The sequence below is a fragment of the Urocitellus parryii genome, chromosome 5, assembly GCF_045843805.1.
Source record: "Urocitellus parryii isolate mUroPar1 chromosome 5, mUroPar1.hap1, whole genome shotgun sequence".
Lineage (NCBI taxonomy): Eukaryota > Metazoa > Chordata > Mammalia > Rodentia > Sciuridae > Urocitellus > Urocitellus parryii.
The window spans coordinates 57559846-57620969 of record NC_135535.1 but is presented as its reverse complement, the minus strand read 5'-3'; the positions used below and the strand labels follow the sequence as shown (position 1 = coordinate 57620969).

The 61124-nt window shown below is 44.6% G+C and overlaps 3 protein-coding genes and 1 non-coding gene across 6 annotated transcripts; 2 read left to right on the top strand and 2 right to left on the bottom strand.

Moving 5' to 3' along the window:
* The first annotated feature begins 430 nt into the window (after positions 1-430).
* On the top strand, positions 431-10973 carry Tsfm (Ts translation elongation factor, mitochondrial). 3 transcript variants are annotated; one of them, XM_026398434.2, is made up of 6 exons: positions 431-557; positions 822-995; positions 1711-1839; positions 2621-2695; positions 8417-8504; positions 10389-10973. In XM_026398434.2, exons 1-6 carry the CDS (start codon positions 501-503, stop codon positions 10793-10795), a joined length of 930 nt encoding a protein of 309 aa, XP_026254219.1. In that variant the 5' UTR covers positions 431-500; the 3' UTR covers positions 10796-10973. The 3 variants fall into 3 exon arrangements, with proteins under 3 accessions (XP_026254219.1, XP_026254220.1, XP_026254218.1); XM_026398433.2 differs by having other exon boundaries at positions 434-557; positions 2573-2695; XM_026398435.2 differs by lacking the exon at positions 822-995 and having other exon boundaries at positions 2573-2695.
* A 77-nt stretch (positions 10974-11050) lies between these two features.
* Avil (advillin) lies at positions 11051-31692 on the bottom strand. Its single transcript, XM_026398407.2, has 19 exons — positions 30489-31692; positions 28850-28924; positions 27525-27721; positions 26002-26110; positions 25799-25909; positions 25205-25407; positions 24684-24762; positions 24238-24336; positions 23355-23508; positions 23164-23264; positions 22261-22398; positions 22008-22166; positions 20569-20748; positions 19427-19572; positions 19143-19287; positions 17583-17771; positions 16901-16969; positions 14842-14967; positions 11051-12499 (listed from the first exon to the last, which is right to left on the bottom strand). The coding sequence occupies exons 1-19, from the start codon at positions 30552-30554 to the stop codon at positions 12386-12388; spliced, it is 2460 nt and encodes an 819-aa protein (XP_026254192.2). The 5' UTR covers positions 30555-31692; the 3' UTR covers positions 11051-12385.
* Trnat-ugu (transfer RNA threonine (anticodon UGU)) lies at positions 13740-13812 on the top strand. The gene has a single exon. It is a non-coding gene; the product is annotated as a tRNA-Thr (tRNA).
* A 1924-nt stretch (positions 31693-33616) lies between the features above and the next one.
* Ctdsp2 (CTD small phosphatase 2) lies at positions 33617-58613 on the bottom strand. The gene is made up of 8 exons (XM_026398408.2): positions 58025-58613; positions 43993-44141; positions 41163-41201; positions 40683-40784; positions 40093-40149; positions 37822-37914; positions 37497-37682; positions 33617-37318 (listed from the first exon to the last, which is right to left on the bottom strand). Exons 1-8 carry the CDS (start codon positions 58086-58088, stop codon positions 37193-37195), a joined length of 816 nt encoding a protein of 271 aa, XP_026254193.1. The 5' UTR covers positions 58089-58613; the 3' UTR covers positions 33617-37192.
* Positions 58614-61124: the final 2511 nt, after the last annotated feature.

Genomic DNA, 61124 nt, shown 5'->3' with positions numbered 1-61124 from the left:
TGGGATTTCCTTGGAGGGTAGAGCTGTGGTTCGTTTATTCATGTCTAATTCCCCGAAGGTTAGCACAGTTCCTGGCACACAAGTGTTCCACAGATATTTTGCTGATTTAACAAATACTTGCTAAGTTTATTGGAGGGATTCTACCCATCTACCTGCCTCAGGGAGTTTGTCATGAGTAGTAAGTGGAAAATGAATGTGAAAATACATTGGAAATAAAAAAAAACCAAGTGTCAACCATTCGTCTTACATTATTATTTTGTGACAACTTTATCCTTTGATTTTTCTTATTTTTCCTGTCGCGGATAACTCCCTGTGAAGTGTCTGAATCTATGCTGTCTCCATAAGTTTAAGCTGAATGGAGGCGACTGTGTTCCTCTTGCCAGCAGGTGGAGCCACTCTTGTTTGCCACGTTCTGGGGAAGAATTTTGACCCTTCCGCCACGTCGTAGTCGGTCGTTTGGCCCGTACGTCAGCGGGCGGGAGTGAGCCGTAGCTGGCGAGATGTCCCTGCTGCGGTCGCTGCGCTTTTTCCTGGACGCGCGGACAGGGAGTCTCCCGGTGAGGACACCTGGCCCGGTGCTCACATTGCCTTCCTTGTAGTTTTCCTGTGCGTCCGGAGCGCACCCCTTCCCTTATCCCGACCCGCATTCAACCCGGTTCCACCTCCTCCACCGGCATTGACTCTTCTGTGTCCAGCTCCAGTCGCTGCCCTGTCCTTGTCTCCCCAGCCCTAAGGCTGCCTCGGAGCTGACGTGCTTTCTTCCCTCTCCCCGTCTCCTAACTGCTTCCGGCTTCTCATCCCTGCCTTCTCACCCTTTCCAGGCCGGGTCCCTTCGGCTTCAGTCGCCCCAGCCACGGCACACCTTTCACGCTGCGTCCTGGTTGTCTGCCTCTTCTTCCAGCAAGGAGCTCCTTAGGAAGCTGCGGCAGAAAACAGGCTACTCCTTTGTAAATTGCAAGAAAGCTCTGGAAACTTGTGGTGGAGATCTCAAAAAGGTTGGAAGGGGATGCAGTGTAGGGTACTAGGGTCCAACTTTAGTCTGGAGAAGTGATACTGGAGAGCGTAGGTGAGACCTGATGACCAGTGGCCCATAACGGCAGAAACCTAGATGGCATTCTGGCTTAAACAACCACCTCAGCCTGTGTTAGTGGGGAGAAATTGACTCAGGGTTAACGAATCCTATATCATGCGAGACTGCTTGGTGTTTTCTGCCGCATGGACCTGTGTGCACTCAGGAATCAGACCCTCTAGGACTCAAATTATGGTGCCTTCACATCAATATTTTGTAAACATTTAAATTAATCTTTTATTGTTGAATCATTCTTTAAAAAAATATTCAGTTTTTAGTTTTTTAAATGGACACAATGTCTTTATTTTACATTTATATGGTGCTGAGGATTGAACTCAGTGCCTCAAGCATGCTAGATGAGCACTCTACCACTGAGCCATTGGCACAGCCCCCATAGTTGAATCATTCTTGTCTATATAATGAAAATAATACCATTTTCTCCATAGGGTGGTTGTGAAGATTAAAGTTGTACAGAGCACCAGTTTCTGCAATCTATACTCAGCATTTAGTGGTGTACTGCCACTAGAATTATAGAATTTAGGGGAAGCATAAAGAATCAGGGAACTTGAACATATTTTAGAACATCATTCAGTATAAATTCTGTGACGTCATCATCTGCTCTTCTTCTTTCCAATTTATAGGCAGAGATCTGGCTTCACAAGCAGGCCCAGAAGGAGGGCTGGAGCAAAGCTACAAAGCTCAGTGGGAGAAAGACTAAAGAAGGACTGATTGGGCTGCTGCAAGAAGGAAATACTACTGTATTAGTAGAGGTAAGTTGTTGGAATTTCACATATCAATAATAGATGGTCCTTCAGTGTAAGGCTTGTAGTTGACCTTTTGCATTCTAAAATAAGAAATTTGTTTGAGAATCATAAAGGGTAGTTGGAATTAAACTTTAGAGACCTTAGTTATTAGCTAGGGACTCATTTAAGTATATAAATGCACAGGTGTGGTCTAGAATATTAGTCCTAATATTCTAGAATATTAGTCCTAAATGTGAGTCTAGTGCAGTCTGTACCTTGTCATTATTTCCTGAAAATTTATATTTTAAAGTAGTAACTGTATTAATTAGTTGATAGTAGAGAGTATCTGTTTTTTTAGAGGAGGTTTTGGGGCCTTTGAAAAGAAGTAGGTGTAATTAGAGTAAGAGAAGGGGATAAGCAGGGTGATAGCAAATGTGATTTGGAATTGAAGGAGACTGGAGAAATGAGGTGTTTATGGTGTGCAGCCATAGGCAAGTGGTCAACTTGTAGTGAGCCCTTTACAACATTATGGAACCCCCTCTGAATGTGTATGTTTGTGCTAATTCATTGGCACAGAAAGAATCACTTCATTAGTTTCTGGCCTTAAGCAAGAGAGGAACTGAAGCTTTAAAACTCTGGAGTCATTTATTTTTGTTGAGTCTGAAGCTGATTCTATCAACATCTTGGTTTACTGCACAACCTTAGGGCACTTTTAGAAACAATCAGTAAACAACTTATACAACATCATTTATCCCTACAGGTAAACTGTGAGACAGATTTTGTTTCCAGAAATTTAAAATTTCAACAGTTGGTCCAGCAGGTAGCCCTGGGAACCATGTTGCATTGTCAGAGCCTAAAGGATCAACTCTCCACGTACAGTAAAGTGAGTTTGGAGGTTGTCTTTAGCATGCTGCATTTGTTCCTGTTTTGGTGTTGGGGATGGAATTTAAGGACTTGTGCATGCTAAGTATGTGCTCTACCACTGTACTAAACCTCCAGCCCCTGCTGTTTGTCTGTTTTTTACCCCCACTACCCCAAACTCTCTGATTTCACTCTCTTGCTTCACATTGCTGCTTATATGTTATCTCTTTGGGGGAGGTATATTTCCCTTTTGTTTTTCTTTCTCCTTATTCTGCCTTTTTAAAATTTTTTTATTATAGTGCCCATATGTTACATTTATCTACTTATATATTGTCTGTCTCCCCCCATAGAATGTAAGCTTCATGAATTTGTTTTTTCACTGCTATATCTTTGGCGAAAGAGAAGTGGGGGCAGCATTCAATTGGAGCTTAGTAAACCTTTGTTGAATGAATGAATGAATGAATGAATGTCCATTGGATGGGATCACTCAAATTAAGCAAAACCATCTGAGGCTTCCTATTCAGAAATCTGGAATGCCCTGAGGAAAGTGTTTCCAAGTGGGGAGATTGGAAGAACCACAATTTGGGATAGTAAACATATTCTGATTCATAGAAGGGTAAAGGAATGAATTAATCAGTCTGCCTTTGATCCAGTATTATTGTCAAGACAAAAATGACCCAACCACTCAATTACATTTTTTTGTGTGTTCATTATCATTTATTTCTTTTCTTATTTATCCTTCTCTTGAGATTGTGTGGTAAATGTTAATTGTTACAGCATTAATTAAAAAGTCCTATTTGGGCTGGGGATATAGCTCAGTTGGTAGAGTGCTTGCCTTGCAGGCACAAGGTCCTGGGTTCAATCGCCAGCACCACCAAAAAAAAAAAAAAATGTCATTTAGCCAGTCTTAGTGATGCATACCTGTAATCCAGTGGCTCAGGAGGCTGAAACAAGAGGATCATAAATTCAAACCTTGTCTCAGAAACTTAGTGAGGCCTTAAGCAACTTAGTGAGATCCTATCTCAAAATAAATAAAAAAGGGCTGGAGATGTGGCTTAGTGGTTAAACACCTCTGGGTTCAATCCCTGGTACCAAAAAAAAATGTATATTATATGAAAACTGTGTTGCATTTATTATTATTTGGGTGCTGGGTGGGTGCTGGGGATTGAACCCAGGATATTATACAGGGTAAGCGGTCCCCACCACCTTTTTTTTTTTCATACTAGGATTGAATCCAGGGGTGTTCTACAACTGAGCTATATCTCCAGCTTTTTTTTTTTTTTTTTTTTTAACTTTTTTACGTTTTGAGACAGGGTCTTGCTAAGTTGCTAAGGCTGGCCTTGGACTCGATCCTCCTGCCTCAGACTCCCAAGTAGGTAGGATTATAGGTGTGTGCTACTGTGCCTGGCTAACAACACTCTTTTTTTTTTTTTTTTTTTTACAATTGTATGCATAGATGGATCACTTGAAGTATAAATTCTTATCCTTTTTAGAGACACAAGTGCTTAGGGATCAAATCCAGGATCTCACAAATGCTAGGCATGTGCTCTATCACTGAGCTATGCTATGAGCTGTACGTCCATCCCCATGAATTCTTTTTACTTTTGGAGGCGGTACTGGAGATTGACCCAGGGATGCTTTAACACTGAACTTCATCTCTAGTCTTTTTACTTTTTATTTTGAGATAGAGTTTTGCTAAGTTGCTGAGGATCTCACTAAATTCCCAAGGCTGGCCTCCAACTTGGGATCCTCCTACTTTAGCCTCTCAAGTTGCTAGCGTTACAGGTGTGCACCACCAACCATGGGCATCCCCCTAAATTCTGTATCTATTTTTTTCTCTCTTTTGGTCTAATTTTTTTTTAAAAAATTGTATTTTGAAAAAATTCAAACTTGTATAAAAGTTGCCAGTGTTCTGCAATAAATTCCAGTGTACTCTTTGTTCAGATACACCATTTGTTAGAATTTTACTGCATTTGCTTTATCTCAATATACATATTATCGTTCCTTTTTGTAGGAATATCAAATAGTATTTTTTTCAGATCATCACATGACAAGGCACATAGTAACTGTTGGGTTCATTATTGGTGATGTTAACTTTGATCCCTTGGTTAAGGTAGTATTTGCCAGATTTCTCCACTGTAATTACCACATTCCTCTTTTTAATTGACAAATAATATGTATGAGAGATTCTTTGAGACTCAATTGTTCCTCAGAAGACTTTTGGATAATGCTAGTTTTAGCATTCATTGATTATTCTTGCCAGGATCAGTTTTTACTATAATGGTCATTTAATGGTTATTTTTCTTTTATAATTTCTTCTGTATGCACTAATTAGTTGCATTCTACCATTAGAATTTCCCCCTCTTTTCCCTTATTTAATGATTTACTTAGTACCAACATTGACTCATGGATTCTTATTTTAATTTTAATTATTTTTTGATTACTGGGGGTTGGGAAGCTCTTACACTGAGCTATAATAATCTATGAATTTGACCAGTGCAAATCAAACTTGTACAAGCTGGCTTTAATGTCTTTTTGATATGTCTTTATTATTTTCTGAGTATTACCTTCTTTTTGGCATAACAAAATATTCTGTGTTTATTTCCCTGCCCCATCCATGGAATTGGCCACTTCTCCAAGGAGTCCTTTTCTTTTCTAGGTGGACACAATATCTTTATTTTGCTTTATGTGGTGCTAAGGATTGAACCCAGTGCCTCACACATGCTAGGCAAGTGCTCTACCACTGAGCCACAACCCCAGCCCATGATTCTTGTTTAATGGTACCAGGGATTGTGTGCAGGAAAGTTCTATCCACCAAACTATGTCCCAAACTTTTTAAAAATTCTCCTTTGAGACAGGATTTCACTAAGTTGCCTAGGCTGGCCTGGAGCTTGTGATCCTTCTGCCTTAGCTTCCCAAGTAGCTGGGATTATAAGTGTGTGCTACAGCGTTGTCCTCTTCCCCCATTCTTTGAGGTTATGTTAGTCATTTGAAATACAGTTGGGGTTTTCTGTTTGTTTAGTCAGTTTTTGTTTTCATCCCAGATCTTTGTTAATTTGATTTGATTTTTGACTATGGAAAACATTAACAAAGTTCCAAAAGCTTAAAATTATTTAAAGAAAAGAAGTATACCCAGAAGTCCTACTCCCCATTCTATCTAGTTCTCATTATTCCTATAAATAACCAACTTCACTGGGTTATGGTTATGCTTTCAGTATTTTTTTTTTTTTGCAAAGTTAAACTTGTGTATATATATGTGTATATACACACACACACACACACACACACACACATACACACATATATATATATTTATTCCCCCCCCCCACAGATATTTCTTACAATGATGATATAATGTGTATATATCCTTTCCTTTTTTGGTACTGGAGATTGAACCCAGGGGTGCTTTACCACTGAGCTCAACCCTTTTTATTTTTAATTCTGAGACAGGCTCTCACTAGATTGCTGAGGGCCTTGGTAAGTTGCTTAGGCTGACCTTGAACTTGTGATCCTTTTGTTTTAGCCTCCCGAGTTGCTGGGATTACAGACATGCACCACCAGGCCCATCTATGTATACTTTTATTTGTTTATTGGTACTTGGGGATTGAACCCAGTGGTACTTTATCACTGAGCTATAGCCCTGGTGCTTTTTAAAAAATTATTTTGAAACAGGATTTTGCTAGATTGTTTAGGGCCTCTCTAAGTTGCTGAAGCTGGCCTTGAACTGGTTTTCCTGTTTTTTTGTTTGTTTTTGCAGTGCTAGGAATTGAATTCAGGGCAATATGCATGGTAGGCAAGTGCTCTACTACCGAGCTACATCCCTAGTCTTGGCCTTGAATTTGTGATCCTTCTGCCGCAGCCTCCTGAATCACTGGGATTACAAGTGTAATCCTGGAATTATATATACTTTTAATTTGCTTTTATCACTAATAATATATCCTAGAAATACTCTATAGCAGTTCCTGGAGATCTTTCTGTTTCTTTTTTTTTTTTTTTTTTCAACTGCATAGCAATTTGTTGTGTGGATATGCCATAGTTTATTTAATCAATTCTTCTGTGGGCATTGAGGCTGATTCCAAAATACTCCGTTTTTCCTTTTTGGTACTGGGGACTGAACCCAGAGTGCTTTACCACTGAACTAGATCCCTGCCCTTTTTGAGATAGGGTCTTGCTAAGTTGCTTAGGGCCTTGCGAAGTTGATGGAATTGACGTGGAATCTGCTATTCTCCTGCCTCAGCCACCAAAGTTGCTGGGATTACAGTCATGTACCATCAGACCTAGCTCTGATTTCAAAATTTTATGATTAGAGCTGGGTGTGGCACATGCCTATAATCCCAGTAACTCAGACTGAGCCAGGAGGATCATTAGTATGAGGTCAACTTGGTCAACTTAGTGAGACCTTGTCTCGAAATGAAAATAAAAAGGGCTTAGAATGTAGCTCAGTAGTAGAGCACTCCAGGTTTAATTTCCAGTATTATATATTGCAAAAAACAAACAAAGAAAACCCCACATGAGGAGAAATAATTGTTTAATGAATAATCTTGTACATATGTACTTATATCTAGGTATTTTGGGTTTTTTTTTTTTTTCTTTTTGGTGGTGCTGGGGATTGACCCAGAGATTTGTGCCTGCTAGGCAAGCACTCTACCAACTGAGCTATATTCCTAACCCTTATGTCTAGTTTTAAGTGTATCATAAAATTCTTAGAAACTGCCAGGCATAGCAGAACATGCCTGTAATCCCATGTATTCAGGAGGAAGAGGCAGGAGCATCACAACTGAGGCCAGCATCAGCAACTCAGACTTTGTCTGAAAACTAAAAAATTAAGAAAGGGCTGGAAATGAAGCTCAATGGTAAAGTGTTCTTGGATTCAATCCCCAGTGCCAAAAGGGGGAAAAATGTCAGAAACAGAACTGCAGGGTCAAAAGGTAAACATATATGTAATTTTGTTAATTATTATCTAATTTTCTTCCATTGGATTTGGAATATTTTGCATTCCCACCAACAATTTGTAATTCTCCTAGGTTTAATGTTTGTGTGAAAATATTGTGCCTGGTTTTTAGTAATTTATATTTTAAGAAGTTAGGTTAGGGGATGGGAGTGGAATGGAATTGGGGATAGTATAGTGATAAAATAATTCATAAAAACAAGACTGTTAACATTTTTTTTTTTTGTACTAGGGATTGAACCCAGGGGAACTTACCACTGAGCCACAGCCCCAGTCCTCATTTTTATTTTTTTATTTTGAAGCATGGGCTCTCCACATTGCTCAGGGCCTCACTAAGTTGCTAAGGCTGACTTTGAACTTGCAATCCTCCTGCCTCCGCCTCCCAAGCTGAAAAAAGAGATTACAGATATGTGCCATCACACCTGGCCTGTTATCAGTTTTTAACATTTTTGGCTTAATGAAAATATTATCTGTTTCTGCTTAGTTATCTTAACCATTTTCTTAGAAATAGACTATTTTTGCCTGTTAATAATTTTTTTGGTGGGGGGTATCAGCGATTGAATTCAGGGGCACTAGACCACTGAGCCACATCCCCAACCCTGTTTTGTATTTTATTTAGAGACAGGGTCTCACTGAGTTGCTTAGTGCGTTGCTTTTGCTGAGGCTGGCTTTGAAATTGCAATCCTCCTGCCTCAGCCTCTCAAGCTGCTGGGATTACAGGTGTGCACCACCTTGCCACTATTAATAATTTTAATAGTGCAAAACTGATTCATGTTTGTTTTCTTGTGCACTTAGGGCTTCCTGAATTCCTCTGAGCTTTCTGGACTTCCAGCTGGGCCTGACAGAGAACGCTCTCTCAAGGATCAATTGGCCTTAGCAATAGGTAAGTATTTGCAAGGATTCTGGAAACTGGAAATTAATGACTAGATCTTTTGGTATCTTTGCTGTTCCTCCAATATTTCCATGGAGAATTGCAAGCTCCTGTGCCTTTCATCAAGAGCCAGATGATATGAATGTAAGAAATAGGTTGTGTTAGGTGTTAGGGAGCAATAGGCAGTTTGAAGAGCTTCACTGCTGAAGCTAGCACTAGCACCAGACTCTAGCCACCTGTTATATATTAGGGTAAATGGAGTTCCAGTGATTACTGGATTCCTTAAAATAATTCAGAATTATAGGCAGAAATCTCAGTTTTTAACTGTTTGCAAACTAAAATTATTTTCATCATTGTGCCAGCCAAACAAAGTGTGGCTAAGTTCCAATTGACTACCTCTTTATATGACATAGGGAAAATAGTACTTTAAAAGTAAGTTTTTCTTCTTTATAAACAGTTCTAGGAATTTTTAGGGTCATTGTTTTTAGGAGTTTGATCTCAAGATATCTGGTTCTGAATTTGTAAAGGTATGTTCTTTTAGAGCTCACTGATGTTGGGAATCAAATCTAGATCATTATGGTGGGAGTAGCAGGGATTTGCTTGTTTTCTGTATCCTTAGTGGAGGAAGGAAAGAGAGCAGGGATTGGAATTACTGGGATTTTTCTGCTCCTCTGCAGTTTCCAGTCAAGACGTTAGTTCTGTTTTTATCAGATCATAGTATTTATGATATTCCAGTGAGTCCTAGATGAGAACAAGCAGACTGTTACATATTAAGAAATAGGTGATTAAGAAATTAATTATTATTAAGAAATTCTGGAAGAACTGGGTGCATCAGCCTTGTCAATTTGGGTAGAAGTTTTAAGATATTTTAAAGTTTGTTTTGGTTTCTGGATTCTCCCTTTTCATAACTTTTAGCTTTAGTTGTGGTTAATCCAGGCATATTTATCCTGACCACTTTGTTTATCCTCCTACTCCTTCCTACTTTTTGGTTTATTTGGACTTCTGAGAATGGCATCTGAGAGAAGGGAGAAAACTGCAATCTGTTTTTGGTTCTCATAACTCTGATAATGTCATCCTTTTGTTTTTAAGGAGAGGAAGTCAAAACTATCAGATGACATGGCTTTTGGATTTTCTGGGACTTTTAGTTGTAGACCTTTTCCTGATACAGTGAACGATGAGGAGTTGTTGATGTCAGTTATGGTTATAGGGTAGGGATGGTAATTCAGTGGTAAAAATCACTTATTTGCTTTGGAGTCAGATCTGAGGTGTTTTTTTTTTGTTGTTTGTTTGTTTGTTTGTTTTTGTGGTGCTGGGGATTCAATCCAGGACCTTGTGCATACATGGGAAGCACTCTACCAACTGAACTATATCCACAGCCCAGATCTCAGTTTTAATTCCAGCTCTGCCATGTACTGTTGGGTGGGTTACTTAAGCACTAGTCTAAACCTAAGTTTAATGTATTAATAATAGCTAGCCTTTAAGTGCTCACTATGTGCCAGTTACAATAATAAAATACTTTTGCATATATCACCTTATTTATTTCTCTCTATAACCCTGAAGGTTTATAGACCAGGAAACTAAGGCTTGATAAATTAGTAAATAGGGTTATGTCATTAAGTCTCTTGCCCAAGGTCATATAGCTAGCAAGACATAGAACTAAGACTGTGTCTGTGACACCATAGCTTCTGTTTTAAATACTAGAATACCTATCACATAATGCTTCTTCAAGTACTCCCCTACCATGCCCCTGTTCCTCTTTAAACAAAACTAAAAATTATATATCTTTGAGGAAGGATCACCTTCCAAATTTAGACTCTTTGTGCATACATTAGTATCACCACAGGTATCATATTCTGGTGATGTGTTGTTTTTTGTTTGTTTGTTTGTTTTTAATAGGGAAACTCGGAGAAAACATGACTCTTAAACGAGCTGCATGGGTGAAGGTGCCATCTGGGTTCTACGTTGGCTCTTATGTCCATGGAGCAATGCACAGTCCCTCGCTCCACAACCTGGTACTGGGGAAGTATGGGGCCCTGGTCATCTGTGAGACATCTGAACAGAAAGCAAACCTTGAAGACCTTGGCCGCCGCCTTGGGCAGCATGTGGTGGGCATGGCTCCTCTCTCTGTTGGCTCCCTGGATGATGAACCTGGGGGAGAGGCAGAGACCAAGATGCTGTCCCAACCATACTTGCTGGATCCCTCCATCACATTGGGACAGTATGTGCAGCCCCATGGGGTTTCTGTAGTAGATTTTGTGCGGTTTGAATGTGGAGAACTTGAAGAGGCAACAGAGGCTGAATAGGTTCTAGACACTTTTGACTTAGAAGAAAATGTTTGTTTTTATTTCTGGACATCATAACAAAAAGAAGAAATTGCTCAAGCCTCTTCAAACCCAGAATTTGTCAACTGAATTTTTAATGAAATTATATAGTTCATGGGGTAAAGTTAATAAATAAAATATTTTTTCCTTGTTTGCATGCTACTGGATTTTCCTTGTTTGCATAATACTTGGGGGATTGGACCCAGGGACACTTAACCACTGGGCCACATCCCCAGCCCTTTTTATTTTTTAATTTTGAGACAAGGTCTGAGTTGCTTAAAGCCTTGCTAAATTGCTGAGGCTGGCCTTAAATTTGTGATCCATCTTCTGAACCACTGGGATCACAGGCGTGTACCACCACTCCCTGCTGGGTTTAGCTGTTTATTATTTTATTTTGGGGGGTATTGGGATTGAATTCAAGGCACTTGACCAGTGAGCCACATCCCCAGCCCTATTTTTTTGTATTTTATTTAGAGACAGTGTCTACTGAGTTACTTAGTAACTTTGAACTCTCTATCCTCCTGCCTCAGTCTCCCAAGCCACTGGGATTACAGGCGTGTGCCACCACACCTGGCTTATTTTTTTATTTTAATTGTTAATATTTTTTTTGTATGTGGTAATGGGGATTAAACACAGGGCCTTACACATGCTAGGCAAGCACTCTGCCACTGAGCTACATCCCAGCTCTTTTAAAAAATTATTATATTTTGAGACATGGTCTTCCTAAATTGGCCTCAAAGTTGTGATCCTCAAACCTCCTTAGTTACTGGGATTACAGTGTGTGTTACACATCTGCATGCAAGTCAGATTTTGACATTCTTGTACTAATGACAGGTATTACAGTGGTCCAGTTGTTGAGAGAGTTCAATCAACACTGTCTCTTTGCTTTTCCAGTACTAAAACATTTTCCCAACATAATATAAAATTATCATAACAAGCACCCAAATACAGAAAAGAACTCCATTTGCTTATACAGATTAATTTTATTTGAAAAGTTAAAAATGCTGTGGCATGTAATGGATCTGAGCCTTTGGATTTTGACCCTGAGATATATGTGCAAATAACTTCAATGCTTTGTGGGTTGAGTAGACTTCAGAAGTACTGATCTTAAAATTTAAAGCAAACGTAGGGCTTTGCATGGTGTTATATATTTTAAGATTAGTTTTTTTTTTAATATTTTATTTTTTAGTTATTGGCAGACACAACATCTTTGTATGTGGTGCTGAGGATCGAACCTGGGCCGCACGCATGCCAGGCGAGCGTGCTACCGCTGAGCCACATCTCCAGCCCCTAAGATTAGTTTTTGATTCTCTTTCTCTTGGCTTCTCTAAATTCATCAGTTTTAGTATTTTCTGCTAAGGCTTTAGCCAGAAGACCACAAAAACCAAAAAGTCAATGTTTTAGATATATAATAAACAAGAGATAAATGAGAAAAAAATGGAGAACATGCTGTGATTTTCAGATTCTATAAATGTGTCTAAATCAGTAGCAGGCAAAAGTTGGTAGGTAAATTCTTTCCCAATATTGGCACTATCTGCTGTCTTCTGTGTTCTTCTAATAGGTCTTCTTGCTTTAGAAAAGCCCCTTTTCTTTCTTCAGTTGGAGCTGTTTCCAGCCAGGCAGAGCAGTAAATTGCCCTCTTGTAATGCCAAAGAGAGACACAAAGTCCTGTTCAGAGAGGTAATTCTAAGAGAGAAAACAAAGTTTCTGATTAGTAGGAAGATATGGTACCTATTGGTGCTAACAGAGGTGGGGAGAGTAGGGGCAAGAGGGAGACCTATGTAGATTCCTTGGAGGGGGAAGTAGAATGAATTGTTAGGAAGGCTATACTAAAATTATTCAAGGCCAAATTGTTCTTCAGGTAGTGGATCCCCAAGTGTGCCTGTGGAAGAAACTGACTGGATTCCCTGCTCTCATGATCCCAGTTTCTTTCCTGAAAGACAGTAAATGGATTATATAAAATGGATAAATTATAGGGGCTGGGGATGTGGCTCAAGCGGTAATGCGCTCGCCTGGCATGCACGGGGCGCTGGGTTCGATCCTCAGCACCACATAAAAATAAAATAAAGATATTGTGTCCACCGAAAACTACAAAATAAATATTTTTAAAAAATGGATAAATTATAGAGATTAGATTTTGGAGGAATGGACAACTAAACTGGTGCTTTTCCTTATACTAATGTCCTTAACTACCCTTTTTTGGGAGGGAGGGCTTACTAGGGATTGAACCCAAGAGTGTTTTACCATTGAGCTATAGCCTCAGGTATATTTTTGAGATAGGGTCTTATTAAGTGGCTTAGGCTGGCCTTCATCCTGGTGATCTTCCTGCCTAAGCCTTCCAAGTCCCTGGGATTACAGTAGTGCACCACTAGGCCCAGACTTAATCAACTTTGTTTTTTGGTGCTGGGGATTGAACCCAGGGCCTGATGCATGCTAAGCATGTGCTCTACCGATAAGCTACATCCTCAGACTCCCAGAATATTTCAAGTGGATCTCACTGAGACCCTATAGTTCTCATAACATTTATTTATTGATGTAATGATTATTTTGTATCCAAGTAAAGCTTATTAATATGCGGCCTCTACTTTCAAAAATGTTGTAGTCCAGATACTTAAGACTTAGTTAGGACATTGTAATAAATCCAAAGCCCTTTCCCAAATCAACTCTTCCAAGGGGAATTTAATTAATTCAACATGAACATGTTAATTCATTCATCAAAAACTTATCCTATCTCATAGGCATCTTTTTAGGAGTTGAAAAGATGGGAATATGACTGGGCATGGTGATGTACACTTGTAATCCTAGTGGCTCAGGAGGCTGAGACAGGAGGATCACAAGTTCAAAGCCAGTCTCAGAAACTTAGCGAGGCTCTAAGCAACTCAATGAGATCCTGTCTCAAAATAAAATATTAAAAAAGGCTGTGGGCTGGGGTTGTGGCTCAGTGGTAGAGCGCTTGCCTTGTATGCATGAGGTTCTGGGTTCAATCCTCAGCACCACATATAAATAAATAAATAAATAAATGTATTTTAAAAAAAAGGCTAAGGATGTGTCTCAGTGGTTAAACAACCCTGTGTTCAATCCCCTGTACCAGAACTACACAAAACAATGAAAATATGATGGCAAACAGGACAGAGAAGGTCCTTCCTCCTAAGGATATTACTAGTGGGGGATATAGACAATGAACAAATTTAAGGGGACTGGAGGGGATGAAGGAAGCAGTGTTTGATGGGGTGGTTAAGGAAGGCTTTCCTGGGGTGGTGATGTTTGAGCTGAGACTTATACAGTGGGAAGGAGCTGGCTTTGTGACTGTCTGAGAGAACATTTGTTTAGGCAGGAGCACTAGGAAGTGTAAAGTCTCCAAGGCTGGGATGAGCATGTTTAAGGGTAATAAGAGGGTAGTGATGAAAATCCCAGAGGGTGATGGAGCCCGGATTATGTAGACCTTCAGTGAGGAGCTATTTGAGCTGTTTCAAACAGGACAGTAGGCATCTGCTTTAAAAGGTCCCTTTAATAGCCAGGTGTGGTGGTTCACTCCTGTAATCCCAACTACCCAGGAGGCTAAGGCAGAAGGATGACAAGTTCCAAGCCAGCCTGGGCAATTTAGCAAGGCTTTGTCTCAAAAATAAAATTAAAAAAACTACCAGGGATATTGCTCAGTGGTAAAACACTCACCTAGCATGCGTGATGCCCTGGGTTTAATTCTCAATATTGCAAAAAAGATCCCTTTGGCTATTATAATGGCCATGTGGAGAACAAATTATAGGGATGAGGTAGAAATCATTTGGATTACAGTAGTACATGATGGCTAGATTAAATCAGTGGCAGATAGATGGAGAGGAGTAACAGAGGCTAACTGATGGATTCATGTGAGAGGTGAGAAAAACAATCAAGAAGGAGCTCTTGGTTTGAGCCACTGGGTAGCTCCAGTGTCCACTGAGTGCCTACAATATGCACAATGTCCTAGGCCATTTACTGAGATGGGTGCTTTACTGACAGCTCCACTTATCCTAGTTCCTTTAGCCACTCACCTCCTTTTTGGCAGGGTTCACATCCTCAGGAAGCTCCTGATTCTGATTTTTCAATAGAACTTCTAAAGGGTAATATTTTGGCTCACTGCCAGCAGAATTCAGGGAAAGGGTTGCATTTTTCATGTCCTAGGTATAAAAGTATAGACATGGGAAAAGACTATTCAGTGCAGTGTCTGGCAATCACAGTTTTGCATGTATATAATATTTAACATTTTGTTTTATACCACTTCATCCTTCATAGTCATCTTTGTTCTCAAACTTGGCTGCATGTCAAAGTCATCTGGGAATCAAAAATATTCAGAGTTTGGATTCTTCTTGGGAAAGTTGATTCACTAGGCCTAAGGTGAGTCCTCATAGCCAGTTTGGAATACATGCTGTATTTTAGGTCTCTTTTATTATTATTTATTATTATTTTTAGGTATTGGAGATCCTACCTAGTGCATGCTAGGCAAATACTTTACCACTGATTTAAAACTCCGTCCCGAAGGCTCTTTTAAATATTATGGTAACATACCTTTCCTTGACTCTTTTATTTAGGTCCTACATTTCCAGTATTTTTTTTTTTTTTTTGTACTGGGAATTGAACCCAGGGGACTTAATCACTGAGCCACATCCCTAGTCCTTTTTATTTTTTATTTTTAGATAGGGACTCACTAAGTTGCATAGAGCCTTGATAAGTTGCTGAGGCTGGCCTCAAACTTGTGATGCTCTAGTCTCAGCTTCCTAAGCTTCTGGAATTACAGGCTTGCTTCAGTGCGCCTGGCTTAAATGCCTTCAGATGGAAGTCTTATTTTTCTTAAAAACAATTTAAAAGACTCTACATAACCATTATCTTTGGAATTTGACTTTGTAGAGCACAAAGAACATTGCCAGATGATTTGAACTCCTGGTACTATACAACACTTGTCCTAATTTTGTGTGTGTAGGTGTGTGTGTTGTACTGGGGAATTGAACCTAAGGGCACATTACCCTTGAGCTGCATCCCCAGTTTTCTTTTTTTTCTTTCATTATTTTCCTCTCAGTTGTTTTTATTTTTTACTTTGAGACATGGTCTTACTAAATTGCCAAGGCTGGCCTTGAACTTTTGATCTTCCTGCCTTAGCCTCCCGACTTCCTTGGATTATAGGTGCACATCTACTTGCCCAACCAATCATCCTGATATTAAAGAGCTGTTGGATTCCTGACTAGAGGCTCCACTTCTTTTATCTGTTAAAACAGTGGTAAATAACCTGCGATTCTGTGGGCTTAACTGTCAGAAACTGATAAAAATATAATTTGTTTTTTTTTTGTTTTGGTTTTTTTTTTGAGAATTTTAATATTTATTTATTTTTTCTTAGTTCTCTGTGGACACAACATCTTCGTTTGTATGTGGTGCTGAGGATCGAACCCAGGCCGCACACACGCTAGGCGAGCGCGCTACTGCTTGAGCCACATCCCCAGCCCCTAAAAATATAATTTGAATGAGAAATTTATTCACCAAAACTGCCAATAACTTTAATCTCTCCTAAATGGCAGAAAGGCAAATAATAAAATAAAATTAGTTTTATTTTTTTATTGTTCTTTTTAAAATAGCAAGTCTATTCAAAGTTCTGGAAGGCAGAAAGATAAGGAACTTAGGTCTGAGATCTGTTTTTCAGTCAACTGAAAAAATCTTGGAGCCAGGCTCAGAGGCAAAGGCCTGTAATCCCAAGCAATTTAGGAGGCTTGAGGTAGGAGGATTGCAAGTTCAAGGCCAACCTTAACAACTCAGTAAGACTCTGTCTCAAAATTTAAAAAATGAAAAGGACTGGGTATTTAGCTCAGTGGTGAAGTATCCCTAGGTTCAATCCCCAGTACTGCATAAATAAATAAATATCTTGGGGTTGCTCCTGGTAGAACACTTGCCTGGCATGTATCAAGCCCTGAGTCCAAACCCCACCATTGAAACAAAACAAAACACTCTTCTTCCTCAAGGATAGACAACTAGGGCAATACTAAGAAAGACATGGTAGAGCTTTGACCACTAGCATTTGCTTTTTTCTTTGGCTCTGGGGCTTTTCCAAGAGCAAACCCAACTCACAGAAGTGATTTGCATGATAGTAGCAGCATCTCCCAGCTCCTCCTTTAACTGTTCATATGATTTTCCAGCCTGAGAAGAGAGAGAAAACACAGGAAGAGATATTGCTGATAGGGGAGAAACATCTTAGGCCTGGTCTGTACCTTCAGGAAAAGCAAAAAGTCTGGAGAATCAGATAATACATAAGTAAGACCAAAAATTTTGGTTTGGATCTGTGCAGGCTACAAAGATTCTTTAATTTACATTCTTTGAAAGTATTCCTTCAATGCCCCCCCGTAAGATTTAAGAAAGAGCAGTTGAATGAGTTAGTAAGCCTGACTTCTTCTTATTGACTATGACTTTGAACTTGTCCTCTGAGTGCCTTCATCTGTAACATAGGAAACACAATATCTGCTCTATCAGAATAGTTTATAAAGATCAGAAAGTTGATGTGTGTAAATACACTTTATAAACTGTATTACTTCACAGTGCCTACTGCCGCGTCAAGCTGTGAATGCTCTAACGAACTTACTGCTTTGGTGGTGAAGGGGAAGAGAAGAAAAGTAAAAAGCAGGGATTGGAGTGGGAATGGGAGAAATAAGGTCCTTGGTTTTACTTGGCCCCTAAATCTGTACACCCCATCTCCTCTTATTTCTGAGCTCTCTAACTGTAAGAACAAAATAACTTCCCCAATCTCTGTTCTTACGCTCCAAATGTGAGGGTCCCAGGCCAGGAACCAGCCTGTGAAGGTGGGAGGCTCAGAACCCTGTTTGATGATCAGGATGGGTGTATGGATGTCTCGGCCACTGGGGTGAGTGTGCAGGTACTCCTGGGCAGTAGCAAGGGCCCTCTCCTTCTCTATGGCATTGGCCTCAGCTCCAATCCACAAGAACACCTGTTGTGGTACAGATTTAATATTTGTTAATGAGGTCAGACCAAGGACTAAGTACTAGATCATATATCTATCCCCCTCAGTAATTTACAGCCTCAGAAAATGTCTCAGCCTGATTTGTTCAGCAGAGAGAAAGGTTTTCCCAGTATCAGCTTGATATTTTTGGTTTTAATTGCTATGTGTATCTCCCAAATCTACATCGCCAAATCTGAGCTCTCTCTGAACCTCAGCTTCCTAAATCTAACTTGCAAAACTTCTCCTCTTGGCCGTCTCCAACTATCTCAAATAAAACCCTCCTAAAATATAGTTCCTCTTTTCTAAATGTGTATCTCCACTCTAAGTAAATGGTATTCATCCATTCATCTAGGGCAGAATTCTGGGAGGCATGTCCATAACCCTCCATATCCAGTGAGTCACCAGTGCAGGTCAACTAGATTTCCTCTGCCCTTGTCAAATTTGTCATTCCTCTATCCCTACTCCATTGCCCTCTGCAGGCCCACAGCAGTTCTTACTTGACCCTCATCTACTTCTAACTGGAACTTACAGGAGTGAGCTCTCTAAAGTATAATTTGACTATGTCACTTACCTGCTTAAACTTCAGGATAAACTTCTTGACATGGTAGGTCAGGCCCATACCTACTTTTTTAGCTTCATTTCTAAGGTGGTCCTTAACTCTAGCTTATGTTCTGATAATATTTCATGTCTTGCTTTTACATGTGCAATTTTCTTTTCCCACAAGGCTTCTCCATCCTTTGCCTGCTCATCCGTTGAGTTTCATCCTGAGAGTCATCTCTTCTAGGAAGTCTTCTTAGCAACCCTTAAACTGTATTTAGTGCCCTTAATTTGTGTTCCTGTGGCTCCTCATCATGGCTCAATGATATTTCTCTGGCTCCTCCCACCAGCTTGTAAACTCTGAGAGTGGAGCCCTTTATCTTGATGACACCCACCTGGTACAATGACTAGGCATGGAAGAGGTGCTCAAAGTGTTTGCTGAGCTGAACGGAAGAACATGGTATGTGGAGGAGGGGTTGCCTTGAAAATACCCATCCATACCCTTTGGTTCCCTAAAAGGTCCACATTATCTGGATTTGGAATCTGTTGCTATTGATCCTAAGATTAAAGAAGGGCAGGATGATGTGATGACCAGATTTTCCCAAAGCAAGGTGGGAAAATTTCCAAGGTGGTTTTAACCATCTTTCTGTACTTTGTGACCATGGCAAAAAGCAGGCTCTTTCTTTGGTTTCTACTAACACATGTTGACTTGGGGATGATACAGGGTTATCCAGGGCCTATTCTGAGTGTCGACATATACAAAAATAACCTAAACTGCGGGCATCCTTGTTATTTGTTCATAGTTCTGTAGCTGTGTCTTACCTGATCCCAGGTATCCAGAAGCATCACATCACCTGGGTTCAGGTCATCCTGGGTGAAGTCTGTGATTTCAGTGATAATGAACCGGCCAGTCTTATTAGAGCATTCAAAGAGACGGGCTTGGACATCTAGGGTTTCCTGCTGTAGTCTACAACACAGTCCATTTAGAGGCACTGATGTACATAGAAATCATGTTTTTAAATCTGAAAGAGATCTTAAGAGTTTGTGCAGTTCACAAGCTTGGAGGCAGGGGGAGCCAAGAAGAGGAGAATACTGTATTCCCATACCTTTTGTCATTGGCATAGGGAGTTTTACCTCCCAGTAGGTCCCAGAACTCAGCTGATTCCTGGCCTTCTGCCACAGTTTCCTCAGTGCCATCACAGAGAAGACTGGCCAGCTCTTTAGCCATTGCCCGCTCATCTCCACTAGATCCCTGAGAGTCGGGCAAGGAAGGCACAGATGTTAGTCACATGTGGACACATTGATGTGGACAAAGAAGTTTCAAGACTAACTTGGTGTAATCAGGATTAGATGCCAAGACACAGTGCCTCAGGATAAGGGAAGATAGGTTTGTTCTAGTGGTGGGAATAGAAGAAGGAAGACAGAATGTGCGGGCAAAGAATAGGGCTGCACTCTGAAACCTGCAGTGGATATAGACAAGAATAACAGTCACCTTTATTTCAGCTTCAGCTGGAATTTTTAGCATCTACTTTTTTTTTTTTTTTTTTTTTGGTTCTAGGGATTGAACCCAAGGATACTTTATCACTGAGCCATAGCCCCAGCCTTTTTTTTTTTTTTTTTTTTTTAGACAGGGTATCCTTAAGTTACCCAGATTGATTTCCAACTTCCACTTCCTCTGTGATGCTTCTGCCATGGCCTCCCAAGTAGCCATGACAGCTGGGATTACAGATGCTTGCCACCATACCCAACTTCATTTCTGTGTAAAACAATTACAGTTTTGTTTTTTTTTTTCTGGTGGAGCTGGGAATCAAACGCAGGGTTTTATGCATACTAGGCAAGCACTCTACCTAGACTATATCCCCAGCCCCAATTTCAGTGCTTTTTAAGGAACTAATGCAATATGAATTATGACAACATCATTTTTTTGTTGTTGTTCTGTTAGCATCTTTCCTGTTATAGGTCAGCAAACTCGTGTGGGAAGATTGACTTATCTAGTCTTCATCATGTTTGTAGTTGTTTATGGAATATCTCTTGGATGTAAGTCGGGCTATCTGTGATTTTCTGGTGAAGGCCTGACTATGGGGAATGTTGGTGCTTCCTCTGAAGTTTCTTTAGGGAAAAGGATCCCCCTTTTGAGCACCACACCAGTCGACTTTTTAGTTCCTTTGACCTTGCTGACCTAGGATCAAGGCCACAACAAGGCTGGGCTCCAAGGGACTGGCCTGACCACTGGGCCCAGCCATCCTACCTTGCCATACCATAGGTAGTGCTCTGCCTGGGTCTTTAGCAGAAAGACATCATTAGAGTTTAAGGAGGAGGCGAAGGCTGGAACCTCCACTGCTTTGGTGTTAGATTTGTCATTTCCTCGAATCTGGAAGAGTCTTACTGGAGGGTCAGGCTCGGTATTTCCTTTCCTGGAAGTCCCACCCTAGAGCAAAGAGGAAAAGGAAAGTCCGGAATCTTGCATTAGGCTGGCTGTTGTGGGAAATGTGGATGTATTTGATGCTATCTTTGTCTTTCTAGAGCTTCTAGACTAATAGGAAAGGGTTAGGGTGAGCTGGGGCTGTGGCACAATAATATTAGCTTTCATTGTTTTTTTTATAAAGCATAAGGCTTTGGGGGCTGTGGTTGTGGCTCAGTGGTAGAGCACTTGCCTTGCATGTGTGAGGCATTGAGTTTGATCCTTGGCACCACATAAAAATGAATAAATAAAATAAAGGTGTAAATAAATGTTAAAAAAAATAAAAGAATAAGGCTTTGTCACTGGTTGTGGTTAGTGAGACCCTGTCTCAAAATAAAAAATAAAAGGGCTGAAGATGTAGCTCAGTGGTATAGTACTTGGGCTCAATCCCCAATACTGACAAAAATAAAATAAAAAGGGGTAGGGGATGCAGCTCAGTTGTTGAGAGCCCTTGGTTCAATCCCCAGTACCATACACACACACACAAAAAAAAAAAAAAAAAAAAAAAAAAAAGAGGAGGAGGGGAGAAGGAGAAGAAGAGGAGTTGTATTTTGTACCAGGCTCTGTGATTCGGGCCTTACTAATACTTTGCTGATCCTGATTCTCATGATAACTCTTAACTCTATGAAGTAGTAATGAAGTAGGTATTATTATTCCATGGTGCAGATAAGGAAACTGAGATTTAGAAACCTGGCTGATAAATAACAAGACTAGGACTTGACCCCAGACAGATGTGATATCTAGAATGTGGCCTGGTAGTGCTTTAGTCAAGCTTCTGTTATGGTTTGGATGTGAGGTGTTCCCCAAAAGCTCAAGTGTGAGAAAAGCAAGAAGATTCAGAGGAGAAATGATTGGATTGTAAGAGTCTTAACCCAATCAGTAAATTAATCCCCTGATAGGGATTAACTGAGTGGTAACTGGAGGCAGGTGGGGTGTGGCTGGAGGAGGTGGGGCATTGGGTGCGTAGCTTTGGGGTATATATTTTGTATCTGGAGAGTGGAGTCTCTCTGTCTGCTTCCTAATCATCATGTGAGTCGCTTCCCTCTGCCACACTCTTCCGCTGTGATGTTCAGCCTCATCTCGAGCTTCTAGGAATGGAGCCGGCTGTCTATGGATGGAGACCTCTGAAACTAGGAGCTCTTAAATAAACTTTTCCTCCTCTACAATTGTGCTGGTCAGGTCTTTTAATCACAGCAGTGAAAAACCTGACTAAAACAGCCCCTCACCTCATAGATAACCAGCTTCCCTTTGAAGATGGCCATGAAGTGGCGTGGCTCCTTCCCCATGCTGACACGAACCTGCACGGGAGCCCCGTCCAACTGCTGATCCAGCTGCACTGCCTGGTATGCTGAGGCTGCCAGCTCATCCTGTGAGGCGTGGCGGCCCTGCAGCAGTGAGAGGGGAGCCATGGGCCCTGCTTCCTGCCCCAGCCCAGTGGCCAGAGGAAGCACATCTGGATCCAAAGCTGAGAGCCTGTACCTGCCAGATGTATAAGATGTAATTTGGCTTCCCGTTCACCTCATATGTATAAAGAACCAGATAGCAGTCTCCTCCATAGAAGAAGCCGTGCCACTGATGTTCCACAGGGACCAGCTCCAGGTTTTCAATTCTCCAGACCTGTGAACAGAAGGAAACACAGTTCCTTAGAGATAGGTGTCCTGTTCAGAGAGCATTACCCAAAGGGAACTGGGCCATGCTTAGTGGAGTACCAGGTGGGTGAGGTGCTAACATTCACTCCATGTACCCCTTTCCTCTCTGGTTCTTCTCTGCCAGTGGTGAGGGCTTGTCACATATGCATGATTTGAATCCTGAGAACTAGGTCATGGGGCTAGAGGTGTGTGCTCAGTGGTAGAGTGCTTGCCTTACATGTGTGAAGCCTTAGGGTTCAATCCCCAGCATCGGCCAGGTATGGTGGTACACACCTATAATTCCAGTGACTCAGGAGGCTGAGGCAGGAAAATTGCAAGTTTGAGGCCAGCCTCAGCCACTTAGCAAGACCCTGTCTCAAAATAAAAAGGACTGGGGTATAGCTCAGTGGTAAATTAACCCTAGGTCCAATTCCCAGTTAAAAAAAAAAAATAAGAAAAAAATTCCCTGAACCACAAACAAAAAACTAAGTTATCTTTATTGGGTGTATCCTGTCCAGCTGGGTTTTTGTAGGCTAGGCAAGCATTGATTTGAATATATCTGTCAGGTGAGTTACTGGTAGCAGATTTGGGGATGTGTCTTTCACTTCCCTGAAGCATTGTGGGGAAACTGTCAACTTGCAAGCCTCTTATAGAATACTGAGGAACCAGAGGGGAAAGGGAAAGGAGAGCAGACAGAATCACCTGCCTCCTCTACAGCAGGCAAGAGGACCAGTGTTGCCCTCACTGGGCTCACCTCAACTTTCCCACTGCCATCATCCACCATTCTTTCCTGGGCAGCTACCTCTGGCTTTGTGTGTAGCAGAGTCACATCAAACTTGTCCTGGGAAACTTTAGCTGCATAGGAAGAGTTGGGAAGAGTGGTGAGTGAGGAGCACCTATGCCTGGCTGTCTAGTAGTGACGGGATTCTCTGGGGGCAATCTCACCAATTTTACCAATGTTGAACATTTTCCCCAGGCCTGTGGTCTGGTCCTTCACTGACCACTTCTGGAACAGCTGCTTGAACATCGCTGACTCAGCACCATCATTGACAGTCTCCACGTTAGTGCTGCTGGGGTAGCCCTTCATTCTGATGAAGTCCTGTAGACGCACCCAAATACAAAGGCAGGTCAGTTGGGGAATATACCGAGCTCTTTGCTTCTCTGGTAATTAACCCCTTTGAAGTTAGTTGGTAGGATCCCTCTTCTCTGGGAGTCAAAATTCTAACTTCTGTCTAAGGACCAAATTGCCTACCTCAAAAAGTGCCTGTGTGGAACATCTTAGCATCTCTTCATAGGCCTATCATGATTATGATGATTACTGTTTTTGTAAGACCCTGTGTGCTGTGTTCCTTCAGCACTTATATAGCTCTACTGACTTTGTATTACTGTCATTTGCTCATTTATTGCTTTGTAAGTACATCTTGTCTGCTGGGTCTGCATGAATATCATAAGCTCCTTGAGGAAAGGACCATTAACCTTGACATGCGATATCTCCTTCAATAACAACAGTCACCTATTATGGAGCAGGTGCTGTGTGCCAACTACTGTTCTGAATGTTTTACATATGGTATTTAACCCTCACAACAACCTAGGAGATAGTTATTACCCCTGTGTTAGATGTGGAGAAACTGAGGCTTGGTAGTATTCAGTGTCTTGCCCCAGAACATTCAACAGGAAAAGGTAAAACCTGGATTTGAATCTTGGTTTGTCTGACTTTGAAGTCCATGTATGTTACCTCAATATTATATGTGCAAGTGCCTAGCATGGCTCTCTGCACACATCTGAAATGATATTAGTAGATGTATTACCACACATCTGTAGCTCCTACCAGGGCTTTAGACATGGCCGCCTGTTTCTCAACCTTTGTGGCTCCTTTTCCTTTCCACACGTAGATCTTGGTTCCACTTTGGTCCACAATGTAGCAGTCCTGAAGCAGTCAGGAACAAATGTGGTTACTGCTGTTCAAGATCAGAAGGAAGGACTTTGCCTAGGCTCTGTTTTTTATTTATTTATTTATTTTTGTACCAGTGATTGAATCCAGAGGCATTTAACCACTGAACCACATCCCCAGCCTCTTTTTACATTTTATTTAGAGACAAGGTCTTGATAAATCACTTAGGGCCTCATTGAGGCTGGCCCTGAACTTCTGATCCTCCTGTCTCAGCCTCCCAAGTCTCTGGGATTACAGGCATGTGCCACCATGCCTGGCTCCAAGGTTCATTTTTGAAGCCAGGTCTGGCTACCCTGAGCTAAGCCCCTTCAAGCTGTACTTACATCATGGTTCAGTAAGTCCTGGACCAGAGGCCTCGTTGCTACCTCTGTGACCACCAACTGCCCGACCGAATCTGAGACACTGGAGAAGGGGAGAGGTTAGCCTGCACCTTTTCTTCTATAAAGAATTCTGTAGTAAATTTGATGTTTCAGTTGGGTGTATCTGGGTGGAGTTTGACTTCTTAAGATAGACATGACTTAGATGCAGTCAGGAATATATAGACTTCTGGAGGAGACTTTTTTCCCAAACTTTATTCTTTCCACATCTCTGAGCACATATAGACCGGTGTACAGGAAAGGTCTCCCTAAGAGAGCAGGACTGAGTTGCTAACGAGAACAGAAGATAGCTGCCTCCTTGAGAGGGGAGTCTCTGAGCTCTTAATGGGAGTTGTTGCATTTGAAAAGGACAGAGGAGAAAACCAGGTGCCTGCACCCAGAACAAGGAGCCAAGGTGAGTGCCTGGCTTTTTAGGGGACACCTTCCACTACCCAGCCTCTAGCCAGCAGCCGAGTTTATCTACTCACTGATATAGCATGATATTTGATTTCTGCTGCTGATCTATGATCTCATCAGGGACTGCAGGCTTGATAATTGAGCGTTGACCAAGGGTGTCCTGAAGAACCTTCATCAGCTCTGGGCTGGCTGCCTCCTTGTCTCCTTCGATCACTCCTATTTCAGCACGGCCCCCTCGCTCCCTGTCCCGAATGTCCTTTGCCAGAAGCATAGCCTGTTAAAGAAGCCCAAGGAAGCACTCAGCTCATCTGGTACCCCTTTCTGCCTGATAGGCTCAGGGGGAGCAAACTTAATTCTAGACACAGAGTTATTCTGATGCCGAGGAGTCCTGCTCAGAGTAGTCTAGTCAAAGATAGGGATCCAGCTAGGCACACCTGTAATCCTAGTTGCTCAGGAGGCTGAGGCAGGAGAATCATAAGTTTAAATCCAGCCTCAGCAACTTAGTGAGACCCTGTCTCAAGGAAAAAAAAAAAAAAGGCAGGGTCCACTTTGAATCTTAGAGAACAAATAGCATGGAAGGAAAAGGGTAAAATTATCTGAGAGGGCCCAGACTCATAATCAGGCCTGAGAGGAGAGAGCTCTAAGACTAAAAGGCCATCCCATACCTTCAGGCGCTCTCCACTGTTGCTCTCTGGACCATTCCATTGGATGATGACCTTTCCAAGGTCCAGCAAGAAGACATCACCTTGGTTAAAACTGTCCCAGCTCATTTCCACCTGCAGGTGAGAGGTAAACGTTGTTGAGGAGATATTCTTAGGTGCTAGGTAGGGAAGCCCTGGGCCCAGGGTAGTCAATAGGCAGGACTCACCTCGGTGGCCCTGATATTTCTCTTCCCCTTCACGTGTAGCAGCCGCTTCACATCATATGTGTTGGTCTCCACATGCTTCATCCCAGAGGCCACACCTCCCTTTTTATAACTGAGGGGACATCCATACAGTTATTTATTGAGCATCTGTGCCTAGGTTCTGAGAAGACTGCTGTGAATTATACAGATGCGTCCTCTGCCCGGATGAGTGATGACAACAAATGAACTAGGTAAATACAGATGGCAGTAGCTGTTTTCCTACAAGTAGACTTGGTGACTGACTTTCTGATAGGTCAAGGCAGATGTCTCTGAAGAACTAGCATTTGACAGCTTCAGCAATGGCAAGGTACTGAAGAACTCAGACCCTGTCTCTAAATAAAATGTAAAATAGAGCTGGGGACATGCTTAGTGGTTGAGTGCTCCTGAGTTGAATCCCTGGAACCCTCTCCCCCACAAAAAAAGAACTGGCATTTGAGCTGGAATATTACAATTAGAAGGAGCCAACAACACAAGGAATAGTGTTCCAGACAGAGGGAAACTTCATTGGAATTTTTTGTTTTTAATTTTAGGTACAAAGTTTGAGTTAATGTAACTCCTCAGTTTATGGAACATTATCATCATTGGCCTTATAAGCCCCTCTGGTGTTAAGTGTCTGTGTACTTCCTATTATCTGTGTTGCCTCATTCCCCTTCTTCCTCCCACCACACTCTTTCATTCTTTTTTTTTAATATTTATTTTTTAGTTGTAGTTGGACACAATGCCTTTATTTTATCTATTTATTTTTATGTGATGCTGAGGGTCGAAACTAGGGCCTTTCACATGCTAGGCCAGTGCTGTGCTACTGAGCTATAACCCCAGCCCAGTTTAACATCTCTTTTCATTTTCATTTCAGTAAGATGTGTCCTGTTGCTTATGTGCTTTTTTTTAAAAAAATAAAACAGAAGTTGGATTCTGTTATATAGTAGTCTATTTCATACTGTGTTCTGTAAGCACCATGTCTGTGAGATGTGTCCATGTGCTAGATATGTAATCTAATCTGTTGCTTCTGGTGCACATGTTCAGTCTCCCAGTTAATCTGCCCACAGCTTCCTACCACCACTGACACAACTATCAACATTCTGGTTTCTGTGCCTTTATGGTCCTGAGTATGTAAAGCTCTCTTTGAGGTGTATACCCCCAAGTGAAAAATTGCATTAGTGGCACTGACTATTTTCCAGAATGCAGTGTCAGTCCACACTGCCATCAGCAGGCATGAAGCTCCATTTCCTTGTGGCTTCACCAGCAGTTGGCACCATCCAGCTCTCTAATTTGTGCTAATTTAATAAGTGTCAGTGGCAGCTTTGTTTTGCTTTGCATTTCTCAGATTACTTCTTTCTTTTTTTCTTTTTGTGGTACTCAGGAAGAAACCCAGGGAAGTTCTCTACCACTGAGCCCCTCAGATAACCTTCTTCATGTGAATTGGCCCTATGGGTTTCTTCTGTTAATGGCTGTCTCTGTCCTTGTTCAGTGCTGATATTACTACTTACACGATGCCCTGTTTGAAGTAGCCTCGGAAGGTGTCAGACTCATGGAACTGGACCTCTCGGTGCTGCACAGGGCTGCCTCCCAGGTAGTCGTCCAGCTGTGTGGTGTAGATAGCTGCACAGCTCTGCTCATCCTGGGAGGAGTCCTTCCCGATCCAGAAGTGGATGTTCTGGGAAAGAAGACTGCCCAATCTCCGGGTCTGGGATGTAGCCAAAGAGAGCAGGTCAGGGGCCAGCTTACCTCCCCTTTGCTGCTGGCTCCTCTGGCATGGGAAGAATGTGGCATAAAGTTGTTTGTGCTCTGCCCTTGGCAGAGTAGGATTCCTCCCCTATCCCTGCAGTGTACTAGGGTTGCCGTGTCCTTTTTGCAGACCAGCTATTGTGGCCCAAGCTTTGACAGCCCAAATTCCTCCCCACATTTGCGAACACTGACAACTTTTTGCTCCCCAAATAAATGGATACCAATGGGGATCTTTTCTCAGTTGGATTATTATGGTTTGGATATGTATGTGTTCCCCCAAAACTCTTGTGTTAATGCAGAGATGTTCAGAGGTGAAATGATTGGATTATGAGAGCTGTGACCTAATCAGTCCATCCTACTTTGAATAGACTGACTGGGTAGGGTGTGGCTGGAGGAGGTGGGTTGCTGAGGGGGAGGCATCCTCCCAGGGATCATTTTTCCTGCAGGTCCTTCTTCTCGAAGCTTCCTGGCCACTACAAGTAGAGCAGACTCCTCCACCATGCCCTTCTGCACTGTTTCTTCCTCACCTTGGGCCTGGAGCAATGGACTTGGGTGACCATGGACTAAACCTCTGGGACTATGAGCCATTATAAACTTTTTCTTTTCTAAGTTGTTTTTATCAGGTATTTTGGTCACAACAACACAAAGCTGACTAACACAGATTGCAGACTTACCTTGCAGGTCCTCCTTGTGACCCTGCACCTAACCTCTGATCATGCACAGCTGACCTGTTTGTCTGTGCTGTTCATGTGGGATGTTCTGTCCTTCATTAGAATGGGAAGAGTTAGGCCTTTTTCTATGTCTGGCCTTCTGCCTCACCACTTTAGTATGAGGCCTGGGTCTCTGGAGGGAGAAGTGCTGCTTGTGGGTTTAGACTGAGGGTTTCATACCTGCCTTTGGATGTAAAATTTTAAACCCAGGCCTATCAATGGCCTCAAACTGGAGGCCTGCTCCCACAACACTGAGGAAGAAGTAAGATGGATATCAAGAAACCCTATTTCCTTCCCTCACCAGCAGATCTCTCAACAAAGCCCAGGAACTGGCTCTCAGGGGAGATGGTCACAGGAATGGGGAGTATGGCGCTCACCGAGAGGATGATGTAGCAGTCCCCCTCATAGAAGTTGCCATGGGCACTCAGGGGCACCAGTGCCAGCTCCATTTTCTGGAAGGACAAGGGGTATAGATAATCTGCATTCCTTTTTCCTTCCTTACCCACAGCCTCTTTCTCTTTTCTTTGACACAGGTGGTAGGGGAGAAATGTTTCCATGACCTTACAGGGCCAGGTGGCCAGCACAAGATTTATGTGGTCACCCCTCTGGCTTCTGTGAGTTCTACCTGCATCACCCTGGGTCTGAAGTTGGGCCCTGTACTGGTTTCCCTGGCCCTGTTATCCCCATGTCCTGCTTGGTCTCATCTCGCCATACTGTGAGGAACCTTGTGAGTCACATGCTGCCCTTTGCAGGGGAGAGTTGGATATAGACTGTGAAGCAAAAATTCTCAGTTGTACCAATGCCTCCAGTACTCTTGCCCCATTCTCTGATCACCCAAAGCCAGCAGGCCTGCCATGTAGAAAGGGTGCTGGAACTTTGTGGAGGTGAGGAGGAGGCTAACGGCAGTTGGAAGTGCCATTGGGGAGCTGAACTCCAAGCTGAGTCCCACATCTGGGTTGGGGCCTTGATTTGTCACTGCATGCACTGCTTGTCCCCAGAGGGCCATTCACATAGCCTCTGATGTAAATTTTCAGTCTCTTCAAGTGAGGTAAATCTGTAGGCATGTTTGTGTTCTATGTGAGATGTGTCTGTTAAATCTCAAAAAGAAGTATATCATAATTCTTAAAACTCCATTTTAGTACTAATTTATATTTTAAGTAAACTGGGAGCCTTAAAACAATGGAAATGGTCTGGGTCTTTCACAAACTCTGAGAGGCTTGCTATCACTCCTTCCTGATTGAGGAGAGTGAAGGGAGACATCATCTCTTGGATTTTTGTTTGTGGTGCTGGGGATTGAACCCAGGGCCTTGCACATGTTAAGTAAGCACTCTATCACTGACCTACATCCCAAACCTCTTAAAATTTTATTTTGAGGCAAGGTCTAAGTAAGTCATTCAGGCTGGCCTTGAATTTGTAATTATCCTGCCTCTGCCTCCCAAGTAGCTGTGATGACAGGTGTGCACCACCATGACTGGCACCTCTGGGTTTTATGTAGTAGTAACTGACTGGACTTGGGGAGGGTTATCCTCACATCTGGCAGGCAGAGCGACCCAGGCCAGAGCTTAGTCACCCAGAGGGGTACAAACGCAGGGGGAGAAGAGATGAGCAATGCCTCCTCCGTGCAGTGCCCTCACCACCATCCTTCAACTCTTTGTAGAACTAAAGTGCCCTGTAGAAGACATGTTCCATTTATCTGACTGGAGCAACCAGGAGTCTCCTGGGAAAGTTCCACCCATCTTTCCAGAGCATTTACTGGAAGTGCAGACTCCTAGGAAATGGCTGGATAAAGGACAAGCTAATTTTTGTTTGGAGTCCCATTTTCTAGAACTAAAAAGCATTTTTTCCTCCTGCCACCTATCTGTTTTAAGCATCAGGGAAGGAACAAGGATGGGAAAATGTACACTGTTCTCAAACCATAGGATCAGGAGGATTGAAGAGCTGTCATGTAGCAGACCTGGGCAGTTGGCTAATAGATCCCAGCAATCTGGAGTAGGATGTGCCTCCCACCCTGCTCACCTCTATTCTCCAGGTGATGATCCCAGGGTTGTTGCCCACAGCCCTGAAGGCGCTGCTCAGAGACATGGTGCTTGTCTTCCCAGGACTGAAACATCATAGAGCAAGAGGTGATACCCCTTGAACTGGGCATCAATCCAGTTTTTCTTGTAAATCACATCCCAATCTTGAACAGCTATCCTGCCACGTCCTCGTGGTGCATCCCCACACCATTTCATCATTATGTGGTGAGCCTGGCTGGCCTAGTCCCTACCCCCAAGTCCTGCTTTCCACCTGCCACTTCCTTTGTTAAGAGCTCTGGTAATAGCTATGATTATTTTCTAAAGAGTGATGAATATTTTAAGTCTTATGTTGAGTCACTTTGCATACATTATCTCATTTAATTCTCAGAAGGTGAGCATATTTTCTTCATCTTGTAGTATAGCTGAGGTTTAGAGAGGTTAAATGACTTGCCCAAAGATATATACTAGAATGAGATCCATATCGATCTCAAAATCTGTGCTTTTAGCTATTTTGACATACAGCAACCCTTCCTAAATTTATCGAAATTCACTGGCTTGTGGAAAGAAAACCTGGTTTAAAAAAAAATTTTCCCCCAAGGTTTTCTTCTTTTACTCTTTAATTCTTCCCAGATTCTCTGCTTGAAGGTTCTCTTCATAGTCACCTCTTTGTTTCCATCTTTCTGTTTTTACCTTTTTTTTTTTTTTAAGTAAACTACTTTAAAAGTCAACCTTTTTAGAACTCTGGAAGAGTTCTTCCACCCCCAGCCCTGAGGTCTTCAGTTCCTTCAGGCCTGAGCAAAAGGTGGAAGTGGAAAACAGTAGTCCATGTGTCCATGTGGGTCGCAGGTTTTCTGAAGTCCAGGCATGGCTTGGGTTATTAAGCACCTGCACATGTCCAAGGTCACTTAGAGGCTTTAAATAATTTAAGTGCCTCCCTGGGTAGTTGCTGCTCTCAAGGAGATTGCAGTCTGACAGCATAACAACTAGTGAATGTTAGATTAGTTTCTAAGGAAAAAGGATGAGATTGGTGGATTTACATAGGAAAAAAAAATCATCCAGGAAGGACTATGTGGATTTTTGCTATTTGGAGGCATATTGTGTTTGTTATGAGGAACATGTCAGGGATGGAGTGTCGCTCAGTATTAGACCAGTTGCCTAGCATTTTTGAGGCTCTAGCTCTCTCTCTCTCACTCTCTCTCTCACACACACACCCCACACCCCTATATGCCCCGTCGCCACAACAAAAAACATGTCTAAGGATACTTCAGCTTTGATGAATGAAGCTAGGTTTAAAGAATATGTGCCATTATCTAGTACAGACTTTGGCAAAGCAAAATTAAAAGAAGAAACTAAGAGCAAACTTGTTTTGTGTACTGCTAGAGCAGGACTAAAGCAGAGCAATGATGCGGAGCAGCCAGTGTTTGAGGATTTAATTTGATAACTTATGCTGCCCCACCCTCTGCTGCTCAGAATTGCCAGGAAATATTTGTGTGAGCTTTCTTCAGACCCTGGATTTCAGTTATTAAAGGCAAATACATGATCCAGCAAGGGGAAAGGGACCAAGGCCAAATTCATTCCTTGGAGATGGATACGTATCAACCTGGTAAATGCCAAGCTAACTGGCATTATTTTGAGCTGAGTTTCAGATCCCCAAAGCAGTCCTATTTCCCAGCAGGGACTTCAGAACTGGGAAGGTGCTCACTCAACTGGAGACCCTGAATGCAGGTGATGATATACTCCAAAAAGGGACTTCTCACTACACTGGAACACCCCCCAAAATCTAATTTCATCTGCAACAACAAAGTCCCAAAAAAGCTGGATCCCTCCCTTTCACCCTTCCCAAGTTCTAATTTATAATTCACTATGCTTTGAGAGGACTGCAGAGATTTTTGAAATGGGATTCGAGTTTTGAAATTCCAGATTAAAAGTCAGTGGTCTTGAATCTCACAGAGATACCTTTATGGATAGACCCCAAGTAGAGGAAGCTGGTTTACTTCTGCCTTGCCCCATGCCACCTTCCTCAAAAAACACGGTCTTCATCTTTCCCTGCTTTGAAAATGTGCCCTATCTATTCAGTGGTCTTTTAAAAAGGCCTGTTCACCTCAACAGAAGTTTGTAAAACTGGTCACAAACACCTGATTCAACACTTAAAAATTCTTATCCCAGAAGAAAAAGCAAAAGAATTTTTCTCCTTTCTGCCTCATTTAGTAGAATTGTTTCACTAATGAGTACCCTTATTTAAGCCAGAGATCTTACCTTGCCTGGTGAATTCCTAGTTTTTTGGTGAATTAGCAGCAGTAGTATTGAAGAGCTACCCCAATGCAGGAGGCTTCAGGTCCTGAGGACTTAGCAATGGCTGCAGAGACACTGAGTTATATTTGCTTGTGTTTGCATCTTAACCACATCTTCCTAGTCCTGGCCAATCACAGCCAACCTAGCCCTGGGCTTGACTTATTCAAACCAGAGGGAAAGCTTTATCTGTTCCTATTCAAAACAGTAAAAACAAGAGCAGACTTTTAAAGGCTTCTTTTTAACTCCAGCTCCACGCCCTGATCTATTGATTTTTTTAAAGTGCACAGCCCATCAATAATGCAGGGAAGAGGGAGGGAGGATATGAAATTTGCCATATTGTAGATATGAATGCATTACACTGATGACAAGAGGCAGGGGCTGGAGCTGCCTAGTGTGTACCTGGAAGTCCAGGCTGGCAGAGCCTGAGAAGCTTCTGGCATTTCTCAAAGGAAGGGACAGTTTGGGAGAGGGGTCAGTAACATTTTGCTCCTTGCAATCTCCATCAGTCCAATCAGTATTTGAGTGCCTACTGTGTTGCCAGGAAATTTCAAAGCTTCCAGTTTGGTAGCATGCGGGAGGGGCAATAGGAAAATCCAGACTTCATTTTCCTTAGGGTTTCTGGTTTGAGCCCAGCAATCGATAGGACACCAAGCACACACTTGTCAAGTACCTGGATGGAAATGGAGTTGGTGCCAAAGAGGGGCCCAGGAAGATCCTACTGCTGTAACCTTGTCTGGAACCCAGTGCTTGTTCCACTTCATCATGATTGAAGGGGTTGTGAGAAGAGTAATGCCCTCTGAGTGCCCAATGAACAATGGCAAGTTAAGGAGGCAGCTCCCATTCCCAGGTAGGTTTTTTAAACCTGCTTTTATTAATTAACTGTAAGTAATACAAATATTCCAAAAATATAAACAGACACTTAATGGCGTCCTACATTTCAAGTTTTTGAATACAACAAATTTATCAAATCATGAAGCAAGGTAGTCAGAATCCCATAGCCCAGTCACAGTGGGAAGCAGACCTCCCCTTCAAATGGCATCTTGAAAGGGGAATGTGGCAAACTTAGGGTAATTACAAGCAAAGAAGCTCATGGGCCAAAGAGAAGGGTCTGTTCCAGGAACAGGCCCCACAACATTAAAGGAGGGGGGCAGATGGCTAGACCTTTGACCTCTCCCACAGTTGAATATGCAGATATTTACTGGCATTAAAAAAGAAAAAGGAAAAAGACAAAACTAAGTCCCCATTTCACAAAAAAGGTGACTTAAGGGCCACAGTGGTTAAATAACCAACTGAAGATCTGAAGGGAAAATAGGCTTACCTTTCTCATACACTTGGCCTGGCAGGAAAACTACATAAACAGCCATTCGTGGGGGCTGCCCTACTAATGAGGCCTCCGAATAAGACAGGGAAAGCAGAATTGCATGGGATCGATTTCCCAGGGAATGACTGCCTTCAGACTCCCATGCTTTAGTATAAAGAAGCTTCTGGGCCACTGTTAAGAGGTGAGTTTACACATTTAAACATACAAAAAAAAAAAAAATCTTTGGGAGGCAGGAGAGGGAGCTAAATAGAAGGTCCCAAGTTAACTGAAGGCAAATTCACTCAACCTCTCTATTAAGGGACCCATGGGCCTACAGAGTGTCCCCTCTACAATGTGCAGAGTGAAAACCCTTACCTGACCCTTTACCAAACTGGTCCTGTGTCCAAAGCTCCCCCTATAAGAGGGACACGAACATCAGGCTTTTGATTTAGAAGCCCAATCAGAGAGACACACTGTGTCCCTGAAGAGGCACCTTAAAGAACTGAACCTGGCAGGGGGCAGATTCCTGGCATGGCTTGAGTTGGTGTGACACTAGGCACGATGGCCTGGACTGACTCCCAAATCCAGTTTTGACAGATAGTGGGATGAACTGGCTCCCTTCCAATCTTGCCCTCTTTCAAAAAATGAGTCTGCCTGATTCCTCTGAGGAATTGCAATCACTTGCTCTTAACGCACTGTGAAACTAGAAAGTGGATGGCAATGAAGGCTTCAGGCTGGCTCTGGTTCACACCGATGTTCTGTTTAGGTCTGTTCAAGTTGCTTTTCTGGGAAAATAAAGAGGGGCAAGTGGAGATGGCATTTCTGTGGAAGGACTGTGTGTGGGCAAGAAAGTTCTATAAAGCAAGGCTTCATGCAGGACACTCTCCCCAAGCCAGCCTGGGCTTTGGTCATGGGTAATGCTCTAAGCACTCAGCTAAGTCTGAGAGAAAAGGGGGTGGGGAGTGGCACAGCCTCTTCCTCCATGTGAAAAAAACATGGAGATTCAAAGGAGGGCAGAAAAGTTTCTTAAAATTCAATCGGCTTTGAGCCTCTTATTGCTTAAATAAGAAAAGTGTGGCTGGGTCAAATGGCAGAAGACCTGGCCACGGGTTAACCCTCAGGGTAGGGTTTTGGAAAGAGGCCTCTCCTGACACCAGGCAGGAGGCACTGAGGCCAGGGCCTGGATCTGAAGCCACAGCTCGCCTTAAGAGTCCAAGCTTCTACTTTCCAACAGAAGATGTCGTTCCTTACTAGCACCTGGAACACTCTTCCCCCTCAGTTGTGCCAGGACCCCACAGGGATCTGGGAATGCTGCTGGGGGAAATGACCACATGAGCTTTGGGGGCTCTGTTCCATTCTGTGATGCTAAAAGACAAAGCCTCACAAACTTGGGACAAGGAGGGACAGTGGCGGCACTGGAATACTGCAAAAAGAAGCTAGCCAGCCAGCTACCACTCAGAACCCTGAGCTGCTACTCCACCACCTGGCTTTCTTCAGATTGGTTAGTTTCTCAGGGTAGAACCAGTGTGGGGAAACTAAAAAGGAAAATAGGATGAGTCCTGAGTGGGCGGTGTCCCTGCACCTGAAGCAATTCACAAATGATTTATGACACCTGCCTCCAGAGAAAACAGAGATGGGGAAAGAAACTCATTCCTACTCCAGGGAGAAGGAGGGAAGAGAGGAGAGAACCCCACCCAGCCCCTGGGGAGGCCATGATTAAGGCAGTGATGCTGAGGTGAGGCCCTTCTGGGGGCCCCCTGTGCTCCCAATTACAGAAGCACTTCCCCTTTTCTGCCCTGGGGAAACTTCCATTTTGTGACTTAAAAGCATTCAAGAACCTTTGAAAGCAAGAGACACCCAAAGTTCAGGAAGATGACAAATCAAATGACAAGACGACCCTTTCCCCTCAGTCCTGGAGACGCAGGAGTTCTAGGCCCAGGAGAGAAAGATGACAGCTAGGAAAGATGAAGGTTGGAACAGACAAAGCTTGGCATAAGACAGGCCCCAAGAGAGGACAACAGGAAAGAGCACTGCCCAAGCAATGGGAGGGGCTGGGACAGCTTAGAGAGTCCTTCCCAGCCTTTGAAATAGAAGTGCTTTTGCCAGCACCAACAGAGAATCCCTGAAGAGCAGACTTAGGAAAGCAGCTCAGCTGATCTACAAAGCCAAGGGGATGCACATTCATGCTTTGGGGGTTTATCTTTCCTGCGCCTCCAGCACTGCCCACATTCACCTCAGGCCCAGAACTGCAGCTTTGCCAGAAACAAACCAGGCCCAACTCTCCATGTTTAGAAAGAGAATTTTAAAATGGCGTCAAGAACGGAAATAAGTTATCTGTCCTCTTCCAGGGCAACGAGAAGACCTCCTTCCCCAGAGGATCAAGACTATGGCTAGGTGGTGAGGAAGGCAAGCCCAGTGCTTGAGCCTTGGGGAGACATAGAAAGGGCCCACGGCAGGCAGTCAGTTGGAGGGAAGCAGCTGGTGGGCCACAGGACCTGATGGTCGCGGGGATACTGGTTCTGGAAACAAGTTCTCATCTTCCCACAAATGGCATCTTTTTGTCTGCAGCAGCTGGTTGGAGAAAGTTTTTAGGAAGGAGTGTGCCTGGGGCATCCAAAGGCAGCCTCTGGCCCTTCCTTTCTCCTTGGCATGGGCCTTACAACACTAAGGGAAGGCCGTGGTTTGGCAATGGAGCCTGTGATAGTCTTCATCCCTGTAAAGCTCAGTGGCTCATATGGTGACAGGAGAAGAGATGAACTAACTTGGGAAGAGTCTTGATCTTTCAGCTTCTCCCCCACTGAAACACTGAATTATCCCAAGGCCACAGTTCACCGCAATACACACCTGCATACATACACTCACTCACACTCACCACACTCACACACACACATCTTGGAAACCCAACTCAGGAAGCAGGTAGCTCTGGATATCGTTGGTCTGATTTGCCCACTGGGCACCTAACCTGCCCTAAAGCTCTTTCCAATCAATTTTCCCTATTTCCAGGCCCCATTTGGTGAGGTGCCCCAGCTTCCGCTCAGTCTGTCAGGCTGATCAGAAAGGCACAGTGTAGCAAAGTCCCCTACTGGGATGGCCGTTGCTTGGAAGCAGGAAGGCTAAGGGGCCCGTAGTTGCCCAAGGCTGGTGTAGACATCATCTGCTCCACTCAATTCTTCAAAGATCGGGATCAGGTTCAGCAACTCCGTATCAGCCATGTCATCAAACCAGGACTGCACAGGCACCTGGGCAGGAAAAAGGGAATGTCAATCTCCTGGCTACCGCTTCTTCCCTTTCTCACCCTCGATCCCCTGCAGGCTATTGGGTTGGCCTGGGGTAGCGCGCTCCTTTGGTGAAGGCTTTGGTCCCCCAGCCCACACCCTCTCTCAAGCCCTACTTTGTACGCCTGTCTGGACCACTCACTGCATTCTCTGGGTGGAAGATGTAAGAAGCAGGCGAATTGTCCAGGATCAGAGTTTTCCTCAGGTCCCGCCCCAGGCGGCTGAGGTCCTTGACATAGCAGCCCTGATGGAACACACAGGACTCCCGGAACAGGCGGGCCCGGAACACCCCACACCGGTCTAGCAGGTCAGTCACAGGGTCGGCATACTGGAAGGAGAGGATGCCTTGGTTTGGATGCAGTTCTGGTACCCCTATGGCATCCTAAGGACCAGGAAGCAGCTGCTGGACCACACCTGTGGCTGCCACACCTGTTCCTGTTCTTTCCTCCCCTTCTGCCCACAGGTACCTTGGCCAGGCTGGCAGTGAAGAGAACACATTCAAAGAGTTCCCCCATTCGTCTCAGGAACTCATCCACGTAAGGCCTCTTGAGCACATATACCTGAGGAGAAGCAGAGGGGCTTGTTGGAGATGCCCTCTGAGGCAGAAGCTGCATGTGTTGGTCTCCTTTACCATGGATACAGAAAGTAGCAAACAGGTCAACTTCCCATCCCAGTCTCTTATTAGGCCAGTGGGCTGGAACCTTTTGCTCCCTCACCAATATTCTGCTGGGTCAGTGGTCCCAACCTTAACCCAGCTCAGGAAGAAATGCATACACCATGTCCCAGAAGCCATCTCTGATTCCAGTGGTAGACTATCAGCTGCCTCCAGAAACAAGTAATCAAGAATAGGCCTCACAGATGGAAACAGCCTATCCTGGATTACTTGAATCCAGCCACAGCCTCTGTGGGAGCTTTCTGTCGTTGGTTCCAGCAGGACAGTCCATCCAGGTCCCCATCAGGCAAACGTCTGCCTTCACTTGGCTTCTCCAAACTTTTTTCTCCCTGATGACCACAGATACTGTGTCATGCTATAGCACTCTACTGCCCCCTTTTAAACTCACACCTACCAGGCATCCCAAACACCAGTATCAACCTTTAATGATCTTGCAGGGTTTTTAAAAAAAAAAAATATTTATTTTTTTTAGTTTTTGGTGGATACAATATCTTTATTTTACATTTATATGGTGCTGAGGATTGAACCCAGCGCCTCACGCATGCCAGGCGAGCGCTCCACCACTGAGCCACAACCCCAGTCCCAATCTTGCAGATTTTGCTCTAAAAGGTTCTTTGATTACAGGTTCCCCAACAGTCTGTGTCCTACTGCTTCCTGCTATCAGCCTACATAGCTGCTTCTAGAACTAAATCCTCAAAGTCCTCTTATCCACACCTCCCCTAACTCCCTTCTAGAGCCGATACAATTTGGCCACCAACTCATTTGGCTCCTTTTAACTCTGCAAGAACCATCTCTTCCAAGAAGCCACAACTTTATTCCCATTAGTCTGCCAATTTTTCAACCTCCACAGTAAGCCCCTCCCTCTTCCTAGCTTTTTTATCAAGCTTGATCTCTCCTTACCACTCTTTGCTCAAAATCCACCTTGGGTAGGTAGTCCATCCTCATTTTAATCTCACACATTGCCTTTATTTATTTATTTATTTATTTATTATTTATTTATTTATTTATGTGGTACTGAAGATCAAACCCAGGACATCACACGTGCTAGTGCTCTACCACTGAGCCACAAACTCAACCTAATCTCATCCTTTTTATTATTCATGACCTTCTCATTAATCAGGAGGTCACAGTATATATATGCTTGTTTCAAAGTATGCAAAATCCATGGAGAAAAGAGGAAGGCCTATATCCATATCCTCAACTAGACTGTAAAGAGTTGCTGGGTTTGAAAGAGCCTCTTAGTTGGGGTGATGCAGAAATCTCCTTCTAATGGAGGTGGGACATGTGACAACCTATGGAAGCCTCAAACCTCCTCTACTGTTTGACCAGGTCATGAAAATAAGTATATATAGGCTACCAGGTTCCAATGGCCTCTGATGTGAGGCCAACTGGCAGGCCTTCTGAGCAAGCATAAGGTCTTTTCCTACAAACTTCACATGATCCTCAACCCCATATAGAGCAGGTTATATAGGGCTGGAGCCTAGAGTCAAGTGTTCTTTGACAAATGTCTACAGAGCAGTTACTTGGGCAGCAACCAGTATAGGGACCCAAGGGGAGGGAAATAAGACAAGGTTTCCAAGAGAATGAGATGCCTGGATTGGGGAGGAAGAAATTTACTAGCTCCTCACAGGTGGCATGGTATATGGGCCTTCCAGGCAGAGAACCACCACCACCACTGTTTCCTTGACTGTATGAGGCAGACACACCAACTATTCAGGAATAGACACAAATGCAATAAATCCCAAAGTGTTGGCCACATGAGAAGTGGTGATTAATAAACAATAAATGTTACTATTACTAAATAATGTAAGTTGTTCTTTCAAATATCCTGGCTACAAAGACAAAAAAAGGGTGACAATAGGGGCTGAAGGGTTTTTGTTTGTTTGTTTTAAGAGGACAAAGACTTGAGTGTCAAAGATACCAATAAAATAGGAGTAGCTAAGATTATAGAAAAGAGATCAATTGATAGAATAAAACCCTGAGTGGGGCAGAGGACCCCAGTGCAAGTGAAGCAGAAGGCAGATTCCCTACTGTCTGGTTGGGTGTAACCAGGCAGGCAACTTACCTGGTGAGTGGTCCCCTCAATCTCTACAGGCACTATGAAGTCAGCATTATTGATTGGCTGGAAGGTAGAAAAGTTAATAATATCAGCATGGTGAAAGAGACAGGAAGCCCCACCATATTCCTGGGACGGGTGGGGAGAAGCAGATCTTGGTAGACTCCAGGAAACTACTGCCAGCCCACAAAGGGTTCCTGCCCCAGTACTGGATGCCACATCCCCTTCTGGTTTTCCCTACCACTCAGTTCCCTCCTCAGCCAAATTTTGCCTGAGCTGAGAGTTACATGGCTTCCCTGGGTTAACAAATATCCAGATAATAAATACAGGGGTAAGGCCAGAGCTGATTGAACCATGCTTTTATATCTCCCCTGTGTGGAGTCCTAGCAGCTATCTGTGCTATGTGGCTGGGAGCAGATCTAGCCTGTTGGCAGTGATTAGGGGGAATAACATCCTTAGATATCTGTGACACCAGAGTGGGCCTGGCCTCTCCTTTCTGCTCACTTCTATCCTCATCTTTAGCCTGCCTCACAGCAATTGTTGTTAGACTCATGGACAGGCCCAAGATGGTGTGGGAAGAGCTTTAGATGTCAACTTACCTTAAAGGAGCTATGCACAAGGGTTTCATCCAGGTCAATGACCACACAGATCCTTCCTTGATCTTCCTCTGTCACCTCTGGGAGCAGGCAGGTGCCAGGGATCTAAAACCAGAGCCAGGATGCTGAGATGTACCCACCAGCAAAGCCCAAAAGTTCCCTGCTGCAGAACTGTGGGAAAAGCAGGGCTGTTTGTGGAACTGGAATCACCAACCCAGGACAGGCACCACTTGAAGGCAGAGAACAAAGGAGGTAGAGTTGAGTCCTTGCTTTTAGCTTCCCGGGGGGCCTAGTGTTTGACATTGGAGGTGGCAACTAGGGCTAAAAACAGCAGGAAGAGGATGTGTAGCACCAGCTATCACCCAAACTTAATGGTGGGCTCTCAGCAAATATTTAGAATGAATGCTTTCTCAGCACAGGGAATAAGGGCATTGCCCCGCCTACCACTAGCCAGGGATCAGAGGCCTGGCCAGAGTCACATACCTGATAAAACTGGTACTGTAGACACTGAAGCAGATCCGACTAGGGGAGAGAAGAAGGTGGTCAGTGCCAACTCACCCACATCCAAACCACTGCTTCTGCCTCGTAAAGAACCAGACACCTAGAGGTTCTTCACATAACAACAGTGCCTTTTTAAAAGGATCTTGTCAAGGCCAGAGCTTCCTTTCCACATTAGACCTGATAAAGGATGCAGAAGACAGTGTCCCTGTTCTTGGCTGTCACTGCCTCTCAGCTGACAAAGTAAGAAACAAGGAACTTGAGTGGCTGATTCAGAGACATAAAGTTAGAGGCAGAACCAAATCCTGAACTCCTACTGTGGCTGTTTAGCCTCTTGCTTAGTCCTTAAACCCAGCCTCTCTTAGAAAACAGTTTCTATGCCTTCCATGGGGAGACAGGGGGCAGGCACATCAGGTGCCACAAAACATCAAATAAGCCAATGTGAAGCAATTATGGGTACCCAAAATGTGAGTGAAGGGAGGTGGAATACAGAGATCAAAAAGATACCCCCTCCCACCTTTTGCTTAATAAAAATATTATGCTGTAAAAATTGTTATAACTATTCTTAATGAAAACCTTGAAGAAAAAAATTAAAATCCCAGCATTTACAAAAATCAAGTATTGACATTTTAGTATGTTTTCTTCAAGTGTGTTTTAGCAATCTTTTTTTCCATAATATTAATACTATATAATTTCACAACCTGCTTTTTCATTTAATGTTGCAACTCAATAGTTTTCTATGTTGTGAGACTCTTCAAAAAAATTAATTGCTTAGTAATACTGTAATGTTGCACTTCATGTAACCACTTCTTGCCATTGGATAATGAAATGATTTTTCACTGATAAAACATGTCCTTTAATATGGTTATTTTATTTTTTTTTTTTTAGTGCTGGGGATCGAACCCAGGGCCTTGTGTATGCAAGGCAAGCACTCTACCAACTGAGCTATATCCTCAGCCCTTTAGTGTGATTTTGAGAGAGAGAGAGAACAGCTAGACCTTGGTGTTTCACAGAGGTGCCACTGGCAGAATAATATCTGTTGGTCAGGGCTGGCTTCACCTTCAAAATTGTAGATACAATGCCTGTCGCTGAGGTGTGTGCCTGTAATCCAGCGGCTTGGGAGGCTGAGGCAGGAGGATCATGAGTTCAAAGCCAGCCTCAGCAAAAGCAGGTGCTAAGCAACTCAGTGAGATCCTGTCTAACTGGGGATGTGGCTTAGTGATTGAGTGCCCCTGAGTTCAATCCCCAGTACCCTACCCGACCCCTGCCAAATTGTACACATATCAGGAAGGGTTATTAAGAGCATGGCAGAGCTGTCACTCTTTAATGACAGCACCACCTAGAGGTCGCTGAGCTCCAGCTGAAGAACAAGGGGGCGGGTAAGTTAAGGAGGCCTATCTACTATGGTTTGTATGAAGCCGCCTGCCTACAAGTTGACTGGTAGTAAAGCACCTAGGCAACAACTGGTTATAAGAGCCACTCCCAAGAGTATACCCTTTACAGGAGAGGCAAAGAAACCTCATTGTTATAGGGTAGTAAGGTGGCATTCCATGAAATTAGACATTATCAGAAGTCCAATGAACTTCTGATTTGTAAACTCCCCTTCCTATATCTGGTAAAATGCTCAGACTTCAAAACAGATCTGTGCTTCCAGAGTACAACTACTGGTAATTTGCAGGAGGCAAGTGAGGCTTATCTGGTTGGGTTTTTTGAAGACACCAATCTGTGTGCTATTCATGCCAAATGTGTGACAATTATGCCAAAAGACATCCAAGTAGCATGCTGCATACATGGGGAGTGTGTTTAAGAATCCATTGTGATGTGAAATTTCATTCTCAAAAAAATAAAATAATATTTTTCTCACCTTCTTCCTGTAATAAAACCCCCATCCCCCACCCCCGCCCGCAATGGGGTCAAAAAGCACCCACATATATGACTGCAAGTGGAGAAATGGGGAACAGAAATCAAGTATTGGCAGTTTTTCCATTTTCATTTGTGTGAATTTTTAACATAGGGATGTAAAAGATTAAACCAAGTCAAAATGTTCCAGTGAATAAGTTTCAGTAGCTCAACATTATAACAATTATAAATAAACCTGTTAGATTTTTTTTCTGGGCAATGCTAGCATTTGGATTATTTTAAAACAAGTAAGATTCTTATTGATGGCAACTAAATGTTGTATCATTTTTATCATAAAGAAGATTCCATTCATTTTCTATGCTTTTCTAAGTGAGTGGTCCTATATGCAAATACATTTCTAATATTGTCTGTCTTCTGTGCTGTTCCTCTAAGTTTTTATTAAAATACACTAAACTATTTTAAAAAACACAACAGTAACAAAAAAAGAGCATGGCAGAATTTTAATTCCTTTGTTCCCTGCAAGTCAGGTAAAACTTGAAAGGCAGCTTTGCATAGTAGAAAACAACAAACATGGGCTTTATAGTCAGAGAGATCTGAGTTTGAATTCTGATATTACCACTGATTAGCTATAAACTCTTCTGGCACTACATACCCTCTAGGTCTCAGTTTCTGTATCTTCAAAGTAGGAATCCCATGAATTCTCCAGAGTTGCTGTGTGGATCACACGAGACAATATACGCAAAGCACCTTGCAGGGGCCCTCAGAAACCAAAGGGGCATCTGGATGGCTCATGCCACAAACAGGAAGTAAGAGCAAGGAGATGGAAAGAGGGGGAGTCTCTGTATCAGAGATCTTTGTAAACTCAAGCAAGGCTACTTTGTCCACTTGCTGTGGTCTGCAGGAGTCTCCACTAGCAGACCCTGCCTTACTTCATCACACCACGCTATCTAGCTACCTTGGCAATGGTGTTGGCTTCCTCCTTGTATGCAGCAAGCTCAGTTGAGGAGGTTGACTGGCCAACATGCTGGGCACGAAAACAGCAGAAAAGGGCGTTGAAGATGCTACGTCCTCGAGGCTTCTTAGGAGAAGACTTGGAGACCAGGCCTAAAGAGGAAAGAATGACAGAGGCATCAGCTATACAACATAGTCTCTGCCTGCATCCCTTCCAGTCTGTATGCCCCATCAAGCACACAGTATATGCCTGCTGAACAACCACATAGAGTTAACAGTGGAACATGCATATTTTTATTTCATCATTTTCTTTCTTTTTTTTTTTTTTCTTCCTACCATTTTCTCTTTAAAGCAGAAATGGCAGGAAACCTGTTTAGTTTGGACAACAGGAGACCCTGAGCTGCAGAAGATTTGTTATTCATTCTATGGGCAGCAGTGGAGGTGGAGGGAGATAAGCCAGGTATAGAGCCTAGATGTTCTGTTGCTCTGGTGACAACACACGAAGGTGCCCTCAAATTTAATTCTCGAAGATATAAATCCTCCCTGGCTAACAGCAGGTCCCAGCAGTACCATCTTAGACAAGGAAGTAACCTAGTTCCCTTTGAGTTAGTGGAGCTGCATTCAGTTCAGTGTCATCTTCCCTAGATGCTGGGTACAAGGCAGCAGAACTGAGTCCAATTTGCATAAAAACTCCAGACTAGAAACTCACAAATGGCCAGAGCCCCAAGGAAGAAACATTTTTTTGTTGTTTACACTCTTATCTCTGTCCAACATTACAGACACTTTAAAAAATATATATATATATTGTAACTGTAGTCGGACACAAGACCTTCATTTTATTTATTTTTTATGTGGTGCTGAAGATTGAATCCAGGGCCTCGAATGTGCTAGGCAAGTACTCCACCCCTGAGTCACAACCCCAGCCCCACAGACACATTTTTTTTTAATGCTCCCTCCCTTCAGAGGTAAGGACCTTATTAGTAAAACATAGGTGGATTAAGCCCATGGGACAAGTGCACCCAACCCCTAGTCCTAGGGTGAGGCCTTTGCTTCTAGACTGCAACTGCTTAGCCCTACTTTGGCAATTTGGGCTTTGGAAATAAGGCTTGGCAAAGCAGTCCCAGAAAGGCAAAGCAGAGACATTTTAAAAGCTATGGCATTATAGGATTGACCAGAAATGGACTTAATATATCTTTTGCAAGTTCATTTTTCTTTAGATGAATTGTTCAGACAACTATTGTGCAACATTGGGGAGACACAATGGGTTCTGTGGTCAGGAGGTGGCGCTGCACAACCACTCTCAGAATGGTCCCCGCCACAGGTCTCTCCCAGAGCCTGAGTGGAGACTGACCTAAGAAATTAAGCCCAAGCCATTCCAGTTTAAACAGAGGGCAAATGCCTATATGTCTTTGTGGGGGAAAGAAAAGCAAAGAGAATACACCAGTGAGGTTTCCATGTATTATTCCTTGGGAAGGTAATGTGGTGGAGGCCACTCAGGAGACACCTGGAGCTCCTACAGCACAGTTTAGTCCTCAGAGCCCTCACTGAGGTAGTCCTTGCACACATGGGTAATGGGAGAGCCAGTGACCCTGGAGAGGATGAGAGAAAACCAAACTCTCCAGGACCAAGGGGGAGGAAGTGGTCCTTATGTAACAGTCAAGGTAAACCAACACCACTCAAAAGACAACAGATTCAGCTCCAACTCAAGAGAAAGGCAGATACTTTCCACAGGTGCAGCCCAGGCCTCTCCAGTTCGGTCCAGAGGTCTCTCCTTCCCCTTCCCTGGTTAGGCCAGAGCCCTTGACACTAGTAAGACCACTGGGGACCTTTTAGAAAACACAGTCTTTCTAGCAATTAGCCCCAAAGCCTAGCTGTCATGCTTAAGCTCCTGGCCCTGAAAAACCAAGATTTTGGCCCGGGGGCGGGGGGAGGGGTTAGGGCTGGTAGGAGATTTTTTTTTTTATAAAGATGTGCTGGAGAGTTCTTCAAAACTCCTCTGATTCAGAGACCAAATTCAGAGCAGAGCCCAGTACTTATAGACATGTGAGATTCCTTGGACCCCACCCCCATACACACACTATTCTTATAAATCTATGTAGAAATCAGAGGGAAAGGGCAGCTTCCCCACCTGCCTGTTGGCCCACATTAAACTCCAAGTCCAGGAACTCAGGCAGACACCAACACAAAGCTCCAAGACCAAAGCTGAGCGGTTGCTTTTCCTTTGGTTTATGGTTTCTTCATGCAGAACCACAATTGGAGGCTTAACCCGGCACGTAGCCTTTCTTAAGAGGCCACACAGCCTGGGTCTTTCCTGAAGAGAGGCTGTCAGGAATGCACTCAGCATCTTAGTGACAGACACTGTGAAGACTGAGTAATCCTGAGAGGCAGCAGGGTGAAAGGGCCAGCTGGCTGGGGCCATGCAGAGGCTTCGCCTGTGCCCGCTGCGGGAGGCCCAACAGGCACAAGTGCCTTGGTCTTATACAGGGAGCTTGGATTCTGTGGAGAATGAGGGTCTTCTCAAAAACACAATATGACTGGGAGCCCCTGTGCCTCAGAGATCACAAATGTTCTGACCCTGGGGGCAGGCGCTCAAAGCAGAATACCCCAGGCCCACAACAGCAAGGTCAATACTCCCATCGTCCCTCACTCCCCCTCGGCTGTGGGCCTCTCTCCCCTCCTTTCTCCAGGCTGTCTGTCCTCCTTGCCTTTACAAACACCACTCCTGAGAATTCATCCAGGCCTGCTTCAGCCTCCCACAACATGGCTGCCTCCCCATAGGGCCTGTAAGAGCCTCAGCCCAGTACATTTGTCAGTCTCTGACCTCTATGTAGCAGGTGTGCAAAAACTTTTTGATTGGCTGTGTGAATAACTCAATTCAATTCTACAGAGCTAGGACTTGGGAAACCTACTAGTTTGCAATAGCCCCAAAGAGCTGGAAACAAAAACGCCTTGAGCAAAGTGGCACTGAAGGAGCTGAGTACCTAAGTCAAACCGCTGGGTTTTTCTGGGCCTCAGTCACATTAACTGAGCACTCACGATATGCCAGGCCTGTGCTGGACACCTGATATCACTGCCTGATATCACTACAAGTTCATTTAGAGGCACTAATGCCCCAATTTACAGAAGGAAAGCTGAAGCACTGACAGGTTAAGTAACCAGCTCAAGGTCATGCAGGTGGTCTAACAGCAGAGCCAGGATTTGAAATCATAAATGCAGCTAAGACTCTTAACCATTACCCTGTAGGGCCTTTGACAGTTCCAAGAACATTGTGCACATTTACTCATGCAACAATTGGGAAATTTGGGAGCACTCTCAAGATCTTTTCTTGGGAACTTTTGCTCTATTCCTCTCTAGGATGGGCTGGGTTGGTGAAAAATCAGTTTGAGGTCTAGTCCCCTACTTTCTTGCATTCTCTTGGGCAGCCCATCAAAGGAACAGTGATAATGGTACAAGGCTCTGGGATTCCACTCCAAGGGAATCCATTCCCATCCCTTTTCTGTACCTGCTCTGACCAACAAATACTGAGGTGGGGATGTGGGAAGGTGGAACCAGGAGCTTTGGCCCAAGACCCACTTTGTTCAGTGGGTTTGGAAAACCACTCACCCACAGAGTGGGATCTGAAAGTTGTGTCAAAGAGCCTTTCAATGGCTCCTTTCAGCCAACACTCAGCATTGTGTCTCTGACATCTAGGTGCAGGCCACTCACTCCCTAACCCCTCTGTATGATGAGGAGAGGCACCAGCCTCTCTACCCAGAAGGGAAACATTGGACACAAGGATTTACAGGCCTGAAGGGGTTTTATTCCATATGGCTTTCCCAATGAGGGAAGGCAGGATCCAGTGGGTATCATGAAACTCCAGTCAGCTGCTCTCCCTCCTTCATCTCCCTGTTGCTACCCTCTTTGTGGACATTCAGTCCTTCTCCTGCCCAGCTGATAATGTGCATCTGTTCTCACTGCCCCAAATATCTGGTTTAGGGCTAGAAGTCTAAAAGGAGCATCACCAACTTGAAGAAGGAGCCAGCTCTGATGCAAGAAGAAAGTGGGCACTGTTGCTGAAGACATGGAAACCAAGCCACAAGCTTACTGCTGGAGCCTCCCTACGGAGGCAGGATGTGGAAAACAGGGGGATGCAAGAGTTCTCCCTCTACTCTGATGACTGCCTGGGCTGAGGTCCAGGCTCTGCCAGTTACTAACTCAACCATACAGCCTCTTGGAGCCAAGTTTCCTCATCCATAAACTGGGATAACAGCAAGAACCTCACTCAGGACTGAAAGGATAAACAAAACAAGAGTGAGGCACTGTGCAAACTCTAAGACCAAATGCTATGTTTGGTTTAATTATTATCTAATTGGCAACATCCTGCGCCTCATTCATGGATCACTAATGGGTGACATCATGGGTCTTATTTCAGGGGACCAGTGACAGTGAACTAGGAGCCCTCCCAATCCATTGTGTGGTTGAAGCCCAAGAATACAAGATGAGGGAGAACACTTGGAAACACTCATTATGAGCAGGTTTCAAAAAGTCAAAACAATCTCTATATGTTCTCCCAAATCCACCACAATTTGTGTCCCAGTATATAAGCCCCTGACTAGTACTCCACGAATGAGAGGAAAGGCTGTCCCATTTATTGTGAACACTGCTCTCTCCCTATGTATCCCCTTCATTGCTTCAAGAAGCACCAGATAAGAACACTATTGATCTCTGCCTCAAAGAAGAATGTGTGTGGTGCACCAGTACATGCGCGTGCGTGCACACATAAACACACACACAGATGAATACCAGCCTTAATAGGACAACACTATTTTTTTTTAAACTTCTTTTTTTTTTTTTGAGAATTTTTAACATTTATTTTTTAGTTCTCGGCGGACACAACATCTTTGTTGGTATGTGGTGCTGAGGATCGAACCCGGGCCGCACGCATGCCAGGCAAGCGCGCTACCGCTTGAGCCACATCCCCAGCCCCGGACAACACTATTTTTAACCTTCTTTTGAAGGTCAGGTCCAGGTCCACATAGCACTGTTGCCAACAACACAGCTTGGTATCCCAGCAAAGGAACTCCTCACAGGAAATCCACTCAGGACTGGGCAGAAGGAAACCTCTCAAGCTATATTGGATTTTAGCAAGCCCATTCACATCCAAGTATACTTTCTTGGTTTACCCCCCTGAAGTATTTCCTTCCCCACTACTTCCCATCCCTCCACAGTGAAAGGTTTAGTCTGGCTATTGCTATAAAATGGCCTCTCTGAGGGGCCTCTCTCCTTAGCTATTGGAGGAAGCATTTGGAGCATTTCCGGCCCTTCTTGGCCAGCTGCCTGGGACCTGCGGCCAAGACACATCTGATTGGGGCTCCCCATGGAGAGGAGTCCTCCCAGGTTCTTGGCAAAGGACATCTGTGCCTTGGCTAAAGGCAGGAGCTAAAGTGCCAGGTAGATGGAAAGGCTTCTTAGACCAGCAGGTGAGTGGGCAGAGGGACAAAAGATGGTATAGTCATCCCACACAGAGAAAAGCCTGGAAACAACAGGGAAGATGGATGACCTCTTTCCCCCAAGCACTCTTCAGCTAACAGGCAAGCAGGGCCTCACAACTTAGGACCAGCTCCCATAGTTCTAAAAAAGTAGCTGTGACTGACTGCATGGACTTTTTTTCTTTTCTTCCCTTTCCCTTTCCCTTTCCCTTTCCCCTTCCCCTTCCCTCCTTCCTTCCTTCCTTCTGCAGTTTAAGCTATACTGTTTGGTTCTTACCAGCACATTCTACACTAGTACCTTCCCTGCAGTCAGCATTTGGGATAGTCCTGCTCCCTGAATGTCTCCTTTCTAAGAAAGGACTTCTTTGAGACCTGGATCCTTAATGCTGCTACCTGTGGAATGAGGCTGGGGTCACAGGTCACATGCTACCATGCCTCTTGTCTTTTTCCTGTACCTTTTAGCAATCTGGTCTCTGATCTTCTTTAGGGACCTTCTCTCAAAGATTTAGTTTTGGGAGGAGGGGACCCCTGGCAACTTTTAAAGCATGATCAACATATTCTGTTGATTTCAGAATTGGCTCAAAATGATTTACTGGCAAAACAGTCTCCTGGGCAGCTTCAACATTCTTTGAAAATGTACTGGTGTAGAGTCCCCAGAAAGTAGGGGACCCTCAACAGAGGAGGAATTTTCTCACAGATATGTCAACAGCAGGCTCAGCCTTCTAGCTCCAATTCAGAGGAGTCCTAAGGAATGTTCTAAGATGTCACCCAAGAAAACTTTAAGGGCTGGTAGGGTGGGCATGGTGGTATATGCCTGTAATTCCAGCTATGTGGAAAGCTGAGGCAGGAGGATCCCAATCAAGGTGAGCCTGGGCAACTCAGTGAGGCCTTATTTCAAAATCTAAAAAAGGGCTGGAGATGTAGTTCTCACGGAGGGGGGTAAGGGGTGAGAAAAAAAGAAAACTCCAAGGGTTAGATCTTACCTCTGCCTCTGAGGACACCCCAGCCCAAGCAGCACCAGCTAGAGCAGGGGCAATATTGTAAGGGATTAGAATCAGCCATCTTGAGCCTGTCTTCTCCTGAGGAGGTGCTAAGCAGGTTCCTGGGGACTAACAGAAACCTGTTACACAGGGTACAACAAACACCCTTATGGTGGCTGTTTCAATTCCTGCCTTGACTCTCTGCCCCTGACTCTTGGAATGCTTTAGTCAAAAACCAAGAAGAAACCAGTGCCTCTTTCTCCTCCAGCTATAAACCTTCTTTAGGTTGCATGATGGTGAGATGGAAAGAGAACAGACACAGGCAAGTAAGGGTACCCTCTGACTGGTGAACAAAACAGTGGCTCTGTGGGCGCCGCTTAGAAGTAGGGCACTTGACTAGCAAGTGTGACATCCATCCCCACCCAGCACCGAAACACACACAAAACAAACAAAAAACCCCTCAGCTCTGCCATGCATAAGCAATGTAGCCAGGGCCTCAGTTTCTTTATCTGTAAAATGAAGATGCCTGTATCTCAGAGCATGAGAGTTATAGGAACTCAGGGAGTGTCCTAGCACTATTAAAAATCTTCCTCCTCAGTGTCAGCTGCTAGTATTAAGAGCAAAGCACTTTCATACTCTTATCTCAATTTCAATCTCAAAATCTTCACACTTAAAGGGTCCATAGAGATTTTTTGTAGCTCATTTCAGAGGTCATGCAGAAGTAGTGACAGGACCAAGTGTGGGCAATGAGCCTCCACCGAAATAATTTTCTCTCTCTCCTTCTCTCTCACGCACACAGACACTGAGATTGGCCAACAAATTCCTTCTTCATGTGGTAGGCCTCTGTAGGACTAAGAGGAGTGTGCCATGCTAGGAGAGTGCCAAGGAAGCATCTACCTCCATGGACACTCACCTGCTCCTCCCAACAATCCTCAGCTTCACCTAGGTCCAGACAACCAGTAAAGCTGTGTCCACTTGAGAGAGCACTGAGCTGGAAGTCCGGAAACCTGGCTTATGCCCCAGTGTGGCTTCTAAGCTGCTCTAGGGTTGTTCCTGCACAGCCCAATGGGAAGAGGTCTCCCCTACCTGGTCCTTTATAAGGTGGCTTCAGATCACCTGGGGTGTGAAGTCAAGCACACTTCAAAAAGTGGAGTGCCAATGCAAATGAAAGGCTTGTGGGGCTGGTTAAGGTTGGACTCCTAAGTGAAGAGTCTGGGTGACTGCAGGGTTGTGTCCTCAGGCAAAGGTCTTCCCTTCATCTGTCAAGTAATTGCTACCTCATAAGGTTGTTATGAGGATTAAATGAGGTACTAGATACAAAATTCTAGAAAATTCAGTGTCTTGCCCAGGGTAAATACTCTATAAATATTGGTTGTGACCCTTATTGGGTAAGTAAGGATCATTATACTATCTATTCACTCAGAAAACTTTAGGACTCTCTTTGAGGAACACAGGATCTTTAACAAACAGTAAAACTCAGCCCCCAAGGGGAATCTTCCTCCTCAGGGCTGAACAGGCAGTTGAAGCTACTGCTGTGCTTACTTGGCTCTTCTCCGAGGACACCTGTCAGAATCACAGGGAGCATTTGGAACACATGCATGCCTGGCCCACCTGTCATGCTCTGATGATTCAGTCTCAGGTGGGGGTCAGTAATTTTAGCAAGTGTCACAAGAGTTTCTGATGTATGTCCCTGGCTGAGTGTCAGTGTCTAAAAGTTGCCAAGGGTCTTCAACCAGCCCTTTCAGGACTGGAACATGATTCAGCTGAAGTCCTGTTGGCCCCTCTCCACCATATCTGAGGGCTTAGAGTATCTTCAGGTCTCAAAGAACCCATGTCCAGGGTCTGGTTTGCCTTTCTAGGGTCGCTTGTTCCATTCCATACACAAATCAAAAGATCTGAGCCTGCTCTCCCTGCAGGTCCCTGTTGCTGTGGGAAGGACCCCACCCTATTCTGCTATGGAAACAGAAGAGCTGGATTACACTGTCCCTTCCCATAAGCTTGTGTTATGCAATTTATGACTCTCCATAAGTCTGCTTGGTTTTCACTGGGGTTGGGGCCATGTCTGTTCCCTGGAAACAGGGCAGGTGGGAAAGAGAAAATTTGATAGGATGGAAGAGCTATGTCAAGAGAAAGAAGAGAGTCAAATGTGGTACTGCATGCCTGTAATCCCAGTCACTTGGGAGGTTCAGGCAGGAGGATCACAAGTTAGAAACTCTGTTTCAAAAAAAAATTGAGAGGGTCTAGGGAAGTAGCTCAGTGGTAGAGTGCCTTGGGTTCAATCTCCAGTAGAGAGAGAGAGAGAGAGAGAGAGAGAGAGAGAGAGAGAGAGAGAGGGAGGGAGGGAGAGAGAGAGAGAGAGGGGAGAGAGATACAGATTAAGAGCAAAGCCTGTTTGGGGGTGGGAGAGGGGATGGGCTTAAGAGCTCCTGGGAGAGAAAGGAAACATCAGCTAACCAATAAAACAAGACATGCACATCTCCAGCCCAGAGGGAGACTGTGGTGCCCACTAGAATACTCATTGTGCAGTAACAGATCCTGGTGCAGCACATCCAGACCTCAAGGGTTAGGCACTTTGCTGACAAAGAAACTGCATTTTAGTTGATTTCTGGTCCAGAGAGGCTTCCAGTTCTAAGAAATCAACTTCTCCACTTTGATTTTTACTAGTTCTTTCATAAGATTTGCATGTTAACATGCTCATCTGTGTCCCAATTGGGAACTATCCCCCACTTCAGAAGAGGGAAAGAATTATGTCAGAGCCACACCCCATATTTACCCACCCCCCACAAGTGAATTAATTTCCAAGCTTCCCAGATCTGGCCAGGCTGAGACAGAATGAAAAGCAATTTAATGCTACTTTGTGCTCTCTCAATGTTCTACCTCCAAACCAAGGCTGCGAAGGCATAGTTTAAGAATATCTATTTCTCTTCAAAACCTGTTTCTTTTCCCATCTTGTTATTAAGATTCCTTAAAAGAATCTGAATTTCTCAGAGCTCATTAACTCTCAAAGCAAATGCAAACTGTAAGAGAATGTGGCACATTGTCCTCTTGAGTATTGTTATAGCCATCTTTGGGAGGTCCCACAACTGCCATGAAGGTTTAGTTAAGACTTCAGAGACTTATACGAGGCATATTACTCCCTGGCCTCCTCCTAGATGCCCAGGCACTAGACAGAATGGCTGAAGCCCCAAGGTATAAGTGCTACTCAAGGCACGTGCAGATAAAATCCCATTCCGAGTCACAGTAATATAAAGAAGGGGTCTGTGCAGGAAGGCTATGTGTAAGCCTTAGAGGTTGATTCTTCCAGAAGGCCCAAACCCCCACATTAGTGTACCCTCTGAATTGAATCCCCCTCAGCAGTAATCCACATGACTGCTGTTTAACCTATGTGTCCTTGGAATGGAAGGAGAATAGTGTGGCAGTCTAGCTACATTAAAAAAAGGGACATTAACATTTATTAATCATTTACTAAGTGCTGGCATTATAGAAAGATAGATATTATTATTCCTATTTTACAGATAAGTTGCTTGGAATACTAAAGTAATTTGTCAAATCTCACTGTGAATAGGTAGAACAGTATTTGAACCCAGGCCTGAACCAACTGGGACAATTATTCCCAATAACAGTGAACATTTTTTTTACTGCCTCTGCACATTACCTTGATACCATTTTGCCCAATCCAAGACTCAAACTTCCCAAGGTGTAAATAAGAAACAAATACCCATAAGCTAGGAGGAAGAGAGTTGAGGAAGAAAAGTGAAGAGAAACTGTATGTACACGTACACACACACACACACACACACACACAGCCTGTATATTTGTATATTGTCTTTCCCATATTTAAGAGCATTTCTATTAATTCTCCACAGAGGTTGGGAACATCGATTCCACCTGGGCTAGGAATGTGACTTCTATAGTATTTACCATTTTAACAAATCCACACTAAAGTATTTGGGAATTCCACACAAAAGAAACAACCACTTCATTTTTTTTTTTTTTTAACTTTTCTCAAGTTGTCTCTAGCTCAGAGGGAGGAGACAGGAATACCACCACCTCTGCCACTCCCCTGAGGAATTTTTCACAGAAATTCCCAAGTCCTGCTCAGTGACTCTAAATTACCTGGGAAGCTCCAGCTCTGAATGTTGAGCATTTACAAACTTATAAACTTTGTTGCTGAGTTAGGAACACTCCTAACTCAGCAAACACAAGCTGAAATAGCCACAAAGGCCTAACCAAAGCGGAGAAAAAGCTCCGAAGGAGAAACAGGGGTAAGCCTCAGTGGTCTCTGGTCTTTAGAAAAGACCAAGGCTGGACTGGAGAGAGGAGAAAGCATAAGCATACACCCTGGCCCTGCAGCTCAGCCAAGGAGCACCCCACCCACAGAGCCAGCTGAGGAAGAAGGGCCAGCAAGACTCCTTTTTCGGCTTTCCAAATTAAGGGCTTAGCTACCTCTATAGCAAAAGGTGTTTGGACAGTTTCTTGAGTGAATAAGGCAGAATTTCTCCCTTCTGTGGAGAAAGCAGGAGCTAGAAAAACTTGCTGCCATCCTAATTTTTAGGGATGTCAGAGAGTCTGAGAGGAAGTCTTACCATTATCTATCAGAACATGCATAGTTTCACATGTGAGAATCCAAAGGTTCATCATCCCTCCCAGAGAAGGGGCATCATCAGGTCTCTCCCACAAGAAAGTATCTCTGACTCCACCCCCCTCCCCAGGGCTGCAGGTCACTGAGCTGGGGAAGAGGCTGCCTACGTTTTATTTCACACTGGTAGGTCACAGCATGGGCCCCAATCCCTTGGCTTTTCCCCATCAAAGCACAAAACCTACAGCACAACCTCCCAGTAAGGGGGTGACACACTCCTATGGGGCTGCAATAAGTGGCCATTCTTGCCAAACTGATATTAACTTTTCTCTTTTATTTTTGATGTTACACACAATCCTGTCCTTGCTGTACCAGGAAGCCATTTCATCCATCTGTCTGGGAAGATGATCCAATTTTGGTGCTTTTATCATCGAAGCTTTCAGAACTTTGTTCTACTTCCCCTACTGTAATTACCTTTGAATCATCAACACACCCAGACAGCCTTAAAGCTCAGAGAGGAGAATGCTAAAAATGAAGGGGGGAAAAAAACTGCAATGGAAAACAACTTTACTAAAAAGCTACTCAAGCTAAGAGCAATTTGTTTCTTTCCAGAAATTTACTTAATAAACTGCCTCACACTAATTCTAAGCAGGGCTTGGGGATGGGATATGGTGGAGAGGGAGGAGGGTAGGAACTCTTCAAGGAGCTAATTAAAACATTTGCCCCCTCAGCCTAGTTTTGGTTTTAAGATGCAGTACTGTTTATAAATGATGTGGGACTCAAAAAAGTTGGCTTGGTGGTTGCTGGGTGCCCAAGCAGTTCAGAAAAGAGGTATGCCTTCTCTGGAATGCAGTCAAATTTCATTGGGAGGGGAGGGTGAGACCCAGTGTTGGCTTCAGAATTCAGATTCTTCCAGGGATAAGTCTGAAGGACAAACCACACACACACAAAGAAAATAAATACGGAACTCTAAGACAATCCAACCAACACCAGCAACTTGACACTATCAAGGAGCCAGCTGCTTTGCTTTCTGCTGTTATCTGGCCTGCCACTTGCCCTGGTGGATGAAACTTCCAGCTCTGCTTTGTAAGATCCCACTTCACAGTTCAGCTTTCCCTCCTCTTGGTGTGGCTCCACCATCCAGGGAGCGCAGGAGAGAAGGATCAAGGAGGAAGCACAGGGTTGTTCTTCCTGGCTTCTCACCACAGCCCCATTTTGTATCCTTCCACATCCAGCTTTCTTCACTGCTGGCTAGTGCTTAGGGTCCTTTCCTGGGGATGAAGCTGGGGAGAGTGGGAAGAGTCTGGCAGTGAATCATAAACACAGGAAGCCTCCCCTTTTAGGCTCAGCACAGCAGAGCAGCCAGCAGAAACGGTGAATTTGCTGTCTGGGTCACACAGCCAGATCTGTGATACAGCCAGGAGAGCAGGGATCCTGGCAACGCCAAGGTCAGGGAGGCAGGGGCCTTCTTGGGTTTGGGGATCCGAGTAGGCAAGGCTCTGTTCTTTCTCGGGATAGGCTTATTTAAAGGGCCAGAGAGGCGAGAAGGAAACAGTGCCCCTCCCCCTCCACTAAGGGAATTCCAAGAGGCTGACACACCATCCCAGCTGCTCTGCCTTTAGGCAAGTTGGGGGGAGCTCCATGGGAACACGAACCCCGAGAATAGGTGAACTGCTGATTACCGTTGCCAAACAGAGATGTGGATCGACACCACCAAGGCCCTGCACCTGGCTGCCCACCAGCCTCTAGGCCTCATTTTAGCACGGGTCCTTCATGCCCTGTTGGAGGGGGCTTGGAGGGCAGGAATGCTACGGTCTGGTCCCTAGAGCGTGCTCTCTCCTCAATCTCAAGGCCAGGTGGCCCCAGTCCTTGGAGTTCTCCAGAAAAAGGCGACACTAATTCTTACTCCCCACGGAAATTCTACCCATTATTTTGGACACATTCCTTGAGGCCAGAACAACATGGGGGAAGGGGAGAGTTTCAGGACTCTCACTGTGACCAAACAGCTAGTCCCTCCTCGCGTCCCAACCTTCACCTCGCCCCCGCAAAAGGCCGACGAGGCCTCACTCTGCTGGCGTCCCCAAGCCCACCCACCAAAATCCCCCTTGCTTCTCCACTTGACCCTCAGGAAGGCAAAGGTAGAGAGCCCACAGAGAACTCGCACTTTTTCGCTGCGCGATTCAGAAACACGCCGGGTCTGATGCCATCCGGCGAATTATGTAACCAGGGACACCGCTCCCGGGCTAAACAAACGCGGCTCAGTGTGTGCAGCGGCGGCCCCGGGGGAGCGCACCGGGAGAGGGAGGGGCTTCGGCCGGGCCTCGGGTCGGGCTTGTTTGCTCAGCAAAACCGGAGGGGGCAGCCGTGCAGGAGCCCTGGGCCACCTTGGTCCCGGGCCCGGCGCAGAGCCGTGAGCTGGCTAAGTCTAGTCCACCAGGGCACGGGCCCCTCCCCCATTACGGCCGCCCCCGCCTCCAGACGGTGAACTTGGTCCCAAGTCCCACCGGACGCAGTCAACGCCTGCTGTCCGAGAGACCTAAAGCTTGGGGGACCTGGAAAGTGATGAACTAGAATGCCGGCTCCATTCCAGCTTGGGACCCCTCTATCCCTCCTCACCCTTTCCTTTGGTGCTGGGGCAGCTGCGCGCAGCGCTGCAGGAAAGTGACTACCCGCCCCCCTCCTCCGCCTCAACTCTGGAGGGGGCGGACGTGGTGGGCTAGAGCTTGGAGCTCTACCTCTCCGTCTCTGCCCCAGGGGGAGGGTTGCAGGACGCGGTGACAGCTGCGCGATGACACCCCTCCCCCTTGGGTGCGGGGAGCTCGGGCCCTGCGTGGCCCCCACCCGGTCTGAGTGCGGACCAGGACGCGGGGGCAGATGAACCCGGGTGTCAGGTTGGAATCACCCGTCCTGAGCCCCAAGAGGTCAGGGGCCGAGACGCGGGTTCCGAGATGTGCTAGCCCCCTCCCCGCCCGGGGGCGACTCAAAGTTTTGGGAAGTTGCTACCCCTACCTTGCTTGGTGAGCACCAGGGCGTCTTCCCTCCGCGCCTGGGTGATGATGGAGCCGTGTTCCATCTAACAATTCCGCGGGCCCGGGCTGGCTGGGCGGGAGGACTGGCGGGCGCGCAGGCTGGGCTGGGCTGGGGGGCCTGGGCGGGGGCCCGCTCCGGCTCCCGAGACTCCGACTCCCACAGCTGTTCACATCCCCCCTCTCGTTTCCTCCCCGGGCCGGGAAGGGAGGAGGCCTGTACCGAGGGCGGGCGGCCCGGGCAGTGGCTCCCCCGGGTGCCCCCGGCCCGGATCCCCCGGTGGCAGCTCCGGGCTCCTCAGTTTGGGTCCAACATGGAGAATCCGGAGCGAAAACAAGAGGAGGAAATGGGACACGGGGCGGTTTCCAGGCTCCCCCCTCCCCTCCGTACTCCAGATAAACAACCCGCGGCTGCAGCGCCCACCCCCGCGCGACTCCCGGATCTTGACCCGGTCTCTCCACGGCCTGCCGGCGCTTCCCACTCCAGGCCAGAGTCCTAGGCCCGGGGGCCCTCCACCTGTAAGCGGCCTGGACTGCGGATGGTCCGGAGCTTTGCTATTTTGTTACCGAAAAAGCGAATCCCCGAGGGGGGTGGGGTGGCGGGCGGGCAGGCTGGCGGGGGAGACTTGAAACCGCTCCGGCGTTCCGATTGGTCCTCTCGGAGAAAAGGGGCGTGCCCCCTCTTTACTATGCGGTGCGAAGACCCAACAACATTCCAATCGCTACGGCCACGCCCCCGGGCCACTCCCCCCTCGCCCGGCTGCGGCCTCCCAGTCTCCTCGGCCACACCCCCTTGCCAACTACTTAAAAGGCCACTCCAAAGCTCACGTTTCCCTGCTAGGTGCTGGGGTGTTCTTGTCACTGCTGTTCTCTCAAGAAGAAGAAGAGCTAGACGAGAAGCCTAACCTGGGACGGGCTATGGTAGCAGAGGTCTGGAGCAGTTAACCTACTTCCTGCTTAGCCCTGCTTAGTACCCACTGATTTACACAAAAGAGTACAACCATCAAATTCCGAAAGGGATGGGGAGCAGGTGAGGACCTAGTACTCTAGAGTGTCATAGCTGGAACTGGCCTTAGGACTGTGTGACCTCCAAATTTAAAATGAGACCTGAAGTGCAGGGCTTTACTCAGCCATTCACTTGCTCCTATTCAGGCACCCCATCCTCCCAATCTATTCCCCTTCCCAATTGCTTTATCCTCAGCTGAATAGAGGTCTCTTAAAGGAGGAGCTTCAACCCTGTGGGCTCAGGCTGCCCAATCTCCTTGCTTTTCAGACCCCAGGATACCCTCCTAGGGTACTCTCTTGGACTTACTTTAAACTCTCAGGAGATCCTTGCCTAAGGTTGTAGCAAGGGATTTCCATTGGTCTCCAAGAGGTGGTAGCTCCAAAAAGGTAGGTTTCAGCTCAAAATCAGGTCTTTTTCAGTTACCTACATCTCTCCACAGGTGACATGGACTGTCTTGGAAGGAAGGGAGCTAGCTGTTCAAGGTGGGCAAGTCTGGGGTAGAGTAAGCTTGCAATGAGTGACTTCTGACCTACTTCAAGCCCTAATGTGCCTAATTCAGTGGAACTCATCCTGCCAGTGAAGGGGCTTCCAGAAGAGTTGGGACTTCTCTATTCTCTGGGAATTGGGCATGTTTGTTGACTTTCATGCTGAAGTTCTTATTGCCCAACATGCATAGGGTCTTACTAGTGGTCAGAGGACAAGTAGTCAAAACTTAATTTGCCATGGTAGTCAAAACTTAATTTGCCATTGTCATAATATGTATGTGCCTGTGTGCCTTAACAGTGCTCATGCTTGCCTGTTCCTGCTGTTCCTGAGCACATACACAAAACCTTTTTATATAACACCATTTTAATGGAAATGCTGCTTTTCCAAAATGAAAGTGGCTGTTACAGAAGATCTGAATGATGCTTATGTAACTTTAAACACTGAGTTTGGGTAGATTCTAATTCATTAACAGAAGGGAAAACGGAGGAGTTATGACATATTTACCTCCCACCGTTTAAAACAATAGGATCCTTAAGGTAATCTTCAATAGTCAGGTTGCCAGGAGGCCTTTTTGGACCCTGCTTCTACTCTCTTACAAGGTCAGTTCAGTTAGAGTGGGAACTGTATAGATAAGAGTGGAGGACTGAGGACTGAGGGGGACCTGCTACCCCATTATCAATAATGTTGAGTAGGTCTCTTCACTTTTCTGCTTCTCTTCATACATATAGACAGTCCTTCCCCTTTTATAGCTTACAACATACTTTCATAAACATTTTCTACTTGATTTGATCTCTCTCTTCTCTGAGATAACAGAGCAAATATCATGCCAATTTTGAAGGTGAAGAAAAACTGTCTGGAAAGGTTAACCGACTCATCCGCAGCCACACAGCTTGTTGAGAAGGCAGGACTAGAGTTGGCTTTAGACTTTTAGACCTGAACTCTTGACACTTTACATTGTTTTCTTTCTACCTATAATATGGAGGCAGTACTAGAACTAGTCATAGTCTTGCTAAGAATTCTACACCACCTCCTCTGGGAAGCCCTCCCCAGATTCCACTATCATAGGAGGAATTTATAGCCTCCTACATACTCTCTTGGGGCATTTAGCACCTTTTCTGGAACTGCTTGCCTTTTGGCTTCCCAACTAGAAGGCACATTGAGATTAGGGGCCATCCTGTTTACTAATGGATCTCTTGTGCCTAGCATAGTGCCTGACACAGAAGAGCCTTTATGTGTTCACTTTATGCATCTTGACTTTATTGACTTAACCAGTGTTCTTTTGTCCAGGGATTCAGTGGCCCATAGCAAAAAACACATTTTATATTGTGAGATAACTGAAAGAAAATTTTCACAGGACAATACTATCCCTGCTATGTGCATATATTCTGATATTTTCTATTGCATATATTGTAGTCTTTTTCATTTTTTAAGGTGTTCTCTAAATTGATCTCTCCACTTTTGGGCTGTGACTCAGTATTAGCACAACACTGCTTTCACCTCTTGTATGTTGTGGTGCCTCCTGTTTGTTTGTAGGGCTCCGGCAGGTCCTGAACAATGCAGAGATGGCCTCAAGCACCTCTTGCTCTGAGAT

Bases quoted from the DNA above. Each gene is read 5' to 3' on its own strand.
- Avil (XM_026398407.2), bottom strand. From the start codon at position 30,554: ATGTCTCTGAGCAGCGCCTTCAGGGCTGTGGGCAACAACCCTGGGATC. The intron at 25,408-25,798 runs GTATGGGATGGC...CTTCTTTAACAG, and splicing joins ACAGTGGAGAGCGCCTGAAG to GCTATGCTTCTGGCAAAGGA. The intron at 24,763-25,204 runs GTGAGTAGATAA...CCCCTTCTCCAG, and splicing joins TCAAATATCATGCTATATCA to TGTCTCAGATTCGGTCGGGC.
- Ctdsp2 (XM_026398408.2), bottom strand. From the start codon at position 58,088: ATGGAACACGGCTCCATCATCACCCAGGCGCGGAGGGAAGACGCCCTG. The intron at 40,785-41,162 runs GTATGTGACTCT...CTCTGGTTTTAG, and splicing joins TACAGTACCAGTTTTATCAG to ATCCCTGGCACCTGCCTGCT. The intron at 40,150-40,682 runs GTAAGTTGACAT...TCTACCTTCCAG, and splicing joins TTGTGCATAGCTCCTTTAAG to CCAATCAATAATGCTGACTT.
- Tsfm (XM_026398433.2), top strand. From the start codon at position 501: ATGTCCCTGCTGCGGTCGCTGCGCTTTTTCCTGGACGCGCGGACAGGG. The intron at 996-1,710 runs GTTGGAAGGGGA...TCCAATTTATAG, and splicing joins GTGGTGGAGATCTCAAAAAG to GCAGAGATCTGGCTTCACAA. The intron at 2,696-8,416 runs GTGAGTTTGGAG...TTGTGCACTTAG, and splicing joins AACTCTCCACGTACAGTAAA to GGCTTCCTGAATTCCTCTGA.